Below are 72,089 nucleotides of genomic sequence, written 5' to 3' on the forward strand. Positions count from 1 at the left end.
AGCATAACCACCAGTCAAATGTGCTCACATCAGTACACCACATCAATACACCCTGCCATGTGTGTGTCAGTAGTCACCAGTGACTGTGATGGCATGCAAGGACTTACCAAACAGAAATCTAGTTTCATACTTTAGGACATATTAGTAACTTCAGCCATTCATCAGTTTCCTTTTCTTCCCTGTTCCTCAAGGACATGAAACATGATTTGAAAAGCAGCAGCAGAAACCATGATCCAGCAAAGCAAGAGAAGGCTGGCAAGACCCATGACTCACCAAGGAAATCCAATGGTACGTCCTGGTAGAGGCACCACACTGTCATCTTTCAAATTCAATATTTATAGAAAATAATCATGTACATCACACCCACAACATCTGGAGCATGTGCAAGAAGTATTGCCACATACACCTTGTGGTCAGCTGCCAGACACAATAAGTTTGTCATTTATGGAGTTTTAGAGAATTATGATAAAGATCCTCCTGCTTGTGGAGTAGCATTAGTGAGCACTTCTTTTTTTCTTCATCCTCTCAATGACAGTTCACTTCTTATCTTAGCAACAAAAATTATAATAAGAATATTACATTATCACTGTATATAATATTCATAACAATTATCTTTTTGATTGATTTAGAAATAATCCATAAACCTCGGTAAAAATTTACACCGCATTTGTAAACCACTAACATCCATTAGAGCTTATAACAATGAGTTTAATGTTTGCAGCAGTGGCCACTACCCCACCCCATGGGTCGTCTGTGAGGGAGGCCGAGAGGACAGACCCAAACACCAGCTCCACCTTCCTTCCAGCCACCCAGCTCCTCTTCCTCCTCACCACACTCCTCCTCTGTTTCTAGAAACTGCAGAGGAGAATATACTTAAGATGTACAGATCACAAACTGGAATCCAGCTATGAGTATTTGTACTCTTAATAAGCAAACTTGAATGTTTTCTGAAGTGTAAACAGTAGTGGTCACCTTACCACTCTCTCTCTCTCTCTCTCTCTCTCTCTCTCTCTCTCTCTCTCTCTCTCTCTCCAAAGATTTACAATAAAAGCCTGTTTTTAACTACCTGGTCTTTTCCATCTCCAAAGTGACCACACAGTCAACCACTGCCATATTCAGCTACAAAGGATATCCTATTATCCACTACCTACTGGAAACTTCAGATTCACAGGAATTTTTTGGTTGTTTGACTCATTAAACAAACAATACAATTTCTATAGGCAACAGTGATGACAGTTAGTACACCTTTCCTCCCTGATCTCACTCCTGCAACACACACCTAACCAGCTTGTGAATAATGTAGTGAGAGCAATCCTCCAACAAGGAAACACCAGATCCAGGCCACTTTAGTCACTCACTATAAAATGTCCTGATAAGGAGACCAACTCTGTCTGATGAGAATGTTGAAAGAGTAATGCAGATATAGTCAAAGGAAAGTCATGGCTCACCAGGATCTCCTTAAGCCTGAAGGCATGAAGGGAAAGGGAGACAAAAGAATAAAACACAGATTACAATGAGGAGAAACCAAATGATCAGGAAGCATCATTACTGGATGTTTACAAACTGAAAGAATGACTGGACAAGTGAAATTACTAGAAACACACACAAAACACACACACACACACTGTAGAATATACATAAAGCAACTTGATATTTTCAGCCTAAAAGACTGTAATTCAACACAATACTGTTTTTAAGAACCACATGAGTGACTAACAAGATACTATGCATGTTTACTAATATGTCACCACATTTGCCATTGAGTGACTGGATGGCTTACCACACATGATAAGCTCTTACAAGTCTTGTCACTATCAAAGATAATACACATGAAAGAAAGCAGAGAAAAAGAATAAGTACAGTAATATACAGTAAAACAATAAGTGATAAGAAATAGATACATAAAAACAATAAATAAATAATAATAATAATAATTACAATATCTTTATCATCACCTTTTTCTTCCACTTAATCCAAAACACAACAAAGTTATTCCCAGTCAAGAAATACAGGTTTATGGAATCAGTGGGAAATTATTAGCAATACAACTGCCTCCCTCAGCCCACCTAGTGAAAAGATGCACTATGTTCCTGGATATGACCCCCAACAAGTGCAGCTGAGAATGTGAAGTTGTCTGAGTTCTCCTGTCTGATTGCTTTGAGTGGTTGTTGTAGAGCAATGGACCAAAGGTGAATAACATCCTGCACTCACTTCTATTATGCTCAGTGTTTCTGCCTCAGCCTGGAGTCCACAGGTTCACTTGCTTTATAAAAGAGACTGCTGGCAGGTCAGAGAACTTAAGATTGGAAAGAAACATCAAATACAATGAAAAGAAGCAGAATGGTACTCAATTTCTGACCACAACTGTACATGACACCATCATCCAGTGACATGCCAGCTGCTGGAAACCACAACCCCTGTGACAGGAGAGGTGATATGGCTACACTGACACTTATGTAGTAGTACACTTTAATACTGGAATATATATTGTTTTTACTATATATGGTAGTTGTAGGTAATCCTAAAGCTCTTTATTTCCACTGTGAGGATAGATTATATCTATGGCTCATCCTACCTTGAGTTCTTTCTTTGTAATGAGTATCACAATGAAGTCCTTGAGCATCCAAGCTATGATGAATGGCTCACCAACCACAACATGTTTGCAACCAATGGCATGACAATGGAAATCTAACCTCAATCTATCACTGTAAAAGATTATAGTACTAACAATTGGTTTCTGATTAGTAGTGTGTCCACACTACCTGCCATCAAGATAGTGAATAGGTGGAAATGATAAGGAGAACAAATACAATACTTGTCACTTTCCAGCAGCCTGCTACCTTCTCTGTCCACTAACACCACTACAATGAGGAGCATCGTCCACCTCTCCCAGGACCTGCCAGCCTCTTCAACTTCCTAACTCAACAAAGTCACTTGCAGGATTATACATTTCACCTCAACAGTGGTCGTGTAAGAAAAAAAACTGGAATTCTAAGATAATTTTTCTAGGGTGCAGATTGCTCTTAGATTTGATTAAGAAAAATAGAAAAGACAAAACAAAAATTCTATTGTCTTTTATAGGGTAACAATTATAACAGATTAAGATTGATTTAAGGCAAACGGCCAGGTGAAAAACCAAGTGGTTCAGCATGGCATGGACAAAGAAGCAAATGATGTTGGCCTTCATCATGGTGTCGACAGGCTCCATCAACACCATATCAGCCAAGTGAGTACTGCACACCGACACTAGGTTGTTGTCAATACAATTTTCAGTTTCAGGATTCAGTGAGTTACATATTTAGTTAAGCAATCTGCTCCCCTCTCACTCAACACTTCCTTCAGTTTTGCTAAATTTTGTAGTAGAAATTCAGCTTCTGAAATAGTGACAATGAAAGAAAAAATCTGTTTAAGCAATCATCATCACCACTACAATTACTAATAACACAATGATACACCTGAAACACCAGAAACATTCACATCTTCTCCCCTCCCTCTCCCCCACAGATGGACAGATCGCATCTATTCTAAAAACAGTCACGGCAATGTAGTCAAGTTCAACCATCCTTTCCTTCAGGCAGACTGCATGTTTATGGGAGAGATGACTTGTGAGTGTTCAGTATCTCTCTCTCTCTCTCTCTCTCTCTCTCTCTCTCTCTCTCTCTCTAAGATGTGCAAACACCTACAAGAAAGAATTAGGCAAAAAAAGAGACCAACTTTAATGCCATACAATGTTTGGAGGAGGCTGCAGAACAAGGCAAGACATCCCTGAGTGACTGGTAATTTAGCAAAGACAAACCAAATAGTAGTGAAAGGCTTAAGCGTCACCTATCCAACAGGTATGGCTGCTTTCTACATTTTGAGGATCCTCCGGCGAAGAGCAAGGCAAGGTGCCTCAGAATTGGCTTTGGACTCTGACCAGGCAAGTGTGTCATTCATCGTTGGTTGTCTGCTGGTCACCCATTTGCCTCACCTAGGTTGTGACTTAAACTCTTTGGTGTGATCTGAGCATACTAATCACTAAGTTATGCTGTGTATTTAGGTACTTAGTTGTATATTACAGGGCTCAAATGGGCCTCATAGTGACCTATCTCCATATCTAATTTTGTACAACTTTTCCTTAAATTCATGCACACTTTCTGCTGTTACATACAATCTCTTCTCTCAAGCTGTTCCATATGTCCACCATCCTTTGTGGAAAGCAAACTTTTTAATATTCTCACAGCCAGGCCTTCTCAGGTGTGAGCCACTACGTTACACTGTGTATTTACCTAGTTGTAGTTTTACAGGGCCTGGGCTTTATGCTCGTGTGGCCCCGTCTCCATATCTACACTTATCCAATCTTACTTTAAAAGTATGCACACTTGTTACAGACACTACTTCTTCATTTAAACTGTTCCACGTCTCAATACATCTCTGCGGAAAACTATATTTTTTAATATCTATCAGACATCTTCCTTTTCTCAGCTTTTTACTATGCGATCTTGTGCTTCGGATGTCATATTCTTATCTCAGGATCAGTTTCTCATTATCAACTTGGTCCATTCCGTTGATCAATTTATAAATTTGTATCAGGTCTCCTCTCTCTCTTCTTTGTTCCAGGGTTGGTAGATCCATAGCCTTTAGTCTCTCCTCATATGTCATCCCTTCAAATTTTGGAACCATTCTTGTAGCCATTTTTTGTAGTCTCTCCAATTTCCTTATGTGTTTCTTTTTATGAGGGGTCCACACTACTCCTGCATATTCCAATCTGGGTCTTATTATAGTACTTATCAATTTCTTCATCATTTCTTTGTCCATGTAGTGAAATGCTACTCCAATATTCCTTAGCAAATTATATGTTTCTCTAAAAATTCCATCAATATGGCTTACTGGTTGATTGTTTTCTTCCATTGTCACTCCTAAGTCCTTTTCCTTTTTAACTTTCTCCAGTTCTACTCCATCTCCCATCTTATAGATTCCCATGGGTCGTCTTTCCCTCTTTCCCATTTCCATGACATGGCTTTTGTTCACATTGAATTACATTTCCCACTTTTACTCCATTCCCAGATCTTATTTAGGTCTTCTTGCAGTATTTCACAATCCTCTTTTTGCTTTATAACTCTGCACAGTTTCGTATCATCTGCAAACAGATTTATGTAGCTGTTCACTCCTTCTGGCATGTCGTTAATATAAATGAAAAAAAGTATTGGTGCCAATACTGAACCCTGTGGCACTCCGCTTTCTACTGCTCTCCATTTGGACTTCATATCTTTAACTACTGTCCTTATTTCTCTCCCCCTCAAATAATTTTCTATCCATCTCAATTTGCTTCCTTTTAAGCCACCCTTCTCCTCTAACTTCCATAGTAATCTTGCATGTGGCAATTTATCAAACGCCTTTTTTAAATCCAAATAAATAGAGTCAACCCATCCCTCTCTCTCTTGTACTCTATCAACTATTCTAGAATAGAAACTCAATAAATTAGTTATACAAGACCGTCTTTTTCTAAAACCAAATTGGTTATTTGATATTAATTTGTTGTCTTCAAGGAACTCGATCCATTGTTTCTTTATTATTCTTTCACACATCTTGCATATTACACTAGTTAGTGATACAGGTCTGTAATTCAAAGGTTCTTCCTTTCTTCCGCTCTTATATATGGGAACCACCTCAGCTCTTTTCCATTCTACTGGTACTGTTCCATTTTCTATTGAGCATTTCATGATATTGTATATAGGACTTGTTAGTTCTTCCCTACATTCTTTCAGTATTCTGCCTGAGACTTCATCTGGTCCCATTGCCTTCTCTTCATCCAGTTCCTTCATTAACTCTTTTATTCCAAGCTTGGTTACTTTAATCTCTTTCATATAGATTGTCTCTCTATTACCTTGTGGCCTTTCAAATTTGGATTCCTTAGTAAAGACCTCCTGGAATTTTTTATTTAATAGTTCTGCCATACTTTTTGGGTCTTCCACCATCCCGTTCTCTCCTTTTAACCTTTCTATTTTTTCTTTGCCTAATTTTTCCATTTATGAATCTATAGAACAATTTTGGTTGCTCCTTACATTTTTCGACAATGTCCTTTTCGGAAGTTCTTTTCCTCTTCCTTCCTCACCTTAACATATTCATTTTTCGCTGCCTTGAAGTTTTCCTTATTTGCTGGATTTCTATTTCTTCTCCACCTTTTCCATGCTCCATCTCTTTTCTCCTTTCCCCTAGCACACCTTGCATTAAACCAATCTTTCTTTCCTTTTTCTTTACGTCTGTATTTCGGAACATATTCCCTGACTCCTGTTTTGTATATTTCCAAAAATAAGTTATATTTCTCTTGCATTGTCTCTGAGTTTTCCATCTCCTCCCAGTCTACGTTTTTTAAAATAGTTCTTGAGATTCTCAATGTCAGCCTTTCTGTAATTTAATCGGTCTCCTTTGTATGAATCATCTCTATCTTCCTTTCCCTCTTCTATATCTATTTCTAATATTGCATGGTCACTCTTTCCCAATGGGCACTTATATCTTATATCATCATTCATTTGTATGCCCCTTGTAAAAACTAGGTCCAATCTCGCCGGCTCATCGTTTCCTCTGAATCTTGTGCATTCCTTTACTTTCTGGTCCATCATATTGTCTATCATTAGGTTCAAGAATCTTTCTCCCCAGGCTTCTTCCCCCATACCACTTTCATAATTTTCCCAGTCCACTTCTTTACAGTTGAAATCTATTAATATCACTTTTCTCCTTTCTTTAACAATTCTCATTAGACTCCTTATAGTGTCATCTATCATGTCTTTATATTCTTGATTGGTCCATGAATTAGTTTTTGGTGGCACATATGTTATAATGATTGTTAACTCTTTTTATTAATATGCATCTTAATATACAATACTTCTGCTTTTCCTTCTCCACATTCCACTTGGTTTATCACTATCTCCTTCCTTGACATTATCATGACTCCTCCTCCTTTACCCCCTCTGTCTCTTCTCCATACATTATACCTATTATCCAAGACTATTTTGATTTCCTCATTTAGTTTTGTTTCAGCCAGGCATACAATATCCGGATTTTCTTTCTTTATGTAATCTCTTAATTCTAGTTTACTTGATAAAACCCCGTCTATGTTCGTATACATCATTTTCAGTCTTTTGCCTTTATCATTTTTAGTTAAACTTGTTCCACTATTTTCTCTTCCTTCTTGTTTATATACCATTTCCTTATCTTGTCCCCTAGAATTCTCCAAAAAAAATGCCTTCTTTTCTGACCTTTCATTATTCTTTTCCCTTACTGCTGCCGCCAGTTCATTGTATCTCTTCCTTTTTTCCTCATTTCTATTTTTCTTTATGTAGATATCCTTGCAGCCTTCTGTTTCTCTAAGTTTTGTTGTTCTATATAATATTTCTTCTGTTGCTGCTTGTGATTTTAGTAGTATTTTAATTGGTCTCATTTTTCCTTCTTGATATGGTCCCATTCTGTTTATTTCTTCTACTTCCTCTTCCAAGTTCTGCCTATCTTCGTCGTTTAGATTCTTCAGTAGGTCTTTGACTGATTTCATTTCTTCTTTTTCTCTTTTTGGTCTATATTTTAATTTTTTCTTTTATTCCAAATACGACTACACTTCTTTTTTTCTGCAATTTCTCTAACTAAATATTCTTTTGTCTTGAGGACTCCTATCATTTTGCTTGTCATATTTTCTTCTTTTTCTTTAAGTTGTTCCGGATTCACATCCTGAAAATCAGCCTTATCTTTCTTATCTTGGACTCTCCATGCTTGTGCTTCTTTTTTAATCACGTTCTGTACTCTTTCCTCTTCCTTGTTTACTAGATTTTTCAGCTTCTCTTTTTCTTTCTCGGCTTTACCGAGTCCTTCTTCCATCTGCTTCTTGTAGTTAGCTACTTCCTTTTTCAGTTCTTCGTTTTCCGCTCTTAGCCTAGCTTTGTTTTCTTTCACTTTTTTTATCCTTTTTCTCAGTTTTATAAACTCTTTATTCTGTTCTTCAATCACTTTCATTTCCATATTCTCCTTTATCAATTTATCTAGTTTATATTCAATATTTAACACTCTCTTTAGTAGTGAAGTAGTCGTCGCATCGAAACCTTCGAATACACGCTTTCCCTCACCAGCATAGTCATCATTAGCTTTCATTCCATCTCTAATCTCATGTCTGTATTTTGATGGAATCTCTTTTTCACTCATCATTCCTTAATAATTAATTGCATGAAAAAAATGAGTCCACACTACCTGCCCATGCCACTGTAAAAACTGTACAACAGGTATGTACTAGTGAAGATCAGCTGATTGTCGGAACGGCGCCAGTCCATCTTTCCTCGACCGCGTCTCTCTCGTGTGTGTGTGTGTGTGTGTGTGTGTGTGTGTGTGTGTGTGTGTGTGTGTGTGTGTGTGTGTGTGTGTGTGTGTGTGTGTGTGTGTGTGTGTAATTCACCTTGGTCGTCTGCTGGTCACCCAGCCAGTCTTCCCCATTACAGAGCTCAGAGCTCATAGACCAATCTTGGTGGGACTGAGACCACAACACACTCCACACACCAAAGCGAGGCCACAACCCTCAAGTTACATACCGTACTATTTACTGCTAGGTGAACAGGGCTACACATTAAGAGGCTTGCCCATTTGCCTCGCCGCGCCAGGATTCGAACCCAGCCCTCTCGATTGTGAGTCAAGCGTGCTAACCACTACACTACGCGATGTGTGTATTTACCTAGTTGTACTTTACCTAGTGTGTGTGTGTGTATTTACCTAGTTGTATTTACCTAGTTGTAGTTTTACAGGGCCTAGGCTTTATGCTCGTGTGGTCCCGTCTCCATATCTACACTTATCCAATTTTTCTTTAAAACTATGTACACTCTTTGCTGACACCACTTCCTCACTCAAACTGTTCCAAGTCTCAACACATCTTTGCGGGAAACTAAATTTTTTAACATCTCTCAGACATCGTCCCTTCCTTAGTTTCTTACTATGCGATCTTGTGCTTCTAAAGTCATATTCTTCTCTCAGGATCAGTTTCTCATTATCCACTTCATCCATTCCATTAATCAATTTATAAACTTGTATCAGATCCTCTCTCTCTTTTCTGCTCCAAGGTTGGTAGATCCATTGCCTTTAGTCTCTCCTCATATGCCATCCCTTTAAATTCTGGAACCATTCTTGTAGCCATTTTTGTAGTCTCTCTAATTTTCTTATGTGTTTCTTTTTATGGGAGTCCACACAACTCCTGCATATTCCAATCTAGGTCTTATTTTAGTACTTATCAATTTCTTCATCATTTCCTTGTCCATATAGTGAAATGCTACTCCAATATTCCTTAGCAAATTATACGTCTCTCCGAAAATTCTATCAATATGGCTTACCGGTTGATTATTTTCTTCCATTGTCACTCCCAAGTCCTTTTCCTTTTTACTTTTTCTAGTTCTACTCCATCTCCCATCTTATAGATTCCCACTGGTCGTCTTTCACTTTTTCCTATTTCCATGACATGGCTTTTGTCCACATTGAATTCCATCTCCCATTTTTTGCTCCATTTCCAGATCTTGTTTAAGTCTTCCTGTAGTATTTCACAATCCTCTTTTGTTTAATGATTCTGCACAGTTTCGCATCATCCATAAACAGATTTATGTAGCTGTTCACTCCTCTGGCATGTCATTTATATATACGAGAAAAAGTATTGGTGCCAATACTGACCCCTGTGGCACTCCGCTGTCTACTGTTCTCCACTTGGACTTCATATCTTTAACTATCGTCCTTATTTCTCTCCCCCTTAAGTAATTCTTCATCCATCTCAATGTGCTTCCTTTTAAGCCACCCTTCTCCTCTAACTTCCATAGTAATCTTTCATGTGGCACTTTATCAAAAGCCTTTTTTAGATCTAAATAAATACAGTCAACCCATCCCTCTCTCTCTTGTACTTTATCAACTATTCTAGAGTAGAAACTCAATAAATTTGTCACACATGACCGACCTTTTCTAAAACCAAATTGGCTATTTGATATTATTTTGTTGTCTTCAAGAAACTCAATCCATTGCTTCTTTATTACTTTTTCACACATCTTGCATATTACACTAGTTAGTGATACCGGTCTGTAATTTAAAGGTTCTTCCTTTCTTCCGCTCTTATATATGGGAACCACCTCAGCTCTTTTCCATTATCTATTGAGCATTTTATGATGTTGTATATTGGACTTGCTAGTTCTTCCCTACATTCTTTCAGTATTCTGCCTGAGACTTCATCCGATCCCATTGCCTTTTCCTCATCCAATTCCGTCATCAACATTTTTATTTCAAGCTTGGTTACTTTAATCTCTTTCATATAGACAGTCTCTCTATTACCCTGTGGTCTTTCAAATTTGGATTCCTTAGTAAAGACCTCATGAAATTTACTATTTAACAGTTCTGCCATACTTTTTGGGTCTTCCACCATTCCGTTTTCTCCTTTTAACCTTTCTATTGTTTCTTTTTGTCTTATTTTTCCATTTATGAATCTGTAGAACAATTTTGGTTGTTCCTTACATTTTTCGACAATGTCCTTTTCATAGTTTTTTTCTTCCTTTCTCACCTTAGCATATTCATTTCTTGCTGTTTTGAAGTTTTCCTTATTTTCTGGATTTCTGTTTCTTCTCCACCTTTTCCATGCTTCATCTCGTTTCTCCTTTGCCCTAGCACATCTTGCATTAAACCAATCTTTCTTTCCTTCTTCTTTAGGTCTATATTTCGGAACATATTCCCTGACCCCAGTTTTGCATATTTCCAAAAATAAGTTATACTTCTCTTAAACCGTTAATGAGTTTTCCATCTCCTCCCAGTTTACGTTTTTAAAATAGTTCTTGAGATTCTCAACATCAGCCTTTCTGTAATTTGATCGGTCTCCTTTGTATGATTCATCTCTATCTTCCTTTCCTTCTTCTATATCCATTTCTAATATTACATGGTCACTCTTTCCCAATGGGCACTTATATCTTATATCATCGTTAATTGGTATATCCCTTGTAAAAACTAGGTCTAATCTTGCCGGCTCATCGTTTCCTCTGAATCTTGTGTTTTCCTTTACTCTTTGGACCATCAAATTATCTATCATTAGGTTCAGGAATCTATCTCCCAGGCATCTTCCCCATACCACTTTCATAATTTTCCCAGTCTACCTCCTTACAGTTGAAATCTCCTACCAATATCACTTTTCTCCTTTCCTTAATGATTCTTGTAAGACTCCTTATTGTGTCATCTATCATGTCTCTATATTCTTGGTTAGTCCATGAGTTTGTTTTTGGTGGCACATATGTTCCAATGATTGTTAACTCCTTTTTATTAATACGTACTTTAACATACAGTATTTCTGATTTTCCTTCCCCAAACTCCACTTGATTTACCACTATCTCCTTCCTTACCATCATCATGACTCCTCCTCCTCCTTTACCCACTCTGTCTCTCCTCCATATATTATACCTTTTATCAATATCTATTTTTATTGCCTCATTTAACTTTGTTTCCACCAGGCATACAATATCTGGTTCTTCTTTCTTTATTTAATCTCTTAATTCTAATTTACTAGATAAAATCCCATCTATGTTTGTATACATCATTTTTAATCTCTTGTTCTTATCATTTTTAGTTAAACTTGCTCCGTGTGTGTGTGTGTGTGTGTGTGTGTGTGTATTTACCTAATTGTATTTACCTAATTGTAACATACGGAAAAGAGCTATGCTCGTGTTGTCCCGTCTCCATATCTATTAATGTCCAGCTTTTCTTAAAATCATGAATATTCCTTGCGTTGACCACTTCCACGTCTAAACTATTCCATGCTTCCACCCTTCTATGAGGAAGCTATATTTTTCACATCTCTCCTATAAGTGGCCATTTTAGTTTTTCCCATGCCCTCTCGACATTCTTCCATTCCACATACACAGATCTTCCCTATCCATTTTTCCATGCCAATCATCACTCTGTATATTGCTATCAGGTCTCCCCTTTCTCTTCTGTTTTCCAGGGTTGGAAGTTGCATTCTTTTCAGTCTGTCTTCATAAGTCAAATCTCTTAAGTCAGGCACCATTTTCGTTGCAGCCCTCTGTACTTTCTCTAGTTTCCTTATGTGTTTCTTTAAGTTCGGAGCCCACTGTATTGTTGCATATTCAAGCCTCGGTCTTATCATTGCAGTAATTATTTTCTTCATCATTTCTTCATCTAGATATCTGACGCCACTCTTATGTTCCTCAATAAGTTCAATACTTCTCCAATTATTTTGTTTATATGTCTCTCTGGCGATAGGTCATTGGTAATTGTCACCCCAAGGTCTTTTCTTCATGACTGGTTTTATGTCTTCATTTCCTATCTTGTACATACTCCTGATTCTTCTTTCACTCTTGCCAAACTCTATTTTCTTGCATTTTGTCGTGTTGAACTCCATTTGCCATGTACAGCTCCATTTCCATATTCTGTCCAAGTCTTCCTGGAGTAGTTCGCAATCTTTGTCACATCTCACTTTTCTTAACAATTTTGCATCGTCTGCAAATAGGCTCACATAACTGGACACCCCATCCACCATGTCATTTATGTAGACTGCGAACATTACTGGTGCCAACACTGATCCCTGTGGAACTCCACTCTCCACCAATCCCCATTCTGATGGTCTGTCCTTAATTATTGTTCTCATTTCTCTTCCTACCAAAAGTCTTCCATCCATTTTAGTAAACTGCCATGCACTCCTCCTACCATTTCAAGTTTCCAGATCAGTCTCTGGTGTGGTACCTTATCAAAGGCCTTTTTTAAATCCAGATATATTCCATCAGCCCAACCATCTCTTTCCTGTATTACATCTATCACCCTCGAATAGTAACATATCAGGTTTGTCGTGCATGAACGCCCTTTCTAAAACCAAATTGACACTCACAAAGTATGTCATTTTCTCCAAGAAGTCTGTCCATCTATTCTTCACCACCCTCTCACACATCTTAGCTACCACACTTGTAAGTGACACTGGTCTATAGTTCAATGGGTCTCTCTTGTTACCTGATTTATAGATTGGGACAATGTTAGCTCTTTTCCAGTCTTGGGGCACTACACCTTCCCTTAATGAGGCATCAATTACTTCACAAACTTTTTCTGCCAATTGCTCCTGCATTCTCTTAAAATCCATCCTGATACCCCATCAGGTCCCACAGCTTTTCTCACTTCTAAACTCCCCATCATGTTCTTGATCTCCTCCACAGTTACTTGAAACTCCTTCATAATCCCTTTCTGTTCCATTACCAGTGGTTTGTCAAAAGCAGTCTCCTTTGTGAATACCTTCCAGCATCCATTCATAGCCTCTGCCATTTCCTGGGATCTTCACTGCATACTCCATTTACTTCTAAACTTTCAATACTTTCTCTATTTTTGATGTTGTTGTTCACATGTCTGTAAAAAGCCTTGGTTGGTCTTTACATTTATCAATTATATCCTTTTCTTGTTTCTTTCTTTCTTCTCTTCTAATCAACACATATTCATTTCTTGCTCTTTTGTAACTTTCCACTGCTTAATCCGTCTTTTCCTTCTCCACCTCTTCCATGCATCCTCTTTTCTTGTTCTAGCCTTTTCACATCTATCGTTAAACCAGTCCTGCTTTCCAACTTCTCTATGTTGTCTTATTGGTACAAATTTTTCTCACCTTCTTTGTATATTTTTATAAATTCCTTCCACTTTTCATTTGCTCCTTAGCACTCTTGAATTTCATCAATTTGTCTCTTGAAAGAATTTCTTTAGGTTTCCAAAATCTGTCTTGGCATAATTCCATCTTCCACTTTATATTCTTCATTTCTTCTAGATTTCTCTTCGTCTATCACCTTGAACTCCAAAACTGCATGATCACTCTTTGCTAAAGGGCACTCCACCCTCATCTCCTCAATGACCATTGGCTCTGTACTAAAGACCAAGTCCAGTCTTGACGATGCTCCCTCTCCTCCAAACCTAGTATCTTCTTTGACCCACTGAGTTAACACATTTTCCATTGCCAGTGTCAATAGTGTATTTCCCCATGTTGTCTCTGATCCTTCCATTGACCAGTCCTCCCAACACACCTCTTTACAATTAAAATCTCCCATCATTATAGTTCGTTCACAGCCACCCAACATTTCTTCCAGACATGTTCCTGTATCACTTATCATTTCTTCATATTCCTGTACTGACCATGCATTTGTCTTAGGTGGTACGTACACCACTATGTAGTGCCTCTTTTTCCTTCATTAGTTTCTGCTCTGATCTTTAGCACTTCTGCCTTTCCCATACCTTTTTCACTTGATCCACCTTTATATCTTTTTAACCAGCAACATCACTCCTCCTCCCATCTTACCTACTCTATTTCTTTTCCAAACGTTATATTTCCTTCTCCAACCTTCATCAGGTCTTCTCCCTCTCTCAGTTTTGTTTCAGTAAGACCCACAATATCTGGGTTCTTGTCCCTCAAGTAATCGTTGAGTTCTAAAATCCCGATATCACTCCATTTATGTTGGAATACATTACATTTCGCTCATATGTAAGTTTCTTTAGTCCTTTCTTGCTGTACTTTTCTGGGTTATGAACCACTTCCTCAGTCTCATATCCAAGATTCTCCAGAAAAACTCTTTCTTCTCCTCTTCTGTCCTCTCTTCATTTTTTCAAAGCCTCCTTTCTCAACTCATTTAACATTTCTCTTTCCTTTTCACCGAGATCTCTTCTCAACCAAATCTTCCTTGTTGTTTCCTGCTGGGCTAGCCTCCATGACTTCTCCACCAATTCATCTACATCCTTTTGTGACTTAAGTTTGATTCTTATTGGCCTCATACCTTCTCTTGTGAACTTTCCAATTCTATGGAAGTCCTCTATTTCTTGTACTAGGTCTTTTCCTCCTCTTGCACCACATTAATGATATTATTTATCACCTTTTTATGTTTTCTCTCTCTCCATTTTACTCGGTGTCTTATCCTCCTCCACACCAAATATCACCACACATCTCTTTTTGTCTACAGTTTCCCTCACCAATGTCTCATTTGACTTAATAACCTTCACCACTTTCTCAGCTATCTTCTCTTCTATGATCTGTTGATCTATAATTTCAGCAAGGCCCAAAGTTTTCTCCCTGACTCTTTGATTTCCTTTTCCAGACTTGCAACTTTGTAATTTACCTCCTTTCTTTCCACTTCCTGACTTTTTTCCATTCAGCCTGCTTCTCCATCACTTTTCCTAGAGATTCTCCACATTTTTCGCAATTCACTTTAATTAGCTTAACTTCCTCTTTCAGTGCTGCATTTTCCTTCTTCATATCGGCACAGTCTCTTTTACATTGTCATAACTCGTTTCCAGGCCCTCATACTTTTCAAACAGTTTTCAATTTTACCTTCTAACTCCAGAATTTTCTTCACATAAGCGCTCTTCTCCATTATTCCTTGAAACCCTGTGAAGTCTGATTCCTCTTTCGAGTTCACGGCCGCCATGTTGCGCAGACGTAAACAAACCAGCTGATGGCTCAAACGCAGGCTACAGTTTATATTTACCTTCACTGGACATTATTTTGCTAATCAACAGTTAACATGACTATATGGAGACGGGACAAACATTACCAGCTCCTTTCCCACCTTGGTTACTCTTAGGTAACTGTAGAATTATAGATGATTGCTCTGGAGCTCAGCGACCACCTCCGCCATCGGCGATGTCCCGTGTGTGTGTGTGTGTGTGTGTGTGTGTGTGTGTGTGTGTGTGTGTGTGTTCCCTGTGGCACAACATTCGACCTAACCATGCTGGCGGCCTCAGGCGTCCATCTTCAACCTGCAGTCCTTCACGTTGTGGCCTAATCAACAACAAAACAAGCTTGTGTTTCATATTCCTACATAGTTGTAAATAATATAACAATATAACCTTTAACTTACCTGAATGACCATAAACAATGATTGGTTGAAAACTCATTATGCTTTGAAATGTCTCAAGTTCCTTCAAAATCAACTTACGTCATGTTTCAGGAACGTAACTCTGACATAAACCGAGACCTTACTGTATCTAGTTTTTCTTTAAAGTTATGCACACTATGTGCTGCGACAATTTCTTTATCCAATGCATTCCATTTTTCCACCGTTCTGTGTGGAAAACTGTATTTTCCAACATCCTTCACACACTGCCTCATCCTGATCTTCTTTTCATGTCCTCCTGTCCTTCCATCTCCTTCCGCCAACAGCACCAGGTCTTCTTTGTCTATTTTTTCAAAATCATTCAATATCTTGATATACATTGTTTAATAACAATGTATATCAAGTCCCCACGTTCCCTTCTATCATGTAAAGTTGGCAGTCCCATTTCCTTCAGTCGTTCTTCATATGTGAGGTCCTTTAACTTCGGCACCGTCCTTGTAGCAATATTCTGTATCCTTTCCAGTTTTCTCTTATCTTTTTTAGAGCTCGGAGACCATACCACTGCTGCATCCAGCCTTGGGCGTATCATACTTGTGATGATTTTTTTCATCATATCTTTATCCATGTAATGAAATGCCACTCTTATATTAGTCAACATCTTATTATGATAGTCTTGTTTATGTGTTTATCAGGGTTCAGATTTTCTTGTATGATCACTCCAAGATCTTTTTCCTCATTTGTCTTCGTTATTTGCTCTTGTCCCATCAAATAGTTCCATACTGGTCTTCTTTTACTCTTTCCTAGTTCCCTTATGTGACATTTCTTGGGATTAAACTCCAATTTCCACTTCTTCCTCCATTCATAGATCTTGTTTAAATCTTCCTGTAACAGTAGACAGTCCTCTCTGGTTTTGATAATTTTTAGCAACTTTGTATCATTAGCGAATAAATTCATATAGCTGTTTATCCCAATGTGAATGTCGTTTACATAAACTTGAAACATAATAGGGGCTAACATTTTTTCAAAATCATTCAATATCTTGATATACATTGTTTAATAACAATGTATATCAAGTCCCCACGTTCCCTTCTATCATGTAAAGTTGGCAGTCCCATTTCCTTCAGTCGTTCTTCATATGTGAGGTCCTTTAACTTCGGCACCGTCCTTGTAGCAATATTCTGTATCCTTTCCAGTTTTCTCTTATCTTTTTTAGAGCTCGGAGACCATACCACTGCTGCATCCAGCCTTGGGCGTATCATACTTGTGATGATTTTTTTCATCATATCTTTATCCATGTAATGAAATGCCACTCTTATATTAGTCAACATCTTATTATGATAGTCTTGTTTATGTGTTTATCAGGGTTCAGATTTTCTTGTATGATCACTCCAAGATCTTTTTCCTCATTTGTCTTCGTTATTTGCTCTTGTCCCATCAAATAGTTCCATACTGGTCTTCTTTTACTCTTTCCTAGTTCCCTTATGTGACATTTCTTGGGATTAAACTCCAATTTCCACTTCTTCCTCCATTCATAGATCTTGTTTAAATCTTCCTGTAACAGTAGACAGTCCTCTCTGGTTTTGATAATTTTTAGCAACTTTGTATCATTAGCGAATAAATTCATATAGCTGTTTATCCCAATGTGAATGTCGTTTACATAAACTTGAAACATAATAGGGGCTAACACTGAACTTTGTGGCACTAAGCTAGTTACTTTACTCCAAAATAAGTAAGTATCTCTGATCACAGTTCTCATTTCCCTATCCATCAAATAATCTCTTGTCCATTCGAGCAAGGTTCCACGCAGTCCTCCTATGTTCTCTAGTGTCCAAAGAAGTCTTCCATGAGGGACTTTATCAAATGTCTTTTTAATGTTCAGGTATACTGTGTCTACCCATCCATCTCAGTTTTCAAGTCCTGCAATAACTCTGGAGTAGAAGCTTATTAAATTTGATACACATGACTGCCCTGTCCTGAATCCAAATTGTCTGTTTGATATGACTTGCTCCTCTTATAGAAATTTAACCCACTTTTCTTAGATAATTATTTCACATAACTTCCCTACGACACTTGTAAGTGACACTGGTCTGTAGTTTAGTGGTTCAGTTGCCTTACCTCCTTTAAATATCGGTATTACATTGGCTCTCTTCCACTCTTGTGGAACTTTCCCGTTATTTATTAAACTTTGTGTGTGTGTGTGTGTGTGTGTGTATGTATTTACCTAGTCGTAGTTTTACAGAGCCTGGGGTTTATGCTCGTGTGGCCCCGTCTCCATATCTACACTTATCCAATCTTATTTTAAAAGTGTGCACACTCGTTGCAGACACTACTTCTTCATTTAAACTATCCCACGTCACAATGCATCTTTGCAGGAAACTATATTTTTTAACATCTCTCAGACATCTTCCTTTACTCAGCTTTTTACTATGCGATATTTTGCTTCAAATGTCATATTCTTCTCTCAGGATCAGTTTCTCCTTATCCACTTAGTCCATTCCGTTGATCAATTTATAAACTTTATCAGATCTCTCTCCCTTCTTTGTTCCAAGGTTGGCAGATCCATAGCCTTTAGTCTTTCTTCGTATGTTATCCCTTCAAATTCTGGAACCATTCTTGTAGCCATTTTTTGTAGTCTCTCCAACTTTCTTGTGTGTGTGTGTGTGTGTGTGTGTGTGTGTGTGTGTGTGTGTGTGTGTGTGTGTGTGTGTGTGTGTGTGTGTGTGTGTGTGTGTATTTACCTATTTGTATTTACCTATTTGTGTATTACAGGGCCCGAGCTAAGCTCTCTGTGTCCTGTCTCCTTGTCCACTCCTGTCATATCTCTCTTTCATCTGGTTGATACACACCGCGTCAACAACATCACTGCTCAGTTTTTTCCACTTATCAATACTACGATGCGGGAAACTGTATTTTCTCATGTCACTTAGACAGACATCTTTTACTAATTTTTGTCCATGTCCCCGGAGATGATTACTTGTGGTCACCTTTATCAACTCTCTGTCCAATATGTCAATCTTGTTCACCAATTTATACATAGTTATCATGTCTCCTCTTGTTCTTCTCTCTTCTAATGTGGTCAGTCCCAGTTTCCTCAGTCTTTCCTCATAGTCTAACTCCCTGAGTCCTGGTACCATCCTTGTTGCCAGCCTCTGTACCCTTTCCACCTTCTTCACATTTTTCTTCATATGCGGTGACCAGACACAAGCTGCATATTCTAACTGGGGTCTTATTAAGGTACATAATATCTTCATCATACCTTCATCTAGGTAATGGAATGCAAGGCCAATATTTTGAAGCATGTTATATGTTTTCCCAAATATCTTGTTAATGTGTTTCTCCGGTGACAAAGTGTTTTGCACGGTTACTCCTAAGTCTTTCTCCTCATTGGTCTCTTTAATTTTCTCATCACCCAGCCTGTAATTCCTGTTTGGTCTGTATCTACTTCCCATTTTCATAACATGGCTCTTGTCTATATTAAATTCCATCTGCCACTCTTTACTCCACTCATATATTTTATCAAGATCTTCCTGTAACTTGTAACAATCTTCCACATTCTTTACTCTCCTCATAATTTTAGTATTGTCCGCAAACATGTTCATGTAACTGTCAATTCCTACTGGCATATCATTAACATAAATCAAAAACATGATGGGACCCAGCACTGACCCTTGTGGAACTCCACTGGTTACCTTTATCCACTCTGACTTCTTTCTTTTCACCACTGTTCGCATTTCTCTTCCCACTAAGTAATTTTCCATCCATTTTGCTAGTTTATCACTTACTCCTCCACATCAGTCTATTGTGTGGCACTTTATGAAAGGCCTTTCTCAAGTCCAGGTGAATAGCATCCACCCATCCCTCTCTATGTTGTAGTATGTCAGTCACTCTTGAATAAAAACATAATAAATTGGATACGCACGATCTTCCTTTTCTGAAACCAAACTGTCTTTCACTCAGAATGTTTTCACTTTCTAGATACTCACTCCACTTAACTTTAATTACTTCTTCACATACATTGCACAATATACTAGTCAACGATACTGGTCTATAATTTAGTGGTTCCATTCTACTACCATTCTCATACATAGGCACAATGTCACCTCTTTTCCACTCTTTCGAGACTATTCCTGTTCGTATGGAGGTTTCCACAATATCAAATATGGGGTTCAACAATTGATCCTTACATTCTTTTAGCAACCTCCCAGATATGCCATCAGGCCCCATTGATTTATTAATATCCAAATTGCTTATAATTTTCCTTACATCTTCCTTAATAACCATGATGTCCTGCATTTGGTTTATTTCCGTAGGCCTATCTCCTATAAAATGCTCCTCCTATATAAACATTTTGCAAAAGTTGTCGTTCAAAATTTCAGCTATATCTTTAGCATCCTCATATACTTCTTCCCCATTTTTTACCTTTTCTATTGCCTCCCTTATATTTAGTTTTCCATTTATGAATTTGTAAAACATTTTAAAAGGTCACTATCACAGTTTTCCACCACCCTCTGTTCATATTCCTTTTGTGCTGTTCTCCTTACTTCCTTGCTGTTTTGTAAACTTCTCTTGATAATACATCACTGTTTTTCTTAAGTTTCTTCCATGCCTTTTCTTTGTTCTTTTTTTGCTTCTTCACAATTTCTATTAGACCACTGTTTATTATTTAAAGTCATCTTTCTATGATATGGCACAAACTTTTTCACAGCAGAGTTATATAAATCCATAAATTTATCGTACTTCAATTGCATATCCCTTTCCTGGTATACCACGGACCAGTCAATTTCATTAAAGAACTCCCTTATATGATTATAATTTGCCCTAATATCATTTAATTTTTCCTCCCTGTGTTCCACAATCTTATTCGTGCTTAATTCCGTATCCAGCTCAAACCTTAGGACATCATGATCGCTTTTCCCCACGGGACATTCATGTTCAATTTCCTCTTTTAGAGAGATGCCCATGGTAAATACCAAATCCAACCTTGCTGCAACATCTTGTCCCCTGCACCTTGTTGATGATCTCACCCACTGTGTCATCAAGTTATTTGTTGCTACATTTAACAATTCCTCTGCCCACTCACCACCGTTCACCACTTCGTAGTGCTCCCACACTATTTCTTTGCAATTAATGTCTCCAACTATCATCACTCTAACCTTTCTGATGAGTTCTTGCTTCATTCTGTCTAGAGTATTTCTCATCACCATTTGGTACTGTTCATATTCCCAAGCACTGGTTCTGGGTGGTATGTATACTGTTATAATATTAATGTCCCTCTTGCCATCTGTTATAAGCATACTTATCACTTCCTCATTTCTCTTACTATAGTTCACCTCCTTCACTATCAGATCTTCCTTAGTAAGAACCATTATACCACCACCTCCTTTATTTTTTCTATCATTTCTCCATACTTTGTAGTGTTTTACAACAAACCAGTCTAGCTTTATTTCGGGCCTTAGCTTTGTTTCCACCACACACATTATGTCCGGTTCGTTATTTCTTAGGTAATCCATACATTCTAGCCTCTTAGACAGAAATCCATCTATATTCATGTAAGTCACTTGTATTCCATTCCTAGTCTCTTTCTTCCATGTAATGTCTATTCCGTCTGTTTTATCCACCAGTTCTTTAGCCTCCCATTTCTCATACTCCAAAAAAACTTGGTCTTTTCCTCCTCTGTTCTTTCGTCATTCCTCTCTCTCACTTCAGTTACAAGCTCTTTCATTTTCATTGGTTCATCCTGTGACATATTTCTTCTTATGTAAATTGTTTTGGTTTCCTCAGAGTCCTTAAGTTTCCAAGCCCTCCTCAGCAAGGCCTCAGCTGCCACCTGAGACTTTAATTTTAATTTTAATGGTCTATTCTTGCCTTCCTTAAAAGCTCCTAATCTCACACTTTCTTCTACCTCAGCATATAGGCCCTCTTCCTCTACTGAGATCTTATTCAGTAAAGACTTAATCCTGTCATTTTCCTTATCCCTCCTATCCTGCCAGTTCCTGTTAGTTTCCTCCCTCAATCCTGTTATGATCATGCATTTTTTTCTTTTCAGCAATATCTCTCACCACATACTCATTTTCCTTTAGTGCCTTTACCATTTCACTCTGTGTTATCACTTTATTTTGCTCTTCCTGCTTTTTCACTATCTCACTAAAGGACCTTTGTACCTCCTGATGTTCATGGTTTACTTCTTTCATCCAGGCATCAATTAGGTTAAGGCATTCCTCCTTCCTCAAGTCCCCTTCGGATATTTTCTTCTCCTTTTCTAGGAGTTTAGCCTTCATCTCTTCACATTGTTTCCTTAGTTGTAGGTTTTCTTTCTCCATTTCTACTTTTTCCCTCAATAGCTCTTTGTTCTCTATCGTTAACAAATAGATCTCTTTTTTTGAAGGAATCTTTCTCCTCTACTCTATCAGTTTTTCTTCTATGAATAAAATGTTTAGGAACTTACTTTCTAATGCCTGAATTCTTGCATCCATATCTAATTTCTCCAGTCCTCTTGGGTAGTTACGAACCCTTCAAAGTCCTTTTGTCATGACGCCATGATTGTTATCCACAGTGTGTGTGTGTGTGTGTGTGTGTGTGTGTGTGTGTGTGTGTGTGTGTGTGTGTGTGTGTGTGTGTGTGTGTGTGTGTACCTAGTTGTACCTAGTTGTAGTTTTACAGGGCCTGGGCTTTATGCTCGTGTGGCCCGTCTCCATATCTACACTTATCCAATCTTACTTTAAAAGTGTGCACACTCGTTGCAGACACTACTTCTTCATCTAAACTGTTCCACGTCTCAATACATCTCTGCGGAAACTATATTTTTATATCTCTCAGACATCTTCCTTTCTCAGCTTTTTACTATGCGATCTTGTGCTTGGATGTCATATTCTTCTCTCAGGATCAGTTTCTCATTATCCACTTGGTCCATTCCGTTGATCAATTTATAGACTTGTATCAGGTCTCCTCTCTCCTTCTTTGTTCCAAGGTTGGTAGATCCATAGCCTTTAGTCTCTCCTCATATGTCATCCCTTCAAGTTCTGGGACCATTCTTGTAGCCATTTTTGTAGCCTCTCCAATTTTCTTATGTGTTTCTTTTATGAGGGGTCCACACTACTCCTGCATATTCCAATCTGGGTCTTATTATAGTATTTATCAATTTCTTCATCATTTCTTTGTCCATGTAGTGAAATGCTACTCCAATATTCCTTAGCAAATTATATGTTTCTCTAAAAATTCTATCAATATGGCTTACTGGTTGATTGTTTTCTTCCATCATCACTCCTAAGTCCTTTTCCTTTTTGACTTTCTCCAGTTCTACTCCATCTCCCATCTTATAGATTCCCACAGGTCGTCTTTCACTCTTTCCCATTTCCATGACATGGCTTTTGTTCACATTGAATTCCATTTCCCACTTCTTACTCCATTCCCAGATCTTATTTAGGTCTTCTTGCAGTATTTCACAATCCTCCTTTTGCTTTATAACTCTGCACAGTTTCGTATCATCCGCAAACAAATTTATGTAGCTGTTCACTCCTTCTGGCATGTCGTTAATATAAATGAGGAAAAGTATTGGTGCCAATACTGACCCCTGTGGCACTCCGCTTTCTACTGCTCTCCACTTGGACTTCATATCTTTAACTACCGTCCTTATTTCTCTCCCCCTCAAATAATTTTCTATCCATCTCAATGTGCTTCCTTTTAAGCCACCCTTCTCCTCTAACTTCCACAGTAATCTTGCATGTGGCACTTTGTCAAACGCCTTTTTAAATCCAAATAGATGCAGTCAACCCATCCTCTCTCTCTTGTACTCTATCAACTATTCTAGAATAGAAACTCAATAAATTAGTTACACAAGACCGTCCTTTTCTAAAACCAAATTGGCTATTTGATATTAATTTGTTGTCTTCAAGGAACTCAATCCATTGTTTCTTTATTATTCTTTCACACATCTTGCATATTACACTAGTTAGTGATACCGGTCTGTAATTTAAAGGTTCTTCTTTCCTTCCGCTCTTATATATGGGAACCACCTCAGCTCTTTTCCATTCTACTGGCACTGTTCCATTTTCTATTGAGCATTTTATGATGTTGTATATAGGACTTGCTAGTTCTTCCCTACATTCTTTCAGTATTCTGCCTGAGACTTCATCCGGTCCCATTGCCTTCTCTTCATCCAGTTCCTTCATTAACTCTTTTATTTCAAGCTTGGTTACTTTAATCTCTTTCATATAGATTGTCTCTCTATTACCCTGTGGCCTTTCAAATTTGGATTCTTTAGTAAAGACCTCCTGGAATTTTTATTTAATAGTTCTGCCATACTTTTGGGTCTTCCACCATCCCGTTCTCTCCTTTTAACCTTTCTATTGTTTCTTTTTGCCTAATTTTTCCATTTATGAATCTATAGAACAATTTTGGTTGCTCCTTACATTTTTCGACAATATCTTTTCAAGTTCTTTTCCTCTTCCTTCCTCACCTTAACATATTCATTTCTCGCTGCCTTGAAGTTTTCCTTGTTTGTTGGATTCTATTTCTCCTCCACCTTTTCCATGCTCCATCTCTTTTCTCCTTTGCCCTAGCACACCTTGCATTAAACCAATCTTTCTTTCCTTCTTCTTTTGGTCTATATTTTGGGACATATTCCTGACTCCTGTTTTGTATATTTCCAAAAATAAGTTATATTTGTCTTGCATTGTCTCTGAGTTTTCCATCTCCTCCCAGTCTACGTTTTAAAATAGTTCTTGAGATTCTCAATATCAGCCTTTCTGTAATTTAATCGGTCTCCTTTGTATGAATCATCTCTATCTTCCTTTCCTTCTTCTATATCTATTTCTAATATTGCATGGTCACTCTTTCCCAATGGGCACTTATATCTTATATCATCATTTATTTGTATACCCCTTGTAAAAACTAGGTCCAATCTCACCGGCTCGTCGTTTCCTCTGAATCTTGTGCATTCCTTTACTCTCTGGTCCATCATATTGTCTATCATTAGGTTCAAGAATCTTTCTCCCAGGCTTCTTCCCCATACCACTTTCATAATTTTCCCAGTCCACTTCTTTACAGTTGAAATCTCCTACTAATATCACTTTTCTCCTTTCTTTAACGATTCTCATTAGACTCCTTATTGTGTCATCTATCATGTCTTTATATTCTTGATTGGTCCATGAATTTGTTTTTGGTGGCACATATGTTACAATGATTGTTAACTCTTTTTTATTAATATGCATCTTAATATACAATACTTCTGCTTTTCCTTCCCCACATTCCACTTGGTTTATCACTATCTCCTTCCTTAACATTATCATGACTCCTCCTCCTCCTTTTCCCACTCTGTCTCTTCTCCATACATTATACCTATTATCCAAATCTATTGTAGTGGTGTGTGTGTGTGTGTGTGTGTGTGTGTGTGTGTGTGTGTGTGTGTGTGTGTGTGTGTGTGTGTGTGTGTGTGTGTGTGTGTGTGTGTAATTCACCTCACCTAATTTACCTCAGTCATCTGCTGGTTACCCAGCCAGTCTTCCCCATTACAGAGTGAGCTCAGAGCTCATAGACCGATCTTCGGGTAGGACCGAGACCACATCAACACACAACATACATCGGGAAAGCGAGGCCACAACCCCTTGAGTTACATCACGTACTTATTTACTGCTAGGTGAACAGGGGCCACACATTAAGAGGCTTGCTCATTTGCCTCGCCGCTTACCGGGACTCGAACCCAGCCTTCTTGATTGTGAGTCGAGCGTGCTAACCACTACAATACGCGATGTGTGTGTGTGTGTGTGTGTGTGTGTGTGTGTGTGTATTTACCTAATTGTATTTACCTAATTGTAACATACGGGAAAAGAGCTATGCTCGTGTTGTCCCGTCTCCATATCTATTAATGTCCAGCTTTTTCTTAAAATCATGAATATTCCTTGCGTTGACCACTTCCACGTCTAAACTATTCCATGCTTCCACCCTTCTATGAGGAAGCTATATTTTTCACATCTCTCCTATAAGTGGCCATTTTAGTTTTTCCCATGCCCTCTCGACATTCTTCCATTCCACATACACAGATCTTCCCTATCCATTTTTCCATGCCAATCATCACTCTGTATATTGCTATCAGGTCTCCCCTTTCTCTTCTGTTTTCCAGGGTTGGAAGTTGCATTCTTTTCAGTCTGTCTTCATAAGTCAAATCTCTTAAGTCAGGCACCATTTTCGTTGCAGCCCTCTGTACTTTCTCTAGTTTCCTTATGTGTTTCTTTAAGTTCGGAGCCCACTGTATTGTTGCATATTCAAGCCTCGGTCTTATCATTGCAGTAATTATTTTCTTCATCATTTCTTCATCTAGATATCTGAACGCCACTCTTATGTTCCTCAATAAGTTCAATACTTCTCCAATTATTTTGTTTATATGTCTCTCTGGCGATAGGTCATTGGTAATTGTCACCCCAAGGTCTTTTTCTTCATGACTGGTTTTATGTCTTCATTTCCTATCTTGTACATACTCCTGATTCTTCTTTCACTCTTGCCAAACTCTATTTTCTTGCATTTTGTCGTGTTGAACTCCATTTGCCATGTACAGCTCCATTTCCATATTCTGTCCAAGTCTTCCTGGAGTAGTTCGCAATCTTTGTCACATCTCACTTTTCGTAACAATTTTGCATCGTCTGCAAATAGGCTCACATAACTGGACACCCCATCCACCATGTCATTTATGTAGACTGCGAACATTACTGGTGCCAACACTGATCCCTGTGGAACTCCACTCTCCACCAATCCCCATTCTGATGGTCTGTCCTTAATTATTGTTCTCATTTCTCTTCCTACCAAAAGTCTTCCATCCATTTTAGTAAACTGCCATGCACTCCTCCTACCATTTCAAGTTTCCAGATCAGTCTCTGGTGTGGTACCTTATCAAAGGCCTTTTTTAAATCCAGATATATTCCATCAGCCCAACCATCTCTTTCCTGTATTACATCTATCACCCTCGAATAGTAACATATCAGGTTTGTCGTGCATGAACGCCCTTTCCTAAAACCAAATTGACACTCACAAAGTATGTCATTTTTCTCCAAGAAGTCTGTCCATCTAGTCTTCACCACCCTCTCACACATCTTAGCTACCACACTTGTAAGTGACACTGGTCTATAGTTCAATGGGTCTCTCTTGTTACCTGATTTATAGATTGGGACAATGTTAGCTCTTTTCCAGTCTTGGGGCACTACGCCTTCCCTTAATGAGGCATCAATTACTTCACAAACTTTTTCTGCCAATTGCTCCTGCATTCTCTTAAAATCCATCCTGATACCCCATCAGGTCCCACAGCTTTTCTCACTTCTAAACTCCCCATCATGTTCTTGATCTCCTCCACCGTTACTTGAAACTCCTTCATAATCCCTTTCTGTTCCATTACCAGTGGTTTGTCAAAAGCAGTCTCCTTTGTGAATACCTTCCGAAAGCATCCATTCATAGCCTCTGCCATTTCCTGGGATCTTCACTGTATACTCCATTTACTTCTAAACTTTCAATACTTTCTCTATTTTTGATGTTGTTGTTCACATGTCTGTAAAAAAGCCTTGGTTGGTCTTTACATTTATCAATTATATCCTTTTCTTGTTTCTTTCTTTCTTCTCTTCTAATCAACACATATTCATTTCTTGCTCTTTTGTAACTTTCCCACTGCTTAATCCGTCTTTTCCTTCTCCACCTCTTCCATGCATCCTCTTTTCTTGTTCTAGCCTTTTCACATCTATCGTTAAACCAGTCCTGCTTTCCAACTTCTCTATGTTGTCTTATTGGTACAAATTTTTCTCACCTTCTTTGTATATTTTATAAATTCCTTCCACTTTTCATTTGCTCCTTAGCACTCTTGAATTTCATCCAATTTGTCTCTTGAAAGAATTTCTTTAGGTTTCCAAAATCTGTCTTGGCATAATTCCATCTTCCCACTTTATATTCTTCATTTCTTCTAGATTTCTCTTCGTCTATCACCTTGAACTCCAAAACTGCATGATCACTCTTTGCTAAAGGGCACTCCACCCTCATCTCCTCAATGACCATTGGCTCTGTACTAAAGACCAAGTCCAGTCTTGACGATGCTCCCTCTCCTCCAAACCTAGTATCTTCTTTGACCCACTGAGTTAACACATTTTCCATTGCCAGTGTCAATAGTGTATTTCCCCATGTTGTCTCTGATCCTTCCATTGACCAGTCCTCCCAACACACCTCTTTACAATTAAAATCTCCCATCATTATAGTTCGTTCACAGCCACCCAACATTTCTTCCAGACATGTTCCTGTATCACTTATCATTTCTTCATATTCCTGTACTGACCATGCATTTGTCTTAGGTGGTACGTACACCACTATGTAGTGCCTCTTTTTTCCTTCATTAGTTTCTGCTCTGATCTTTAGCACTTCTGCCTTTCCCATACCTTTTTCACTTGATCCACCTTTATATCTTTTTTAACCAGCAACATCACTCCTCCTCCCATCTTACCTACTCTATTTCTTTTCCAAACGTTATATTTCCCTTCTCCAACCTTCATCAGGTCTTCTCCCTCTCTCAGTTTTGTTTCAGTAAGACCCACAATATCTGGGTTCTTGTCCCTCAAGTAATCGTTGAGTTCTAAAATCCCCGATATCACTCCATTTATGTTGGAATACATTACATTTCGCTCATATGTAAGTTTCTTTAGTCCTTTCTTGCACACACACACACACACAGTGTGTGTGTGTGTGTGTGTGTGTGTGCACGAATTTATTTATCTAGCTGTGTTATACAAAATTTGAGTTACACTTTTAAGGTTTTGTCTCTGTATCTATATTTTTCTTCAACTTTTCATCTAGTATTTTCACAGTCCTGACTTCCATCACTTCTTGCAGTCTATTCATGGTATCTGTGTTCACAAGGGAGGAACAGCTAGTGCTAGTATATCTAATATGCAATTTCAACATCTTCCATCCTCAACTTTGCCTGAGTCCTCTCAAATATCCTGCCTCTCTTTACCCCCCAGCAGTAATAAATGGGTTCTTTTCTCTCTCGCCCTGTTTCTTAATCCATTTGCCAGAATAAATATATATTATAATCAAGTCTTTCCTTTCCTTCGTTTCCTCAAGTACTGGTATTTCCATTACATTTGTTCTTTCATTATACACTTTTAATCTTATTTCTTAATTCTGATATTCTTTGTGTTCTTCAGTTTCTTGATCCTCATGTGCAGGAACACCTTTTGACACACCTATCGACTCTATACAATGGCACAATGCAAGCTTCCTGCTAATATTCTTGTACTTTATACTGAATCCCATCACACAATGAATGGCCTCACCAACCACACCAAGACTCATCCTTTTCCTTGAAACATTTCTAGTGTGTTGCCACCCACCCACCACCAACCCACCCACCAATGACATGCTCGCTCACCTTCCACACTAGGCAAACATAGTAAAGTGATTATATACAAATATACTTTTAGTATTGGGTAAACACTACATAACAGGTACTAATGAGTCTCCCTATGAGCAGAATACCAAGTTTCCACGACTTGTATTCTACCTGCCAGCAATATGTGACATGACAGCCACCTCCATGATGTACCTTGGGCTTACCCTCACCTATGCCAGCTCCTTTCAGATGTTGAGAGGTAAGGACAGTGGCTCATAAAGCGTCTATTTTCCTTATATTTTCCTTGTTTTTTTATCTCCTCTTCTTCAACACGTCCCATTTTATGTTATCTTTTTCTCCTCTCTCCTTTCTCTTCTTCTTTCACCAATTTTCCTCTTTTTTTTATTAATTTCTCCATCCTTCTCTATCAAATCTGAAAAGAGAGGTAAGGACAGTGAGGGCAGCAGGCAGCAGAGGGAGTAAGAGTGGCTGACACTGCAGAAAGGAATAGTTTAGATGCATTAGAGAAAGAAAGAGGAACAAATCAAAGAGGAAGAGATATTTCATAAAGCTCTAAACAGTAACTATAAATTTGAATGCCTTCTCTATCCTGCAGGGGCAGTCATAGTGTTTACGGGACTGCTATCGGTGGGGTTCCTTGGACGGAGGTTGCGTTACTTTCACTGGCTGGGAATTGTGCTTGTACTGATTGGCTTAGTTGTTGTGGGTCTGTCAGACTTCATTTCCTCAAGCCAGACCAACCAAGATCTCAATGGCATTATTACTGGTAAGTGGCAAGATAGTGTTGCACAAACCAACACAGAATTAAACCTAAGAGAAAACTCAATATACACTTTATGGTGTGTATAAGAAATTTGTTGATGGTCTAAGTCAGGAGTTCTCAACCTGGGATTTGCAAACCTCAAGGGCTTCACAAGATTTCCAAGAGTACTTAGATGGCTGATCTAATAATATCCTTTGCAGTACCATTGCATACTGAGTTAGTGTCATTCACTAAATTAACATTCTGTTCAGTATCAGATTACTGGGGGTTCGGGTAGATGGTCTTATAACTCAGGAAGTTCTTAATGAGAAAAAGGTTGTGAATAACAGGTCTAAATGGAACTATTCTATATACATGTACTATATCACTGTTGAGTGGAGGTAATTTTTGTAGCTCCAAAAACACATAGAGATGGAATAGACAATATACTACTTACATAGAATGGAACTGAAAAATAATCATGAGAGAGAGAGAGAGAGAGAGAGAGAGAGAGAGAGAGAGAGAGAGAGAGAGAGAGAGAGAGAGAGAGAGAGAGAGAGAGAGAGACTTTATTGACTGCAGTTTTCATTTATGTTCCCTTAAAAGATCATTTAGAAATCAAATCAGTAATGTATCATAGCATTTGTTGCCAGAGACACAATACTCTTTGTGGCAGAGCTGCAGCATTCAATGTAGACTTGTACCACTCACTGATGAAACGTGAAGCCTGAAGAGAGTAGGAGAACTGTGTGCATACAGAGATGACAATATGAGGAACAGTGAAGGATAAAGAAGGAAGAAAACAGTGAGGGAGGGAGAGAGAAAGTGGTGTGGAATTTGGAGGCAGCAAGGCAGCACTGGAATAGATAATGAACTCACCTGTGTGACCCACAGGTGACCTCCTCATCATCATGGCACAGATTGTCACAGCAACACAGATGGTGATTGAGGAGAGGTTTGTCATAAAGCACAACGTACCACCGCTGCTTGCCGTGGGCTGGGAAGGTGAGTGCCAGAGTTCCAGGGTGCCAGGGTACCAGGGAGGTAATTGTCACCACCTGCCCTTAGTAGGTAGTGAGTGCAGGTGAGGATGAAATGAAGCATGCCTTCTTTCTGATAAGGGCTGTTGTGTGGTTTCATCTTCCTGCAAGAAGATATGTGTGCTTGTCAGAAGGGTTTATTATGTGTCCTTTGGCCACTTCAATGAAACACCAAGACAGTGAGGCACCATGGTTAGAGACTAAATCCTCGACTGGCAGAAGAACTACCCCATGTAGCAAGCAGAGACCCAGACACCAAAACCATGATGACTGTTGGCCCTCGGATCATCTCTGGGGCCTATGTATTCCAGTTACAATATTACTTTTAGCAGACCTATGAAATATTACACCTAGTACAGACTGTAGCCACTTTCCTGTCTATCACTGTCTGTGCAGACTCTAACCACTTCCCTGTCTACCATTGTCTGTGCACTGCAGGAACTTTTGGCTTCCTGACACTTTCTGTGCTGCTGGTGCCCATGTACTACATTCCTGCTGGCAAGCTCAGTGGCAATGAGAATGGCACCCTTGAAGATGCCATTGATGCTTTTGTGCAGATTGGCAACAGTGCTCTTCTTGCATTATCCTTATTAAGTAAGTATTCATCTATACATTTCATGTTGGTGAGAAGGCAATGTTAACAGTACAATGATCTACTTTTCTGTCCCCCAAAAATTCATAAATGTTAATGAAGATAACATTGACAGTAAACATGTTTCTCTTATGTTTTCTACTCACTTTTATTGGCTTAATCAGTCTTTATCAACACTAAAGTTCCTTTATATACATAATTTTCTAAGTGTATGTGTGTGTGTGTGTTTCTTTTTGTTTCAGTGAACATTGTCAGTATTGCATTCTTCAACTTTGCTGGGATCAGCGTAACCAAAGAGTTGTCAGCCACCACCCGCATGGTGCTGGACTCTGTGAGGACCTTTGTCATCTGGGTCTTCACTCTTCTTGTCCAATGGGAGACATTCCAATACCTGCAGGTGGGTGGCTCATACCATCACAGACTTTACTTGTACTGAGCACTTTCCAAAGGATGTGTTTCTCAAAATGCAAGTATTATGCAGCTTTGTTCACTGCAAAGTCAGTGTGATTAAGTAACCTTAATTTTGGCACACACACACACACACACACACAAAGTGTAGATATGGAGATGGGGCCACACAAGCATAAACCCTAGGCCCTGTAAATCTACAACTAGGTAAACTACAACTAGGTAAATACACACAACTGAACCACTAAACTACAGACCAGTGTCACTTACAAGTGTCGTAGGGAAGTTAGTGAAATAATTATCAAAGAAAAATTGGTTAAATTTCTAGAAGAGGAGCAAATCATATCAAACAGACAATTTGGGTTCAGAACAGGGCAGTCATGTGTATCAAACTTATTAAGCTTCTACTCGAGTTATTGCAGGACTTGAAAACTGAGATGGATGGGTAGACACAGTATACCTGAACATTAAAAAGGCTTTTGATAAAGTCCCACACAGAAGACTTCTTTGGAGACTAGAGTACATAGGAGGACTGCGTGGAACCTTGCTCGAATGGACAAGAGATTATTTGAAGGATAGGGAAATGAGAACTGCTGACTGGAGATACATACTCATCCTGGGGTAAAGTAACTAGCGAAGTGCCACAAGGGTCAGTGTTAGTCCCCATTATGTTTCAAGTTAATGTAAACGACATTCACATTGGGATAAAGTTATATAAATTTATTTGCTGATGATGCAAAGTTGATAAGAGTTATCAAAACCAGAGAGGAATGTGTGCTGTTGCAGGAAGATTTAAACAAGATCTATGAATGGAGCAAGAAGTGGAAATTGGAGTTTAATGCCAAGAAATGCCACATAATGGAACTAGGAAAGAGTAAGAGAAGACCAGTATGGAACTATTTGATGGGAGAGGAGCATATACTGTAATGAAGACTAAAGAGGAAAAAGATCTTGGAGTGATCATACAAGAAAATCTGAGCCCTGATAAACACATAAGCAAGATATTTGGACTATCATATAAGATGTTGACTAATATAAGAGTGGCATTTCATTACATGGATAAAGATATGATGAAAAAAAATCATCACAAGTTGGATAAAAGTAAATATGGACTATTGTGTTGCTTAATAGCCAATGAATAAAATCTTATAGTGACAAGACAATCACAGTGATCCCAAACTCCACTCAAGCTCCAGTATTCATCTTAGTCTGATCTGCATGTGTTGGTCTGTTGGACTTGTGTCTGCACCTCAAGTGCCCTGCACAGGGTCCAGTGTCTAGCAACAGTCTCTTGTGCAACAATTCACCACACCTTCCTATCAGATATTAAAATAGTAGATAATTCAACTGACTGCCCATCGATACCAGTCTACTGTTGCACTGTTATGACTGAGTTGAATTTGGCCTGTGATCTAACCTACTATTAATGAATTTTCAACTGTTCCCAGCCAATAGGGTTTGTCATCCTGATGTTAGGCATGATGCTCTACAATGATGTCATCATCTTGCCATTCCTGCGGAGTTGCGGTGTCATACAGGATCAGAGAGTGCCAGAAACCATTCCAGTCTTGGAGGGAGTGGATGAGTGAGTACAAAAGCTTTATTTTCCTTTTTTGTAAAAAGTTTTTACAAAACTTTTACTATCATCTTGTCAGTATGTAACAATAAGTATTGTGTGCATAAACATTTATCTTTCTATCTCAGATGCCTTACTTCTGGGAATGTCTCTTAAAAAAGGAGTAGTCACAACATTAGAACCTTCACTTATGCCATTTTCTTTTCCTTTTTCCAGGGTGGACAAAGGTTCAACTTATGGCGGCACTGTTGATCCCTTCTGAGCTTCCCTGCCATCAGTGATTCAGCTTCTATTTTTGGCAACTAATTACTTACGTGTACCTATTTCCCATCAATTTTGCATATTTTGGGAAGTCAATAAGAGAGGCTTAAAAGCAGACCACAAAATGTGAATGTGAACTTACTTGCTATTCATACATGTTTAACTTTACCTTGATAAAAGTTGATGGAAAGGAAGGAAATTCTACTAGAAAGCTCACATGAACACATACCCATATCAAGAACAATTCCCTATGAAAAATATGAATTTTTAATTGCTATTATGATTATTTCATGATTAAATACAAGATTAAACCATGCTGTTTCTATGTCTGTTGTTATTATTCTTGATATCACAAAATCAATACTACCTTTGGGTCACCTCACCTTGGTTACCCTCTCTTCACTAATCTCTCAAGGGCTCCACACATACATAAGACACCATGGTCCAAGGCTGGCTGGGTAGGACACTTTTCATGACAGTTACACACATACTATGACAACTCTACACATACCTAATATGTAAAGACTGATGGTTTCTGCCTCCTGTTTCTTCCATCAGTACATGCTATATTGCACATCCCATCCAGATTCCTTGCTGTGCCTGGAGCTTGCTGATCATTGCCTGCATCCTCATACCACAATTGTTTGCATTTAAGGAGGGACTAAAATTTGCTGTCCACTTTAAGTCCTCTTGCTAAGTCACCCTATTCTCAGACTCCATCGCTGCCTCTGCAACATGTTCAGCACCACACCCTCAACACGCGTCACTCCCTCTGCTTCATGACAAACACTATCCTACAAAACTGACCACCTCAGGTATCAACATCCACCTTTAGTGGGTCTCCTTCCACACTGTCATTGCGGGGAACACCACAGAGTGGCAAACAAGGCCTATTCCCACCCCTCTACCACAGAATTTACTATGAAGCAGGCTGACTTTTTGACCAACCTGTGAAAAAACTGCAATTTATTCTAGGAAAGATAGTCAACTGACACCTTACTGTACACAATATTCAGATGTGTTAGGCAAGACACACGGCACCACTGGTGGATCGAACAGCTGTGTCCTAGACATTGCAGTCACCAGATTCAGGATAGGACACAGCTGCTTCAATGTCCACTTACACTAAGGTTGTCAGACACCTATCATTGTCCCTGATGCCTCACACAGCCAGACTGTCCAGTAAAACTGCAGCAGCACCATCTTTTCTTTTTTTTCATTACCTTAGTGCGAGTATTCAGCTAAACTTTGCATATCTTGTTGCAAAGGATACATGATGGTGCTGGAAAGGTTGAGGATGGCACAACAGCAGTGGGTAGTGATACTGCTCTTTGAGTGTGAGGATGCTGGTGGTGCTGCAACTATGTAGGGAAAAATTCCTTTGCAGCGACAAAGAAACAAGGGATTGGTCCAGAACGTCAGCCAATTGCCACCTAACCAGATATGTATATATGTAGAGAGGCAGAAGCAACCATCAGTCATATGGAGTCCGGAGTGGGGATCACAGAGGACGAGTGAGAGAGTAAGTTGGGAGCAGCAGTGGAGGACAGCTGCAGTGGAAGAGAGTAGCAAGGACAATTGTGGTGGCAGTCAGCAGCAAGGACAGCTGCGGACACAGTCAGTAATCGGTAACAGAGGAAAACTATGACAGCTGAGACCCAGTGGGTCAGAGTTATGGCTGGAGGCGGTGGAGACTACAAGAAGTCAGCCGTCGGTTCTTCTCTCTCCGCCTGTTTAACATGCCAGTGTGATGGCCTGTGTGTGTGGCTGTGAGAATCATGTATTCTTAACATATAAATAAAAACCCAGTGAGTGAGCCAGTGCCTGTTCTTTACCCTGTCTGCCTCCCATCTGCCTGTGAGTCTTGTTTGTCATGCCTTCTAGACAATCTTGCTGGAGAGGTCTGCACACAGCTACGGTCACCAAACCCACTGTAAGTGTTGCAGCCTTCTTGCCAGTCCTACAGCTGTGTAAGTGTTGTGATGGTGCAACCAGGGCAAATGGAGGGTTTGTAACAATCTTATTTCATTTGCATAATCTTCTTCTGCTTTGATTTTTCTTCATTAAATTTCATACTTTTCAATTTTATATATCAACTTATTTCAAGCATCCCGAACAATCATAATGGGTTCCTGTTCTTTTCATCAAATTATAGTCCTTTGTCAGGGCAAGGAAAAGGGAACGGCAACACAAATTCATTGCAGATAGGGAGGCTATGTGGCATTACTAGTTATTGTGGAATTATTGCAATTTCAACCAATACACCACAAGTAACTATACACATTCTCACTGTCTAAATCACACTTCTACAAGCATTTCTAACCCATTTTACCGTATTGGAAATTAATAATAACTTCAGGGCAGAATCTAGGTTAGGTTTGGTTTCCCCACCCTATAACTTCGCTATCTCAGGAGGTTCCCAAGCTTGTTAGACATAGGCAAAAAGAAATATCAGATAAGGTATATTGGTTGAAACTGCAAGTTTACCGTTATTATGTATGTACCTAATGAAGGAAATGTACTAGTAGTACATAAATGGTAAATGTTTATATGAAATCATGCAGTTCACATTGTATAATATAATATATACCTACTTTCATAATTTGATTTACACATTTCATCAACTTCATGTACATATAGTGCATAATATGACATAATAATATAAATCACAAGTCTCTGATTCAATTGGTCTCACTCAGGTACATCACCAGAGGAGGGCTCACCTGTTCCACTCATTTCTTGCCTCGCGTCTGCAGTTTTCTTCACAATGGAGCAAATCTTAAAATTTCTCACATCATCGGTCGTCCGCGCTTGGCTAGGGCCAAGGAGGGCAATCATAAACATAGCGCTAATGACTGTGCGTTTAAGTGACCAGCCAGTCAAACGTCAGTGCAGGAAAGGCTTAGGGCAGCTGGGCAGGCGGCAGGCAGGGGGTGGGACTGACACAGCTGACAACACACCGCACAGCTGACAGCGACACTTGGCGGCACGTCTGAGCCGTCTTCTCCCCTCTCGCTCTTTTCTTCCTTTCTTGTTATGCTGCCCATCACACTACGATTTTTCGATGGGAATTAATCTGGAAACACTATGACAGTAAACTGCAGTGAGATAGCTGGAGTTCAGTCCCACATTGCCGTTGTGTAATATTTCTTAAACTTCCTCCAACTCGCAAACTTAAATGCGGAACCAAATTCCCTTTAAACATTGCTACCAACTCAATGACTCAATTATCATTGCCTGTGCGTCCTTGGAATTCATTAAAAAGCAACAAATGAGATTTATACATACAAATAATTTTTTTTGAATTTAGCTTCTGTTATCAGAATGCTAAAGAAATCCATGAGTAACAAGTGTGGGTGAGGTTGACCAAATCTGTGGGTTGGTAGCAGTGTAAGGGAGGGCCAATGGTTACGGTGTACCAATATGATGAGAGAAGCAAGTCTTTTTCCCGTCAAATTCCCACCCTCCCCCAGCTGCTCAGACTCAAGACGTCTAATCGCCTTGCGTGCCCTGCCTCGGTAGGAACTCTTGGCCCGCTGCTCTTGTGGTAAACTCCACATGCTGATTATGCTGCGTACCGAGAAGAAGATGGTCCTATTCACATAACAGGAAAAAAAAATGGTAGTGATTTACTCTTATCAATGCATCTAACATTTCAATAAAGTTTGTCTATACTTCTGTTGCCTGAGTATTTCGTATGGATATAGTAAGTGAGGTGTGGAAGGGTTATTGGTACTGAGGGTGGAGTGGCACTCTGCAGGGGAGCAGCAGTGCAGCAGTCATGGGTCACTGCCGGGAAGGGAGGGGACAGTACCTGGCAGGGAGAAGAGAGAGGGGCGGAATATTCTCAGGTGAACAATCTACCTCAGGCTTGTACAGCTCCATTCCCACGTCTTAACCTGCCCTGCCTACAGTAAAGGATGTGACGCGGCCAACCCAGCCTGTGGTGGTCTGGTGAGTTTGTGGTGTGGCAATAAAAATAGAGAAATAAGTGATGGCAGTACACGTTCTGCCGGCCACCAGTAATGAGGCAGCTCCTTAATGAGAGAGAGAGAGAGAGAGAGAGAGAGAGAGAGAGAGAGATTTAGTGAATTAGAAAACCTTAGAAATATTGGTAGAGAACCAACATAATTTATTTTATCCTTCTTTTCTTCCTCCCACTGGTAAATAAACAACTATTGTATCTATTTCCTCGTAGCATGTATGTATTTCCCTTAACCAGAAATGTGACTAGCATTTCACAAGGGAAGTGAGAGAGACTTGAAATTGACAAAGAAAAGTGGAAATATGAATGTTGCAATTCTCGGGACAAAATAAGAAATATAACTCAACAAAGGAGTGCTGCTTCTATCTGTCTGTGTGGAAACTTATATATTGTACTATGTGCAGTAAGAAAGTTTACTTCCTTGCTTCCCCTAGAGAAGGAATAGGTAATTGCCACCTAATGTAATGGAGCAGATTGTAAATAGTGTGGTGCTGCGGTGAATATTGAACAAAATCAATTGTAAGAGGTTGGTTTTCAATTGTAAAGAGTATTCCTTCAGTTTTTTGTCATTACTTGTCACTTCCTTGTTACTAAAGCTGTACAATCTCTGCAAAGCTGCCAAACACTGTCTAGCTGCCATTGTTTATGCAACAGCTTTTACAAACTCTCAAAGGACATTACAAATAGTTATGGATAAAAAATTACATTTACTTCAATATTTTCCATTATCATCTGTTATTTCCATACCTTCTATTGTTTTTATTTCCTTCATACAACCCCACTCCTCTATGCATGCTCACTAAAGTTCCATGTTCAACAGGGTATGGATGAGAAAGAATTTGAAGAGATCTTGAATTTTGTTTCTAAGAGTAAGTATCCAGAAAATATTAAAAGCAAGGACAGCAGAAGCAACTGGCGGAAAAAATGCCGTCCATTCACCTGCTGCAAAGATGAGCTTTTCTACAATCACAAAAAGTATGGATCCTTACTGGTGGTGAAAGGCATTAAGGAGAAGAAGAGGATCATTGAATCCAGCCACCTGCAGCATGACGGCCGCCACCATGGCATAAACAGAACGTGAGTTGATGTTTCAATTATTGCGCTGCTCGCCTCTCTATAGCTGACTCACTTATCTCCATTATACATAACAGTAATGAATTAAATATGTCATTAAATTAATTCAAAGTTGCTTCCTATTAAAAGTAACTATGAGAGGATTCTTCTTTAGTTATAAGTAGTATAGATGTATTGGGCTCTGTATCCACTTGTTAATGACAAATGTCTAACTGTATTCCATTATGTTTGACATGCTGTAGGATGAATTTAGTTATCCAATCAAGATGTTGTAAGTGATATATATTTTTGGCTAATTTATTGAAACACTGTGCCCTCATCATTGACATCTTGAATTCAATCTTGTAATATGATAATGGAAACAGTGAAAATCCTTGAACAAAATACTTTAACTCTTGATTTATATTGTTACAATGATGCATTACGTATGTGACAAGTCCCATGCTGTCTAGAGAAACTAAAAGTATGTAGTCATTTGATTGCACTATGCTATACAAACCCTTTTAACCAAATAGCAACCAGTGATGTCATTAGCTGAGTAGTCAGAGTAATGAATTTTACTCTAACCTTCATCCAAATCTTCTCTTTACAATTGTTTTTTCACTCTATTCCTTGAAGCATCACAGCCTGATGAAATCTCTCCTTTAACTTTCTTCATTTATTGCTCAACATTTTTCCCCTCCTTTTGAGTAGCAGTGTTCTTGAATTGGGTAGCTGTTATTTTTGTATATGTGTGAGTGTCAGTGTTATTAAGAAAGAGAGAGAGAGAGAGAGAGAGAGAGAGAGAGAGAGAGAGAGAGAGAGAGAGAGAGAGAGAGAGAGAGAGAGAGACTTACAACTCTTTTTCTTTTCAGTCTCAAGAAGATCAGCACCAACTACTACTGGCGCACCATTGCCAAGGATGTACACAGCTATGTCAAGGTGGAATGTGCAGTGTGTGTGGGGCAGGCTGCTGCTGCTGCTGCAACTGGGGTGCAGCAGGGGTCCAGGGAGGGGATGGAGGGGGTGGAGCGTGCCAAGGACAGGATTGTGGATCGAGCCATGGAGCAAATTGGTCTTGATGTCATTGGCACCATCTTAGAGCCTGGGGCACCCTCTCCTCCCCCACCAAGCAATGCTTTCAAGTGTGAGGCAGTGCCTACCCCCACTTCCACCCTGGCCCTCCCCATTCCCAGTGAGCAGGCCATGGTCCGCTGTGGCCTGGACCTGCTAGGGCCACTTGCTGAGACCCACAAGGGCAGGCGGTTCATTGCAGTCTTGACAGACAGTGCTACAGGCTGGGCAGAGGCCATGGCTCTGACAGAGGCCACCACGGAGGCCGTTGGGGCCTTCCTGGCTGAGGTGGTGGGCCGCCATGGAGCAGTGGAGGAGCTGCTGGCCCGGCCCAGTCAAGAAGAATTTTGTGTTCGTCTCAGTGAACGTATTTTTGCACTCATGGGCCTGAGTGTACGTGTGTTGGGTGTTGTGGACTCCCCAGGAAGCTGGCACAACAGCCTGCTGTGTGGTGCTCTCACGAGGCTCAGCGACACCCACCGCTACACTTGGGACCTGCTCCTGCCACCGGCCCTCCTCTCATACCGCTCCTTTCCCCAGAACAGCCGGGCAGCCTGTCCCTTCACACTGTTGTACGGCCGACCGGTGCGCCTGCCGTCCCTCGCCCCGCCCCTCCCACCGTCAGGGTCACAGGATGAGGTGACTGTCCTGGTGGAGCACATGGCTGAATACATCAAGGGTCTGGCTGGTCCCCCTCACCACTTCACTCCATCCACAAATCAAACAGGAAGCCAGTTTTCTCCAACATTCCAGGCCCCCAACACAGGCCCATTTCCCCCAACTGTTGTCTCACCCAGCACTCCTGCCAGCCAGCCACCAGCTGCCCCTATCTTGTCCACCACACACAATACAGCCATGTACACCATCCCTGCCACCACAGGCATCAGCACACACACCATGTGTGCACCTCCACCACCACTGCCAGCACCACCACCACCTCCTACAGCCACACCCACCGCTGGCTCATTGATTGTCTCCACCTCAGCCACCAGTCTTCCAGTGCACACAGCCACAGATGCACATACCAGCCACATGGTCATGATACACACAGATGGGAAAGCATACACAGACTCTTTCTATGTAATCTGTCCACAGTGAATGAATGTGTGTGTGTGTGTGTGTGTGTGTGTGTGTGTGTATTCACCTAGTTGTAATTTTACAGGGCCTGGGTATCATACTCGTGTGGCCCCGTCTCCATATCTACACACATCCAACTTTCCTTTAAAACTATGCACACTCTTTGCTGACACCACCTCCTCACTCAAACCATTCCACACCTCCACACATCTTTGTGGGAAACTATATTTTTTCACATCCTTCAAGCATATTCCCTTGGCTATCTTTTTACTATGCGATCTTGTAGTTCTACTTAAGTTTTCCTCTCTCAACATCATTTGCTCATTATCCACTTCATCCAGTCCATTCAACAGTTTATAAACCTGTATTAAATCTCCTCTTTCTCTTCTTTGTTCCAAGGTAGGCAAATTCATTTCTTTTAATCTCTCCTCATAGGTCATTTCTGCCAATTCCGGAACCATTTTTGTTGCCATTCTCTGCAATCTCTCCAACTTCCTTATATGCTTCTTTTTATAAGGGGACCAAACCACTCCAGCATATTCCAATCTTGGTCTAATTACCATACTAATTAATTTCTTCATCATATCTTTATCCATATAATGGAAGGCTAATCCAATATTTTTATCAAATTATACGTTTCTCCAAACATCTTATCAATATGAGCCTCAAACTGCCCATGGTCTTGTATTATCACTCCCAAATCCTTTTCCTTTTCCACCTTTTTCAACACTACTTCTTCACCCATCTTATATGACCCTCTTGGCCGTCTTCCACTCTTTCCCATCTCCATCACATGACTTTTGCTCAGATTAAATTCCATTTGCCACCTCTTGCTCCACTCCCAAATCTTATCCAGGTCTGCCTGTAAAATTTCACAATCTTCTTCACTCTTCACACACCTACACAACTTCGCATCATCCGCAAACAAATTAATATAACTGTTTACTCCTCTGGCATGTCATTTATATATACCAGGAAAAGTATTGGTGCCAGCACTGAGCCTTGTGGGACTCCACTCTCCACCACCAACCAGTCCGACCTTGCATCCCTTATTACCGTTCTCATCTCCTCCATCTCAAGTAGTTTTCCATCCACTTTAACACTTTTCCTTTCAGTCCTCCATAAATCTCTACTTTCCATAACAGTCTCTCGTGAGGTACCTTGTCAAAAGCTTTCTTTAAATCCAAATATACACAGTCCATCCATCCTCTCTCTCCTGTATTTTGTCAACCACTCTTGAATAAAAGCTCAGTAGATTTGTTACACATGACCTCCCTTTCCTGAAGCCAAATTGATGATCCGATAATAACTTATGATCCTCCAGGAACCGTATCCAATATTTCTTTATCACCCTCTCACAAATCTTACCGACCACACTTGTTAGAGACACAGGTCTATAGTTAAGAGGCTCTTCCTTACTGCCTCCCTTATAAATGGGCACCACTTCAGCTCTCTTCCACTCTACTGGTACTTCCCTGTTTCTAATGAGCACCTTATAATATCATATAATGGATCAATCAATTCTTCTCTACACTCCTTCAATAATTTTCCTGAAACTTCATCTGGTCCCATCGCTTTATCATCTTTAAGTTCCTCCAACATTTTATATAACTCCTTTTAGGTATCTTAATGTCCTCCATGTGCACATTTCCTTGTATATTCTGTGGCTTTACAAACATTGTTTCTTTAGTAAATACTTGCTGAAACCTATTATTTAGCAATTCCGCTATATTCTTAGGGTCATCTACTATCCCTTGCTCTCCTTTTAATCTTTCAATGGACTCTCTCTTTTTAAGTTTACCATTTATGAACCTGTAAAACAATTTTGGGTGTTCCTTACTCTTGTCTACAATATCTTTTTCAAATTTTCTTTCTTCCTCCTCCTTACCCTCACATACTCATTTCTTGCCACTCTATAATTCTCCTTATTTAGTATATTCCTGCTCTTTTTCCATCTTTTCCAAGCCACATCTCTCTTTCCTTAACACAAGTTGCATTAAACCAATCCTTTCTTCCTTCCTCTCTTGGTTTATACTTTGGTACAAATTTCATAACTCCTTCTTTATAATATTTCATAAAAATCTCATATTTCTTTTGCACTTCTCTGATTTGTAACATCTCCTCCCAATCTAATTTTCTGAAATAATTTTTCAAACTTTCTGTGTCCATCTTTCTATAATTCAATCTACCACTCCTGTATGTCTCGTCCTTCCTTCGCTGTGTTGTTGCTATCTGCATTTCCATAACCACATGATCACTCTTTCCCAAAGGACACTTGTATTGTATATCTCCACATAGGTACACTTCTCTTGTTAACACCAAATCCAGTCTAGCCGGTTCATCATCTCCTCTATATCTAGTATTTTCCTTCACCCTCTGTTCCATCATATTTTCCATCATTAGATTAAGAAATCTCTCTCCCCATGCTTCTTCTCCAACACCACTTACTAGATTTTCCCAATCCACCTCCTTACAATTAAAATCTCCTACTAGTATCACCTTTCTTTTTCCAGATAATACACTTTCCAAACTCTGTAAAGTATCCTTGATCATATTGTCGTATTCCCTTAATGTCCAAGAATTTGTTTTAGGAGGTACATAGGTCACCATAATTATTAATTCTTTTCCATCACTTTTTATCCTTATGCTTATCACTTCTGCGTTGTTCTTCCCATACCAAACCTTATCCACATTTCTTTCTTTCTTCGTCATAATCATAACTCCTCCTCCACCTTTACTCTCCCTATCCTTTCTCCATATATTATATTTATTATCCAAATTTATCTTTGTTTTTTCATGCAATTTTGTCTCAGTCAAACACACGATATCAGGCTTCTCCACTATCATATAGTCTTGCAATTCCAATCTACTTGACAGTATCCCATCTATATTAGTATACATTACGGTCCACCCACTGCTCCCTCTAGGGGTTCCTCCATATTCCTTCTTTCCATATACCACTTTCTGACTCTCTCTCCTATAACTCTCCAAAAAAACTTTTCTCTTTCCTCCTCAGACCGCTCATCATTTTTCCTTCTCGCCTCTTCCACCAATTCCTTATATCTTCTCCTCTCTTCCTCATTTCTATTCTTTCTCACAAACACCTCTTTACAACCTTCTATCTCTCTTAACTTTGATGTTCTATATAGGACATCCTCCGCAGATTGTTGTGACTTCAGTACTACTTTAATCGGTCTGTTCACTCCTCCTTATACGGACCCAGTCTATGGATCTCTTCCACTTCTTCTTGTAGGTCTTTTTTTTCATCATCATTTAGATTTTTGAACAGATCTCTTACCGTTTTCAATTCTTCCTTAATTCTCTTAGGCTTATATGTTATATTTTGTTCTTTCATCCCAAATATTAACACACTCTTCTTCTTTTCTGCTATTTCCCTTATCAATGTTTCCTTATTTTTCATTACATTAACCAGTTCCTTGGACCTTTCTTTTTTGTCTTCCTTCAACTGATCTTTAATTATTTCTTGTAATCCAACCATCTCTGCTTCCCTCGACTCAGTCCATTGTGTTTTCTTCAGTTTCCATTCCCTTTCAAGCCTTTCATTCTGCTCACTAATCATTTCCTTAAAGTCATCTTTCTCCTTTACTACTCTCTCCATATTCTCCTCCAACCGTCTCTTGTATTTTTCAACCTCCACCTTCAAATGCGCATTCTCATCCACCAATCGTTTTTCATTTTCCTCCAGTCTCTTAACTCTTTCCTTCAAAGCCTTGCGGAATTCTCTATCCTGCTCCTCCTCACTCCTCTGAACTTTTAATTCTTTCACTAACTCCTCAAATCTCTTCTCCAACATCACCAATCTACCTTGCATTGTTGACCCTGTTGAAGCTGGACTCATGCTTTGACTGGTCACTTTCGGTTTTGCTCCCTGGGCCTCATCAACATATTTTGAATTTGGTAATTTATTTCTTACCGGTCTATCCATTTTTCCTTACTTTTCCTGGGAACATGTGGGTGTGTGGTCACTGGGGGCCAGGCCTGGTAGTTACGTGTGTGGTTGGATACGTTGGCGGCTGCTATGGCTGTCCTTTGTGGGTTCCCGCTCTGTCGTTTGGAGTGTGGAGGTTCTCCCACCTCCGATCACTCCCATGTACACGTCACCAGGCTACGTTCACTCTGTACTCTCGTTCCCTCGCTCTGGTCGCCCCTCTATAGCAATAACTATTCTCACTCAAGCATATTGCTTGTTATTTAGATGCCGTTCATGCGCAGGAGGCACGTCCGTTCTCCACGGAGCATGGAGTGTGTGTGTGTGTGTGTAGACACTAGTGTACATTAGACATTATTTGTTTTCCCTGAAAAAAAGAGAGAAAGGGACAAAGATGTAGTATTGCATGACAATATTTTTCCCAGAAGGCATCTCATTTATGAAAAAATTTTACACATCTTTATTATAAATGAGATAATTGGCTGTATAATTTGTTTTCAGTTTAAGTGATTGTTTCCTCTTCAACTTGCATTGGCTTTGATGTTCACCTATTGTATTATGGCTGACATCAAACAAGCATTTAAGGGACAAAACTTGCAAATATGAAAAGAACAAATATTTTTTCTTCATATATTAATCACACACACACACACACACACACACACACACACACACACACACACACACACACACAGAAGAATATGCCAGTCGAAGCACAAGATCACATAGTAAGAAGCTGAGGAAGGAAAGATGTGTAAGAGATACTAAAAAAGTATAGTTTCCCGCAAAGATGTGTTGAGACGTGGAACAGTTTGAATGAAGAAATAGTGTCTGCAACGAGTGTGCATACTTTTAAAGTAAGATTGGATAAGTGCAGATATGGAGACGGGGCCACACGAGCATAAAGCCCAGGCCCTGTAAAACTACAACTAGGTAAATACAACTAGGTAAATACACACACACACACACAATGGGACCGGATGAAGTCTCAGGCAGAATACTGAAAGAATGTAGGGAAGAACTAGCAAGTCCAATATACAACATCATAAAATGCTCAATAGAAAATGGAACAGTGCCAGTGGAGTGGAAAAGAGCTGAGGTGGTTCCCATATATAAGAGCGGAAGGAAGGAAGAACCTTTAAATTACAGGCCGGTATCACTAACTAGTGTAATATGCAAGATGTGTGAAAAAGTAATAAAGAAGCAATGGATCGGGTTTCTTGAAGACAACAAAATATTATCAAATAGCCAATTTGGTTTTAGAAAAGGTCGGTCATGTGTGACAAATTTATTGAGTTTCTACTCTAGAATAGTTGATAAAGTACAAGAGAGAGAGGATGGGTTGACTGTATTTATTTAGATCTAAAAAAGGCTTTTGATAAAGTGCCACATGAAAGATTACTATGGAAGTTAGAGGAGAAGGGTGGCTTAAAAGGAAGCACATTGAGATGGATGAAGAATTACTTAATGGGAAGAGAAATAAGGACGATAGTTAAAGATATGAAGTCCAAGTGGAGAACAGTAGACAGCGGAGTGCCACAGGGGTCAGTATTGGCACCAATACTTTTCTCGTATATATAAATAACATGCCAGAGGGAGTGAACAGCTACATAAATCTGTTTATGGACGATGCGAAACTGTGCAGAGTCATTAAACAAAAAGAGGATTGTGAAATACTACAGGAAGACTTAAACAAGATCTGGAAATGGAACAAAAAATGGGAGATGGAATTCAATGTGGACAAAAGCCATGTCATGGAAATGGGAAAAAGTGAAAGACGACCAGTGGGAATCTATAAGATGGGAGATGGAGTAGAACTAGAAAAAGTAAAAAGGAAAAGGACTTGGGAGTGACAATGGAAGAAAATAATCAACCGTTAGCCATATTGATAGAATTTTCAGAGAGACGATAATTTGCTAAGGAATATTGGAGTAGCATTTCACTATATGGACAAGGAAATGATGAAGAAATTGATAAGTACTAAAATAAGACCTAGATTGGAATATGCAGGAGTTGTGTGGACTCCCCATAAAAGAAACACATAAGAAAATTAGAGACTACAAAAATGGCTACAAGAATGGTTCCAGAATTTAAAGGGATGGCATATGAGGAGAGACTAAAGGCAATGGATCTACCAACCTTGGAGCAGAGAAGAGAGAGAGGATCTGATACAAGTTTATAAATTGATTAACGGAATGGATGAAGTGGATAATGAGAAACTGATCCTGAGAGAAGAATATGACTTTAGAAGCACAAGATCGCATAGTAAGAAACTAAGGAAGGACGATGTCTGAGAGATGTTAAAAATTTAGTTTCCGCAAAGATGTGTTGAGACTTGGAACAGTTTGAGTGAGGAAGTGGTATCAGCAAAGAGTGTACATAGTTTTAAAGAAAAATTGGATAAGTGTAGATATGGAGACGGGACCACACGAGCATAAAGCCCAGGCCCTGTAAAACTACAACTAGGTAAATACAACTAGGTAAATACACACACACACACACACACACACACACACACACACACACACACACACACACACACACACACACACACACACACACACATACACATGTACAGGGGGGGAGGGGCCATAGGTTCTCCTGTCAATAATTAAATAAGCGTTGGATCGTATATACAGAAAGAATAATGAGAGAGTGATGGGACAGAGTAGTGCTGCAAGACGTATAGCGGAATCACAACATACGCCATCGTATGAAAACCAACGGTACATTGAAGCTCCTGTTGGTCTAAGGAAACTAGCAGATGATATTATGGACAAGGATTTTTCTGGATTCAGGGATTAGTCCAATGGGGAGAAGTGATCATGTGACTTTAGAGATGCAAATTCAGGAGGAAGATGAGATAAGTTACAGAGAGGACTATAAAGGAGAGAGATTAAATGATACAAGAGTGGATTCTGAAAAATTAAAGATCTATTTTGCTGATATTGAGTGGAGTAATATTATGTACAGAAAGACAGTACAAGGGAAATATGACATATTCTTACAGAAATACAATGAAGGAGTTAAAAAATTTGTACCTGTTTATAGAGTTAAGAAAAAAATACATGCTTGGTATAATGCTAGATGCATACAAGCTAAAAAGGCAAAAGATAAAGCGTGGAAGAAACTCATAAAACAGGGAAATGACTATAGCAGATGACAGTACAAAGATGCCAGAAATAAATATGCTAGAGTAAGGAAAGAAGAAGAAAGAAACTTTGAGAAAGATGTAGTGAATAAAAGCAGAGATGAACCCAAACTTTTCTACAAGTTTATAAACGGCAAAACAAAGAATAAGGAAACAATTGAAAAAATAATTTAAGGAAAGACATACCAAACAGAGAAAGAAATGTGTGAAATAATGAATGAAAGCTTCAAAATGGTATTCACTGAAGATGATGATTTCACAGAACCTAATAGGACATTGAATTGCCAAGGATTACAGGAGATTGCAGTGCACAAAGAGGATATTGGGAGATTACTGGACAGGTTGGAAGTCAGAAAAGCAATGGGGCTGGATGGTGTATCAGGCTGGGTGTTAAAAGAATGTAAAGAACAACTACTTGATACAATTTGGGAAATAATTACAAGTTCAATAAATGATGGGAAAGTTCCACTAGAATGGAAGAGAGCCAACATAATACCAATATTTAAAGGAGGAAAGGCAACTGAACCACTAAACTACAGACCAGTGTCATTTACAAATGTATTGGCGAAGTTGTGTGAAATAATTATCAAAGAAAAATGTGTTAAATTTCTAGAAGAGGAGCAAGTCATATCGAACAGACAGTTTGGGTTCAGGACAGTATCAAACTTATTAGCTTCTACTTGAGAATTAGCTGTTGCAGGACTTGAAAACAGAGATGGGTGGGTAGACACAGTATACATGGATATTGAAAAGGCTTTTGATAAAGTCCCACATGGAAGACTACTTTGGAAACTAGAGAACATAAGAGGAGTGCGAGGAGCTTTGCTAGAATGGACAAGAGATTATTTGAAGTACGAAAATGAGAACTGTGATCAGAGATACATACTCAACTTGGGGTAAAGTAACTAGCAGAGTGCCACAAGGGTCAGTGTTAGCCTCCATTATATTTCAGATTCATATAAATGACATTCACATTGAGATAAACAGTTATATAAATTTATTCGCTGATGATGCAAAGCTGCTAAGAGTTATCAAAACCAGAGAGGACTGTCTGCTGTTGCAGGAAGATATAAAAAAGATCTATGAGTGGAGCAGGAAGTGGAAATTGGAGTTTAATGCCAAGGAATGTCACATAATGGAACTAAGAAAGGGTAAGAGAAGACTGGTATGGAACTATTTGCTGGGAGGGAAACAAATAATGAAGACTAAAGAGGAAAAAGATCTCAGAGTGATCATACAGGAAAATCTGAGCCCCGAAAAACACGTAAGCAAGATATTTTAGCTATCATATAAAATATTGACTAATATAAGAGTAGCATTTCAATACATGAACAAAGATATGATGAAAAAAATCATCACAAGCATGATACGTCCAAGGCTGGAATATACAGCAGTGGTATGGTCTCTGAGCTCTAAAAAGGATACAAGAAAATTGGAAAGGATACAGAAGATTGCTACAAAGATGGTGCCAGAATTAAAGGACCTCACATATGAAGAACGACAGAAGGAAATGGGACTGCCAACCTTTTTTTTTTTACTAGGTAGAAGAGAATGTGGGGACCTAATAACAATGTATAAGATAGTAAATGATATTGAAAAGATAGACAAAGATGATCTGGTGCTGTTGACAGATGATGGAAGGACAAGAGGACATGAAAAGAAGATCAGGATGAGGCAGTGTGTGAAGGATTTTGGAAAATACAGTTTTCCACACAGAATGGTGGAAAAATGGAATGCATTGGATAATGAAGTTATTACAGCACATAATGTGCATAACTTTATGGAAAAATTAGATAAATGGAGATATGGAGACAGGACACGATGAGCCCCACTCAAACCATGTACAATACAAGTAGGTAAATACACACGAAAGACCTAGTATCACTGACGGAGGATGGAGATTGATGAACAACAGGACATTCCAAGATTGTGAAAATTCAGTTTCTGAGGAACATTAAGAAGTTCAGTTTTCCACATAGGATGGTGGACTTCTGGAATGGATTGAGTGAAGAGAATGTAGCAGCAAAAAGTGTGCACTAAATTTAAGGAAAAGTTGAACAAATGTAGATATGAAGACAGGTCACTATGAGCTCTGCTCATAGTGACCTGTAAATACACACACACACACACACACACACCCCACGTAGTGTACGTAGTGGTTAGCACGCTCGACTCACAATCGAGAGGCCCGGGTTCGAATCCCGGCGTGGCGAGGCAAATGGGCAAGCCTCTTAATGTGTGGCCCCTGTTCACCTAGCAGTAAATAGGTACGGGATGTAACTTGAGGGGTTGTGGCCTCGCTTTCCCGGTGTGTGGAGTGTGTTGTGGTCTCAGTCCTACCCGAAGATCGGTCTATGAGCTCTGAGCTCGCTCCGTAATGGGGAAGACTGGCTGGGTGACCACCGGACGACCGAGGTGAATTACACACACACACACACACAGCTACACATGTAAGTATGTATTTTACCAGCAGTATTACTAACTGTGGTCTTTAAAGTGGGATGTTTACCTTCCCTTAAAAATCAATACTGTTTATATATTTATGCATATGATTTTAGAACATTTCTTTTTTGTTTTCTACTACATATTTTGTTTCACTTTCAAGGTTGGCTTGTAAAATGACAATTTTGTGTGTCAGAGCAACATAGAAGTGACAGTGACAGAACTGCTGTACCATACAGCTGGATGAAAGTATTGGTGTGGTATAGTAAACTTCCCCACATGTGGGACCCATGCTCTTGCAATTATGAGCTCCTTGCTGTGTCATTGTGGACAGATGCAAGTAACTCAAAGTCTCTGTGAGAAAGTGTTGGCTGATACTGATAGAACATGTGATAAAGAAACTGTTGTTCTTGTTTCTTGAGTTGCTGTGGCATACCTTGAGCAATAATTCCATGCTAGGCTGTGATCCTTATAGGAGTTAGGTTCAGACAGTTTCAAAGTGTTTGGTCTCATGAAACACCACTATATATGTATGTAGCTATTCCTGCATTGACACTTATTTTCATTATTACCTATTAATTCTTGTCATGACCAGGTATTTACTAAGCTTTTCAAGTGTTTGGCTATCTCAAAGTTTTTACCAAACTGGTGTAATCTCCAATGTTGACTCTTCATTGCTTGATTAGTTTTTCAAGCATGTACCTTCTTTTCAGAGTGATAATGAAGGTGATTTTTGGTTTTATCATGGCCACATACTCAGGGATGCTGTGGTCACCTCTATACACTATTCTTTATTGCTGGGGTGACAGAGGCTTGACTTGTGTGTGGGTAGTATGAATGACTATCACATATCCTTTCACTTAGGAATACTTTTTTTAAAATATGGCACACAGCACTTCCTTAGTAACCCTCTTATTCATTCTTGTCCTCTTTTCCTTTGTAATTTTCAATAAGCTATCCTTTGCCAGAACCTTGACACAGAAATACTTTTAATATGTAGGAACAGAGGACGCTTTAGCCTGACCACAAGTACCTTAACACTTGATATTTTGTTGCTAAACTTACAGTATTCTGGATTTATGCCTATCTTGAGTGTCCTGATATGATCCTTAGCAATGTACATCCCATGGCCAAATTTCTTTCTCAAGTGTTTGTGCTGCTTCAAAACTAGACAACCACACACACATACTAGTACAAGATTACAGGAATCAAAATGTTCATCTGCCAGTTGGCATTTTCATTTTAAAATGTTAATGTAGACTGTTATTTTTTAAAAACTCTAACAACTCTGACTCTAATGTAGCCTCAGGATGTTTTCAGTCAAACAGAGTGGAAAAGAAATGCCAGTTGTGACCAAAACTTTTTTTTTTTAATGCGATAGATAAGACATTAGTGTTTACTTTATTGTGTGAGTGGCATAAATGTTTGAATTATGTCCCTCAACATAAACCTTGGCTTGTAAATGGCATAAATATAAGTTATTGGTATTACAGTTATTCATGAAGTGTTTAGAATGACATTTTCATCACTTTTATCAGACAGTATCTGTGCTCCATCTTGCTCTTGGAAATGATTTTTGTATTGTGATTACATCAGGCATGTGCCTTTTAATTAAGGTAACTCTGCTGTCATTTGATTTTGCAGTCACAGTCAATGAGGTGAACTCTGAAATGCCACTTTTAAACTGAAGTACCACTGGGTACAGCTCATCATTTATTCTCATGATTCATTCACTCCCCATTTCTGATGAACACCTTCAATCCTCCATCCTTTCTCCAGTTAACTATGGAGTCACTTTTCTTCCTTGTTTTTCATGACAAATCTCAAAAGTGAAGAGTCAAGTTATCTCAGGAATTAAAACAGACCTTTTGGAGAGAAATTCTTTAAAGAAATACATAGTGAATTTTTTAATAAATTTCTTTCGTTATTTAAAACAAGATTTTGTATATATTTAAAGACACAGTTCCATGATACATCAAATACTTCCACATTTGTTAGAATCTGTGTCGGCCAGAAATATGGTGTCAAATATTCTGGTTACCCTATGAGTTGAATTTCAATGAGCAAAATCATAATAGACCAAATTAATGTGGACTGCAATGCTCCTTATAACTTATCAACTTGTACATAGAAAATAACATAGGTGAGATGGAAGACAGGAAGAAAAGGAAGACTACGAGTGTTTCAACAATCTTGGCTCAGCTGATATAGTCTGCCTCACCTGACATCCTACCTCCACTAACACCAGGTTCATACAGTTAATAATAATAATGGTAGTACTGTAGTAACAAGTGCAAATTGTGTACTTTTGTGTATGCTTTGTAGGATGAGAGAGATGGAGGTGTGTCTGCTTTTTTTCAAGACTATTTTATATAAAACAATTTTTCAACTGTTGTATTACTGTCCTTTTCATAATAAAGTGTCACAATTACAACTCACATACACTCACTTACACACACACACACACACAGACACACACAAAGAAGAGGAAAGGGTACAGAACGTGATTAAAAAAGTACAAACATGGAGAGTCCAAGATATGAAAGATAAGGATGATTTTCAGGAGGTGATTCAAGAACAACTAAAAGAAAGAGATGAAAATATGACAAACAAAATGATAGGAGTCCACAAGAGAAAAGAAAATCTAGTTAGAGAAATTGCGGAAAAAAAGTGTAATCGTATTTGGATTAAAAGAAAAAAATATAAAATATAGACCAAGAAGAGAAAAAGAAGAATTGAAATCAGTCAAAGACCTACTAAAAAATCTAAACGATGAAGATAGGCAGAACTTAGAAGAAGTAGAAGAAATAAACAGAATGGGACCATATCAAGAAGGAAAAACGAGACCTATTAAAATACTACTAAAATCACAAGCAGCAACAAAAGAAATATTATATAGAACAACTAAACTCAGAGAAACAGAAGGTTGCAAGGATAAATATAAATATATATATATATATATATATATATATATATATATATATATATATATATATATATAAATAAAGAAAAATAGAAATGAGGAAGAAAAGAAGAGATACAACGAACTGGCGGCAGCAGTACGGGAGAAAAATAACGAAAGGTCAGAAGAGGAAAAAAAGGCATCTTTTTTGGAGAATTCTAGGAGATAGGATAAGGAAATGGTATATAAAAGAGAAGAAAGAGGAAAAAGTGGAACAAGTTTAACTAAAAGCGATAAAGGCAAGAGTTTAAAAATTATGTATACGGACATAGACAGGGTTTTATCAAGTAAATTAGAATTAAGAGATTACATAAAGAAAGAAGAACCGGATATTGTATGTCTGGCTGAAACAAAACTAAATGAGGCAATAAAAATAGTCTTGGATAATAGGTATAATGTATGGAGGAGAGAAAGAGGAGGTAAAGGAGGAGGAGGAGTCATGATGATGTTAAGGAAAGAGATGGTGGTAAACCAAGTGGAATGTGGGGAAGGAAAAGCAGAAGTACTGTATATTAAGATGCATATTAATTAAAAAGAGGTAACAATCATTGTAACATATGTGCCACCAAAAACAAATTCATGGACCAATCAAGAATATAAAGACATGATAGATGACACAATAAGGAGTCTAACGAGAATCATTAAGGAAAGGAGAAAAGTGATATTAGTAGGAGATTTCAACTGTAAAGAAGTGGACTGGGAAAATTATGAAAGTGGTATGGGGCAAGAAGCCTGGGGAGAAAGATTTCTGAACCTAATGATAGATAATATGATGGACCAAAGAGTAAAGGAAAACAAGATTCAGAGGAAATGATGAGCCAACAAGATTAGACCTGGTTTTTACAAGGAGTATACAAATGAATGATGATATAAGATATAAGTGCCCATTGGGAAAGAGTGATCATGTAATATTAGAAATGGATATAGAAGAGGGAAAGGAAGATAGAGATGAATCATACAAAGGGGACTGATTAAATTACGGAAAGGCAGATATTGAGAATCTCAAGAACTATTTCAAATACGCTAACTGGGAGGAAATAGAAACCTCTGAGGGTGCAAGAGAAATATAACTTATTTTTGGAAATATACAAAATAGGAGTCAGGGAATATGTTCCGAAATATAGACCTAAGGAAGAAGGAAAGAAAGATTGGTTTAATGTAAGGTGTGCTTGGGCAAAGGAGAAAAGGGATGGAGCATGGAAAAGGTGGAGGAGAAATAGAAATGCAGTAAATAAGGTAAACTTCAAGATAGCAAGAAATGAATATGTTAAAGTGAGAGAAAGGAAGAGGAGAGGATCTATGAAAAAGACATAGTCGAAAGATGCAAGGAGCAACCGAAATTGTTCTACAGATTCATAAACGGAAAAATAAGACAAAAAGAAACAATAGAAAGGTTAAAAGGAGAAAATGGGATAGTGAAAGACCCAAAAAGTATGGCAGAACTGTTAAATAATATGTTCCAGGAGGTCTTTACTAAGGAATCCAAATTTGAAAGACCACAGGGTAATAGAGAGACCATCTATATGGAAGAGATTAAAGTAACCAAACTTGAAATAAAAGAATTAATGAAGGAATTGGATGAAGAAAAGGCAATGGGACCGGATGAAGTCTCAGGTAGAATACTGAAAGAATGTAGGGAAGAACTAGCAACTCCTATATACAACATCATAAAATGCTCAATAGAAAATGGAACAGTACCAGTGGAATGGAAAAGAGCTGAGGTGGTTCCCATATATAAGAGCGGAAGGAAGGAAGAACCTCTAAATTACAGACCAATATCACTATAGTCTGACCATTTTATGAAGATCACTTAGGTGTTGGCTTTTTCGGGGATTTCCCGGCCTGCGGCGTTGCCAAACCTTGTGCTGGGTAAATTAAGGGATTAGAGCCTATGTGTCAATGAGAACCTTGCTTCCCACACGCCACCTCTCTCTCTCTCTCTCTCTCTCTCTCTCTCTCTCTCTCTCTCTCTCCATATAGAACTTACATTTCATGCAAATATATTTCTATCAGAGATCTATACTTACTTATAAATTAGTAAAATTTGTGAAAAGAATCTGCCTGTCAGTCAGTCTCAGTCTCTCTCTCTCTCTCTCATCCTGACTGGTAGCGGGAGAGCAAGTGACCCATGGATTAACATGGTCACTTTGACCTGTGACCTCACTCGGTCACCCAGAGGGATGTGACAACGCTCGGAGGAAACGTTGTCAAATATTATTGTGTTTGCAAAAACAATGCAAAATATATTTAAAAATAAACACAAATTACTCTAACTTGCCTTTTTAGAGCATGGCAATGTATATGTACTATAACACCATTCAGTTAATAAGTATTAAGTACCTGACGAAGTGCGTATTGGTACAAGTGTGACAGCGCCGCAGGCCGGAAAATCCCCGAAAAAGCCAACGCCTAAGTGATCTTCATAAAATGGTCAGACTATAACTAGTGTAATATGTAAGATGTGTGAAAGAGTAATAAAGAAACAATGGATCGAGTTCCTTGAAGACAACAAAATTACTATTAAATAGCCAATTTGGCTTTAGAAAAGGTCGGTTGTGTGTAACAAATTTACTGAGTTTCTACTCTAGAATAGTTGATAGGGTACAAGAGAGAGAGGGATGGGTTGATTGTATTTATTTGGATTTAAAAAAAGGTATTTGATAAAGTGCCACAAGCAAGGTTACTGTGGAAATTAGAGGAGAAGGGTGGTTTAAAAAGAAACACATTGAGATGGATGGAAAATGATTTGAGGGGAGAGAAATAAGGACGATAGTCAAAGATATGAAGTCCAAGTGGAGAGCAGTAGAAAGCGGAGTGCCACAGGGGTCAGTATTGGCGCCAATACTTTTCCTAATTTATATAAATGAAATGCTAGAAGGAGTGAAGAGCTACATAAATCTGTTTGCGGACGATGCGAAACTGCACAGAGTTATAAAGCAAAAAGAGGATTGTGAAATACTACAGGAAAACCTAAAGGAGAGACTAAAGGCTATGGATCTTCCAACATTGGAGCAGAGAAGGGAGAGAGGGGATCTCATACAAGTTTATAAATTGATAAATGGAATGGACCAAGTGGACAATGAGTATCTGATCCTGAGAGAAGAATATGCCAGTCGAAGCACAAGATCGCATAGTAAGAAGCTGAGGAAGGGAAGATGTGTCAGAGATATTAAAAAGTATAGTTTCCCGCAAAGATGTATTGAGATGTGGAACAGTTTGAATGAAGAAGTAGTGTCTGCAACGAGTGTGCATACTTTTAAAGTAAGATTGGATAAGTGTAGATATGGAGACGGGGCCACACGAGCATAAAGCCCAGGCCCTGTAAAACTACAACTAGGTAAATACACACACTATGACCCTCGCTCAAACCCTGTACAATACAACTAGGTAAATACAGATCAGGAAAAGATCAATGTTTGAGAAATATTAAAAAGTTTAGTTTTCCACATAGGACAGTGGACATCTGGAACAGCCTGAATGATAAGATTGTAACAGCATAAAGTGAGCACAAATTTATGGAAAACTTGGATAAAATTAGATATGGAGACAGGTCACTATAAGCCCTGCTCAAACCCTGTAGTATACAACTAGGTAAATACACACACACACACACACACAAATATTACTTCATGGTATAACAAGAGTGCCCAGCTGTAAAAGGCATAACTTAAGACCACTGGAGTACTGGTAGAGTATAGACCATAAGGTATTCAGATATTTACTTGTTCTAGACCAAAATCTAGTAGAAAGTGTCATCCAGTAACAAGGATTCACATGGTTTTACTGTACTTGATCTGAAAAACAATGTCCATATTGGACATATTCTTTTGTCTCAACACCACAATGAGCTTTTCCTTAATAAGATATAGTAATCACCTATAGGTATAGGAAGAAAACCTAAGAATACATGCATAAAACTTTAAGATTCAGGTCACCTGGGCTAGAGCCAAACAAGAATATTGCTCCCTTCATTATAATCATATAAGACACTGGCAGGCTTATCTTGGTGTACCTAGTGTCCCTCTTCCTCTTAAGTGCAATGCTATATACTAGAAGATAATTAAGCCAGGAATAAGAGAAATACAACTAATCACACACTCCATTAACCTCAATGGGAATGTGCCATATTCTGTTTATGGTCACACTTACAATTATACACGTACATGAACCTCACTCCACAACTGTCAAGTGGTGATGCTTTCTGCTTCTTCCTGATGAGCTCAGGGAGACGGTGGTGTAGTGGATAAGGTGATGAGAGTGGGATTGGGCAGACGTCCGCATGTAGGTTTGAATCCCACCACATACTGCTTTGAAGCTATGCCATTTGTCAAGTGATTTAAAGTTACCTACATGTCACCATGATACCCAAGCTCTAAGTGGTTACACCAAAGACGCACTTGGGTAGTGATATGGGCCCTAATATGGGTACCACTCTAAATAAAATTGCCTGCACCACTAATAGGTGGAAGCTGAACAGCGCTTCCCACATACAGTAGAGACTCAATACTTAAACTTAATTCGTCCTAAATGGCTGTTCGAGTATTAAAAATCTATCAATCAGGTAATTTGTTCTAATCTTAGCAAAACCAAGTTTATAAAAATTTCAATATATTTTCTATACAATTTTTATTTGTACATACCGTAAGTGAAGGCTGGTGATGGATAACTTAGAAGAGGAGGGAAGAAGGTTTGGGAGGAGGAGGGAGGTCACCAAATGATGAGTCACCATCCATGAAAATGTCTTTGTAAAGTTTCTCCTGGTGTGATTCCTGTGAATCCACTAGTGGAAAGTTGTGGCTCACTAACACTTGCACTCTCACCAGATTCACTATTTTCACCACTAATAAGCTTCTTTGGTGCTATCATAAGTTTCTAAATGAAAAACTAACAACAGAATGCATAAGATTGTTGTTTTTCTCAAGACTGTGGCAGGACTAAGGATGCGCACCGGCATCGGTATACCGGTATTACAGTAATACCAGTATTACCAGTAATACGGTATCAGGATAGTACAGTGGCTGCTGCAAGAAGGGAGATGACAGAGCTTTGTATGTGACCAAATGTGTGGCCGTTTGATTACCAGATATTTTCACCACTAATAAGCCTTTGGTGTTAATGTAGGTTTGAAAATTAAAAACTAGATAGAATGCAGGAGAATTCAGATGACTGCCGCAGCACAAGTCACAACTGGCGGAGGAGGAATGGGGATGCCAGGGAGCCTTTGTTTACAACCATGGGTGTGGACGTTCGACTATAACATATTTTTTTTAGTATTAAATCGAACTTTTACATTTGAGTATTGAGTCTCCACTGTATACTCTTGAAGTATACCTACAGGCGCTATAATAAAAAAATAAACTTCCAACTTCAGCACTACTGAAGCCTGGTGAGAAGCCTTTCCTTGGTTTTTATCATAACAAGGTGGCAGGCCCAGGCCGGCTGGCATCCTCAAGATACACCACACAATTGATATGCATCACATGGAGGCCAGGGCAGTCAGCCGGGACACCAGCTTGCCTGGAATCTGTCCTGGAGTCAAGCTTATTCCTAACAGTGAAGGACATCTGAGTGAGGCTAGTTTTTAGTCTACATATGTATTTATGAGGCTTTCAGTAGTAGTTCAATCCCATGATGAAAAATATGTGAAATAATGCAGCTACTGCTGCTGCTACTATAGTTGATGATGCTATGTGCAAGTATTAAATTGTTTACTGAATATTTTTGTCAAGAGTGATTGTGAGCAACTGGTTTTGCCATGAATTTCACTTCTTAAATGGAAAAGGAGATCCAAATCTAACAACTACAAATTGGTGAACTTGAGGCTTTATTCACTATATTGCATATAGGCAAATATGATCAGATTACCATACACATACATACATACAAGCATACACTGTATAAGGTAGTGGCCAGAATGCTTGACTCACAACTGAGAAGGCCCAGGTTTGATTACTGGGCAAGCCTCTAACTGTTTAGCCAGCGTTCACCCAAGAGCAAGAAAGTAGATGTAATCCAGGGGATTGTGGCATCACTGTTCCAGTGGTTGGTGTATGAGTGGTCAGTCACAATGAGCTTGAGCTCTTTTTGTATACAAACAGATGGTCAGATGACTAGATGAATGACACATACACACACATGCACACACAGACACACACACACACACAAATCTCTAGCTCAGTGATAATATCTCTGCTTGTAACATGGCAGACTGAGGTTTGCAATCTGGTCAGGTCATCAAGATTTTTCTTGAATGAGCAATCATCACTATCCTCCTGAAACAAGAGGACGAATGACTGGAATGTGGAGGGTTACAGCCTCACTGCAAGGGTGCAGCCAACAATCTCATCCTCTTGACCAAGGGTGAACTAGGTACAGCACATTGATGCATGTACACTAGAGATGTATCGGATGTCGAATTTCAGACATCCGCGGATGCGGATGTATATGCGATGTCATTTTGCGGATGCAAATGCGGATGCGGATGTCAGTCTCTACTAAAATGCGGATGCAAATGCGGATGCGGATATCAAAATATGACATCCTCGCGGATGCGGATGCGGATGTTTTTTACGTCAAACGTTCTCACCAAGAGGAGCACCTCCCCTCCCGAAAAAAGCCTGTTTCAACGTCAGACCATGCAGACAGGAGAAGTAACAAATAAAAACAAGATGGGAGAACCAAAATACTGCCAAATGAGTTCGAATGGTGTCTTAATAGTTGATACTTCTCTCTTTGAAAGTATGTAAATCATAGGAAGACGTAAATACAGACACAGGAAAGTAGTTGCAGAGTATACTAGTGGAAGTAAAGTGGAAGTAATTTTGTTACAATAAAGTTTTATGACGAGTTTCAGCCACACATTTTGTGTGTTACCAGGATGCGGACGTGGACCCAACTCGTGTGCATCCCACCGACCACTTTCCCCAACCTCCGCCCTTTTGAAAGTGGTTTACTAGAAATCTATATATAACCAACTGATTGAACTGATATTATAAACCCATATTTATTATTTAATATTTAAAGTTCAAGATGGGCAGGTTTCGTTTCAAAACAGTAGCTTATCTACCTTTTCTGGCAAAAGCCGATTACGCTTAGCGTCATATATCAAGCCAGCACTACTAAACAGCTGCTCACTAGGAACGCTACTAGGTGGACAGGACAGATACTGGCATGCTACCTTTGCCAAATCAGGGTAGACGGTCTTCATTGTCTTCCACCATTGCAAACTATCTTGACTGGTTCCACTTATTCTTTTATCTGTGTGATATTTCTCAATATCTTTCATGAGTAAAGTTCTTACAGATGAGTTTTCTGCTTCATCATCGCTGCTGGAGGCAAGAATAGAAGTCATTGCTTCATCTATTGTTCCACAAGTGGCAGGTGTTTCACTCATATCATCTCTTCTTCGTTTCCTTCTTGGTTCTCCATCTTCCTCTTCTAGAATAGTCGTGACAAAGCTCCTCACATACTCTGGCAAGTGATAATTTTACTTGATGTGTGACGTGAGATGAAGAAAAAAATTTACTCTTGTACCTTGGGTCAATATATGTTGCAATTCTGTAAAGATCTTCATTTTCAATCGAAGAAAATCTTTTCTACATCAGCTCGCATTGCTTCTTTCATGAAGTTTACTGCCTGTGTTGCTTGTCTGTCTTCATTTAACTCAACCACTGATCCTAAGCCTGGTTCATCTTCAGAACTTGTATCTGAAGTAAGAGTTTCTTGAACAGGGTTAGAAACTACTGAATCTGATGTGGTGTGCTGAAGAGTGTGTTTTAAGGACTTTACAATTGGAATCACTTCAGCTGCTGTTGATGTGGAGTCACTTAGTTTTTTTGTGATATCTTCATAAGGTTGTAAGGCATGTACACATTTACACATAAGCAACCACTCAGTATTGCTGAGCTGTTTGATTTTGGAGTTGGTAGCAGCATACACACACACAGATTCCTTTATTTCTAGTGTTCTTCTTAGCATGTGTAAGGTGCTATTCCATCTTGTGGGTGTATCATGAATAACAGAGAGTTTAGGTATTTGCAGCCTGTCCTGAATCCTTTTAAGTTCATCTTGTGCCATAGTTGAGTGATGGAAGTGCGTAGCAATACTACACATTTCTAACCTCTGTCTGAACTCTAAGTCTGTAAGCAGCAGGCAGTACTCTGCTGGTCTGTATCTGTAACTGCGTGTCTATACTCTATATTACGAGTATATTACTCTATAATATATAGGTTGTGCAATACACAACACACATCCGCATCCACACATCCTCTGTTGAATGCGGATGCGGATGCGGATGCGGATGTATATTACATCACAAATGCGGATGCGGATGCGGATGTTCAGTTTATCACAACTGCGGATGCGGATGCGGATGCGGATGTGAAAGAATATGCGGATGTTCCGCGGATGCGAATGCGGATGCGGATATCCGATACATCTCTAAATTGTACACTTAGATCTGTCCCTTGCCAATATTGGAGTAACCAATACCAATACAGGTCAACACAAGCTTTGCAGCACCTGTCCTTCTTTCAAGTGAGCTCCCGTCATCCTCACCAATTCTCTCTTCTTTGTACTCGTCAATCTTGAAAGTGACATGGAAGAAATCCCTCAGGTGACGCAGATAATGCATCCTGCAGTACAAGGAAGTAAAGAATAATGACTTAAAAAATGAAGGAATAATTAGTCAAGTATTCATAGAGTTGGAGCATGGTTAGGCTAAGGGAAAGAAAGGAATGGTAATGGAGGCACTCGTTAAACCATGACTGGAATGACACAAGAAACATCATTCTAAATACATGAGAAGTCAATATAAAACATAGTAAATGCAACTAGGTAAATACACACACACAAAGTGCAAAAATCCCAAACAGAGCAAAACCTCAGAGAACCACGTAATCAGAAGAGGTGAGTGTAAACAATATACATAAACATAAAGAAACATATTATATTATAAATGTTTGGATAAAGAATGAATGTTGAGGTGAATTCAATCCTTCACAATACAAAAGGATAAATACACCCAGGTATATACTCACGTGTATGGAGTGAGAGGTCCCAGCACTGCTTTTGACACATCAGTCGGTGCCAAAGCCATGAAGGTCAACAGCAATGGCTGGGCAATTGCATCAACACAGCCACCTCGCCAGATCTCCTCCAGCAGGCGACTGGCTGCCTCCTGACCGATCTCCTCAGGCGTGTTGGCTGCTGCCCCAGCCACACCCTCTTCTTGCCCTGGGCTGCGACTCATTGCCTCCGCACACACAATTGTTCCCTTGTTACTCTCCGCCACTGCACAAAGGCCAAATCCTGTGTGTGTGTACATGTGTGTGAGCATGTATTGTTCAGAATGAAAGATGCAATGAGAAGCAAAACAAATACATTAAATCTGAAGGTTTTACACATTCAGTCTATATCTGATTCATCCCAATGGTCATCTAATGCTATAATGACCACAGCATCCAAAAAAAAATTTTCTCTCTCTCTCCTTACCTGGAGAAGTAGCTTTAGCATTATCCACTGTGAAGTAAACATCTGTCAGGAACTTAAGAAACATTCCCTTGGCAGCATCCAGCATTCTGTTGGCAACAGTTGGCGTCACACGGCTTGTGTATGCCACGCCACGTATCCGCTTGATCTGTCCACTGTCCATCCACTGTGGGTGCAAAGGCATATTTGTGTCTGCACATCTGACATCAACAAAAAAAGATGAAACTGCTTTTTTTCTGTATAACGGAAGATTTGGATAACATGATTCTAAAGAATTTCTCTCTAATAAGACTTCAAACAAAGTAAGAAAAGCTACAATTGTAAAGTTCCTGATTAATGTTTATTTTGGGATTATGCTGAGAGAGAGAGAGAGAGAGAGAGAGAGAGAGAGAGAGAGAGAGAGAGAGAGAGAGAGAGAGAGAGAGAGAGAGAGAGAGAGAGAATCAAAATTTATCCAAACAATACTGAACTGACTGACTCCCCAACATGAATTCCAAAACCTACAATAGTGGTGAGAAATTAAGGTTACAAATGATGATGCACTCTAATCCTTTCTAGTTAGTGAAACCATGCCTTCTTTCACTCTCTGCTCCACTCACCTGAAATGCAGTGAGACTCCTCCTAACAGGGCTGGTGAACACAACCCTGCCACCTCCACCAGGACTCAAGCCTCGACGCACACACTTCACACTGGGCCCGTCGTCACCGCCCACAAACCGCCGCAGGACAGGCACCAGTGACGCACATATCATGTCCACTGTCGGGTCCAGCTGTAAATAAAACACCATTATATATATCATGTCTGCACAGTAATACAAATACCTCCTATCCTATGATCTGACTGTTGTTCAAATGTTGCTAGTGAATGCAAGTTAAGGCTAAATTGTCTGTTAACTAACAATATTACTAGTACATACAATCAATAATGATCATTATCACAACATTAAGAAAAAAATAAAGGAACAGACAAATAAAATAACAGTAATACTAATAAAAGTAAAACAATAATCCAGCTATATATAGCTATATATTAGACCAACATCATGTAGAAGGGAACTGCCATAAACAAGAACCCTCCCCTGCTCTCCACACACACACACAATAGGAGCTTTTGAGGAAGGCAAGAGTAGACCATTAAAATTGAAATTAAAGTCTCAGGTGGCAGCAGAGGCCTTGGAAACTTAAGGACTCTGAGGAAACCAAAACAATTTACATAAAAAGAAATATGTCACAGGATGACCGAATGAAAATGAAAGAGCTTGTAACTGAAGTGAGAGAGAGGAATGAAGAAAGGACCGAGGAGGAAAAGACCAAGTTTTTTTGGAGGATGAGAAATGGGAGGTTGAAGAAGTGGTGAATAAAACAGACGGAATAGACATTACACTGACGGAAATATGGAAGAATGAGACTAGGAATGGAATTCAAGTGACTTACACGAATATAGATGGATTTCTGTCTAAGAGGCTAGAATGTATGGATTACCTAAGAAATAACGAACCGGACATAATGTGTGTGGTGGAAACAAAGTTAAGGCCCAAAATAAAGCTAGATTGGTTTGATGTAAAACACTACAAAGTATGGAGAAATGATAGAAAAAATAAAGGAGGTGGTGGTATAGTGGTTCTTACTAAGGAAGATCTGATAGTGAAGGTGAACTATAGTAAGGGTAATGAGGAAGTAAAAAGTATGCTTATAACAGATGGTAAGAGAGACATTAATATCATAACAGTATACATACCACCCAGAACCAGCGCTTGGGAATATGAACAGTATCAAATGGTGATGAGAAATACTCTAGACAGAATGAAGCAGGAACTCATCAGAAAGGATAGAGTGATGATAGTCGGGGACTTTAATTGTAAGGAAATAGTGTGGGAGGACTACGAAGTGGTGAACAGTGGTGAGTGGGTAGAGGAATTGTTAAATGTAGCAACAAATAACTTGATGACACAGCGGGTGAGATCACCAACAAGGTGCAGGGGACAAGGGACAAGATGTTGCAGCAAGGTTGGATTTGGTATTTACCAGGGGCATCTCCCTAAAAGAGGAAAATGAACATGAATGTCCCTTGGGGAATAGCGACCATGATGTCCTAAGCTTTGAGCTGGATACGGAATTAAGCACGAATAAGATTGTGGAACGCAGGGAGGAAAAATTTAATTATATTAGGGCAAATTATAACCATATAAGGGAGTTCTTTAACCCCTTCAATACGGTGACGCCTATGTAGGCGTCATGAAGCCCCAGTAGCAAATACGGTGACGCCTACGTAGACGTCATATTTCTTTTCTGAGATTTCTTCAGTTCAGTTGTCCCGTATAGTGTGTTGGATACCAACTATACACGCCGTATGCTGTCCTTGAAATCCTAGTGCTCCTCCCACCATCCTTGTCTCCACCAATCACTAAAGATAAGCTACATGCATCCTGCCTTGTGTCTAAAATTACCCAATGGCATAGACTGTTCCCATCTCTCTCTCTCTCTCTCTCTCTCTCTCTCTCCATCTCCATTTCCTCCCTCCCCATCTCCCTTCCCTCCCACACACACAAATACAAAACAAATTTTCTAATCACTCTCTCTCTCTCTCTCTCTCTCTCTCTCTCTCTCTCTCTCTCTCTCTCTCTCTCTCTCTCTCTCTCTCTCTCTCTCTCTCTCCTCTCCTTCCCTCCCTCCCCTCTTCCTCTTGAAAGATAAGCTACATGCGTCCCGCTTGTGTCTAAAATATTAGCAAATGTCACACTCTCTCTCTCTCTCTTTCTCCGAAGAGAGAAGCGTCCACTTTCCTCTTTGAAGGCGATATAGTGACAAAAAAAAATAGCAGCATAATACATAAAGACGACAAGTATGACAAGCTTGCACGAGTTTCCAGCTGGGCACTACAACCCGTATATCATACAGGCGGGCTTTTTTAACATCCAGCGCGAACGGGTTAATGAAACTGACTGGTCCATGGTATACCAGGAAGGAGATATGCAATTGAAATACGATAAATTTATCAATTTATATAACTCTGCTGTGAAGAGGTTTGTGCCATATCACAGAAAGAAGACTTTAAATAATAAACAGTGGTTTAATAGAAATTGTGAAGAAGCAAAAAAGAACAAAGAAAAGGCATGGAAGAAACTTAAGAAAAACAGTGATGTATTATCGAGAAGTTTACAAAACAGCAAGGAATAGATATATTGAAGTAAGGAGAACAGCACAAAAGGAATATGAACAGAGGGTGGTGGAAAACTGTGATAGTGACCCTAAAATGTTTTACAAATTCATAAATGGAAAACTAAATAAAAGGGAGGCAATAGAAAAAAAAAAAAAAAAAGAAAGAAATAGGGAAGAAGTATATGAGGATGCTGGAGATATACCTGAAATTTTGAACGACAACTTTTGCAGTGTTTACAAAGGAGGAGCATTTTATAGGTGAAAAGCCTACGGAAATAAAGCAAATGCAGGACATCATGGTTACTAAAGAAGATGTAAGGAAAATTATAAGCAATTTGGATATTAATAAATCAATGGGGCCTGATGGCATATCTGGGAGGTTGCTAAAAGAATGTAAGGATCAATTGTTGAACCCCATATTTGATATTGTGGAAACCTCCATACGAACAGGATTAGTCCCGAAAGAGTGGAAAAGAGGTGACATTGTGCCTATATATAGGAATGGTAGTAGAATGGAACCGTTAAATTACAGACCAGTATCGTTGACTAGTATATTGTGCAAGGTATGTGAAGATGTAATTAAAGCTAAGTGGAGTGAGTATCTAGAAAGTGAAAACATTCTGAGTGAAAGGCAGTTTGGTTTCAGAAGAGGAAGATCGTGTGTATCCAATTTATTATGTTTTTATTCAAGAGTGACTGACATACTACAACATAGAGAGGGATGGGTGGATGTAAGGAAAATTATAAGCAATTTGGATATTAATAAATCAATGGGGCCTGATGGCATATCTGGGAGGTTGCTAAAAGAATGTAAGGATCAATTGTTGAACCCCGTATTTGATATTGTGGAAACCTCCATAAGAACAGGATTAGTCCCAAAAGAGTGGAAAAGAGGTGACATTGTGCCTATATATAGGAATGGTAGTAGAATGGAACCGTTACATTACAGACCAGTATCGTTGACTAGTATATTGTGGAAGGTATGTGAAGATGTAATTAAAGCTAAGTGGAGTGAGTATCTAGAAAGTGAAAACATTCTGAGTGAAAGGCAGTTTGGTTTCAGAAGAGGAAGATCGTGTGTATCCAATTTATTATGTTTTTATTCAAGAGTGACTGACATACTACAACATGGAGAGGGATGGGTGGATGCTATCTACCTGGACTTGAGAAAGGCCTTTGATAAAGTGCCACACAATAGACTGATGTGGAAACTAAAGAAGATTGGAGGAGTAAATGATAAACTAGCAAAATGGATGGAAAATTACTTAGTGGGAAGAGAAATGAGAACAGTAATGAGAGGAAGGAAGTCCGAGTGGAAGAAGGTAACCAGTGGAGTTCCACAAGGGTCAGTGCTTGGTCCCATCATATTTTTTATTTATGTTAATGATATACCAGTAGGAATTGACAGTTACATGAACATGTTTGCGGACGATACTAAAATTATGAGGAGAGTAAAGAATGTGGAAGATAGTAACAAGTTACAGGAAGATCTTGATAAAATATATGAGTGGAGTAAGGAGTGGCAGATGGAATTTAATATAGACAAGAGCCATGTTATGAAAATGGGAAGAAGTAGATACAAACCAAACAGGGATTACAGGCTGAGTGATGAGAAAATTAAAGAGACCAATGAAGAGAAAGACTTAGGAGTAACCGTGCAAAACACCTTGTCACCGGAGAAACACATTAACAAGATTTTTTGGAAAACATATAACATGCTTCAAAATATTGGCCTTGCATTCCACTACCTAGATGAAGGAATGATGAAGAAGATATTATGTACCTTAATAAGATCCCAGTTAGAATATGCAGCATGTGTCTGGTCACCGCATATGAAGAAAAATGTGAAGAAGGTAGAAAGGGTACAGAGGCTGGCAACAAGGATGGTACCAGGACTCAGAAAGTTAGACTATGAGGAAAGACTGAGGAAGCTGGGGCTGACCACATTAGAAGAGAGAAGAACAAGAAGAGACATGATAACTATGTATAAATTGGTGAACAAGATTGACATACTGGACAGAGAGTTGATAAAGGTGACCACAAGTAATCATCTCCGAGGACATGGAAAAAAGCTAATAAAGGACATCTGTCTAAATGACGTGAGAAAATACAGTTTCCCACATCGTAGCATTGATAAGTGGAATAAACTGAGCAGTGATGTCGTTGACGCGGTGTGTGTCAATCAGATGAAAGAGAGATATGACAGGAATGGACAAGGAAACAGGTCACAGAGAGCTTAGCTCGGGCCCTGTAATACACAAATAGGTAAATACAAATAGGTAAATACACACACACACACACACACACACACACACACACACTCCGTGCTCCGTGGAGAGTGGATGTGCCTCCTTGCTCAGAGTGTCTTCTAACTAACACTCCACACGCTAAACAATGTGCTTGGAGTGAGAACCGTCACTAGTACAAAAGGGCAACCAGAGCGAGTGAACGAGTGTACAGAGTGAACGTAGCCTGGTGGAGTGTGCATATAGTGATCGGAGGTGTTGGAGCCTCCCCGCTCCAGACAACGGCGCGGGAAATAAACAAGGGCCAGCCATAAACAGCCGCAAACGCATCCCACCACACACACAAAGCTACCAGGCCTGGCCGCCAGTGCACACCACCACACACCCACACGCTCCCAGGAACAATGAAATGAAATGGATAGACCTGTAAGAAATAAGTTACCAAATTCAAAATATGCCGATGAGGCCCAGGGAGCAAAACCAAAAGTGCCCATACAAAACATGAGTCCATCTTCAACAGGAGCAACAATGCAAGGAAGATTGGTTATGCTAGACAAGAAATTTGAGGAATTGGTGAAGGAATTAAAAGTTGAGAGGAGTGAGGAGGAGCAGGATAGAGAATTCCGCAAGGCTTTGAAAGAAAGAGTTAAGAGACTGGAGGAAAATGAAAAACGATTGGTGGATGAGAATGCACACTTGAGAGTGGAGGTTGAAAAATACAAGAGACGGTTGGAGGAGAAAATGGAGAAAGTTGTAAAGGAGAAAGATGACTTTAAGGAAATGATCAGTGAGCAAAGTGAAAGGTTTGAAAGGGAGTGGGAAATGAAGAAAACACAATGGACTGAGTCGAGGGAAGCTGAGATGGTTGGTTTACAAGAAATAATTAAAGATCAGTTGAATGAAGACAAAAAAGAAAGGTCTAAGGAACTGGTTAATGTTATGAAGAATAAGGAAACATTGATAAGAGAAATAGCAAAAAAGAAGAGTGTATTAATATTTGGGATGAAAGAACAAAATATAACATATAAGCCTAAGATAATTAAAGAAGAATTAAAAACGGTAAGAGATCTGTTCAAAAATCTAAATGATGAGGAAAAAAAGATCTACAAGGAAAAGTGTAGGAGATCCATAGACTGGGTCCGTATAAGGAGGGAGTAAGGAGACCGATTAAAGTAGTACTGAAGTCACAACAATCTGCAATCTGCGTAGGACATTTTATATAGAACATCAAAATTAAGAGAGGTAGAAGGTTGTAAAGAGGTGTACGTAAGGAAAAATAGAAATGAAGAAGAGAGAAGATATAAGGAATTGTTGGAAGAGGCGAGAAGGAAAAATGATGTGCTGTTTGAAGAGGAAAAAGCAAAGTTTTTTTGGAGAGTTATAGGAGAGAGAGTCAGAAAATGGTATGTGGAAAAAAGGAATGCGGAGGAACCCCTAGAGGAAGCAGTGGGTGGACTGTAATGTATACTAATATAGATGGGATACTGTCAAGTAGATTGGAATTGCAAGACTATATGATGGTGGAGAAGCCTGATATAGTGTGTTTGACTGAGACAAAATTACATGAAAAAACAAAGGTAAATTTGGATAATAAATATAATATATGAAGAAAGGATAGAGAGGGTAAAGGTGGAGGAGGAGTTATGATTATGACGAAGAAAGAGATAAATGTGGATAAGGTTTGTTATGGGAAGAACAACGCAGAAGTGATAAGCATAAGGTTAAAAAGCGATGGAAAAGAATTAATAATCATGGTGACCTATATACCTCCTAAAACAAATTCTTGGACATTAAGGGAATACGACATTATGATCAAGGATACTTTACAGAGTTTGGAAAGTGTATTAACTGAAAAAAGAAAGGTGATACTAGTAGGAAATTTTAATTGTAAAGAAGTGGATTGGGAAAATTTAGTAAGTGGTGTTGGAGAGGAAGCATGGGGAGAGAGATTCCTTAATCTAATGATGGAGAATATGATGGAACAGAGGGTGAAAGAAAATACTAGATATAGAGGAGATGATGAACCGGCTAGACTGGATTTGGTGTTAACACGAGAAGTGTATATAAATGTCCATTGGGGAAGAGTGATCATGTGGTTATGGAAATGCAGATGGCAATAACACAGCGAAGGAGAGATGAGACATACAGGAGTGGTAGATTGAATTATAGAAAGATGGACACAGAAAATTTGAAAAACTATTTCAGAACATTAGATTGGGAGGAGATGTTACAAAGCAGAGAAGTGCAAAAAAAATATGAGATTTTTATGAAATATTATAAAGAAGGAGTTATGAAATTTGTACCGAAGTATAAACCGAGAGAGGAAGGAAGAAAGGATTGGTTCAATGCAACTTGTGTTAAGGCTAAAGAAAAGAGAGATGTGGCTTGGAAAAGATGGAAAAAGAGCAAGAATATACTAAATAAGGAGAATTATAGAGTGGCAAGAAATGAGTATGTGAGGGTAAGGAGGGAGGAAGAAAGAAAATTTGAAAAAGATATAGTAGACAAGAGTAAGGAACATCCAAAATTGTTTTACAGGTTCATAAATGGTAAACTTAAAAAGAGAGAGTCCATTGAAAAATTAAAAGGAAAGCAAGGGATAGTAGATGACCCTAAGAATATCGCGGAATTGCTAAATAATAAGTTTCAACGAGTATTTACTAAAGAAACAATGTTTGTAAAGCCTCAGAATGTAGAAGGAAATGTGTACATGGATGACATTAAGATACCTAAAATGGAGTTATATAAAATGTTGGAGGAACTTAAAGAAGATAAAGCGATGGGACCAGATGAAGTTTCAGGCAAATTATTGAAGGAATGTAGAGAAGAATTGATAGATCCATTATATGATATTGTAAGGTGCTCATTAGAAACCGGGGAAGTACCGGTAGAGTGGAAAAGAGCTGAAGTGGTGCCCATTTATAAGGGAGGCAGTAAAGAAGAGAGAGAGGGATGGATGGACTGTGTATATTTGGATTTAAAAAAAGCTTTTGACAAGGTACCGCACATGAGACTGCTATGGAAATTAGATATTTATGGAGGACTGAAGGGAAAAGCGTTAAAGTGGATGGAAAACTACTTGAGATGGAGGTAGATGAGAGAGTGGCAGATGGAATTTAATATAAACAAGAGCCATGTTATAAAAATGGGAAGAAGTAGATACAGACCAAACAGGGATTACAGGCTGGGTGATGAGAAAATTGAAGAGACCAATGAGGAGAAAGACTTAGGAGTAACCATGCAAAACACTTTGTTACCGGAGAAACACATTAACAAGATATTTTGGAAAACATATAACATGCTTCAAAATATTGGCCTTGCATTCCACTACCTAGATGAAGGAATGATGAAGAAGATATCATGCACCTTAATAAGACCCCAGTTAGAATATGCAGCTTGCGTCTAGTCACCGCATATGAAGGAAAATGTGAAGAAGGTGGAAAGGGTACAGAGGCTGGCAACAAGGATGGTACCAGGACTTAGGGAGTTAGACTATGAGGAAAGCCTGAAGAAACTGGGGCTGACCACATTAGAAGAGAGAAGAACAAGAGGAGACATGATAACTATGTATAAATTGGTGAACAAGATTGACATATTGGACCGAGAGTTGATAAAGGTGACCACAAGTAATCATCCCCGAGGACATGGAAAAAAAACTAATAAAAGACATCTGTCTAA

The 72,089-nt window shown here is 39.0% G+C and overlaps 4 protein-coding genes and 1 long non-coding RNA gene across 10 annotated transcripts in view; 3 read left to right on the forward strand and 2 right to left on the reverse strand.

Annotated features, from left to right (window-relative positions):
• LOC123498984 (chloroplastic lipocalin-like) overlaps window positions 1–1,065 on the forward strand; it is a 52,289-nt gene extending 51,224 nt beyond the window's left edge. The window contains exons 6-7 of the mRNA XM_045246619.1: window positions 192–288; window positions 722–1,065. Coding sequence (XP_045102554.1) covers window positions 192–288; window positions 722–852 — 228 coding nt within the window. The 3' untranslated portion in view covers window positions 853–1,065. The remainder of the gene's footprint in view (window positions 1–191; window positions 289–721) is intronic.
• A 1,734-nt stretch (window positions 1,066–2,799) lies between these two features.
• On the forward strand, window positions 2,800–34,149 carry LOC123498983 (solute carrier family 35 member F6-like). Of its 6 annotated transcripts, none has more exons than XM_045246614.1 (11): window positions 2,800–2,970; window positions 3,082–3,226; window positions 3,505–3,605; window positions 3,837–3,919; window positions 29,326–29,443; window positions 29,801–29,971; window positions 30,842–30,952; window positions 31,426–31,581; window positions 31,822–31,976; window positions 33,436–33,572; window positions 33,780–34,149. In XM_045246614.1, exons 2-11 carry the CDS (start codon window positions 3,150–3,152, stop codon window positions 33,823–33,825), a joined length of 1,155 nt encoding a protein of 384 aa, XP_045102549.1. In that variant the 5' UTR covers window positions 2,800–2,970; window positions 3,082–3,149; the 3' UTR covers window positions 33,826–34,149. The 6 variants fall into 6 exon arrangements, with proteins under 6 accessions (XP_045102549.1, XP_045102548.1, XP_045102550.1 ...); XM_045246613.1 differs by having other exon boundaries at window positions 3,116–3,226; XM_045246615.1 differs by having other exon boundaries at window positions 3,128–3,226.
• On the reverse strand, window positions 29,432–36,992 carry LOC123498987. The gene is made up of 3 exons (XR_006672858.1): window positions 36,548–36,992; window positions 30,827–31,091; window positions 29,432–29,617 (listed from the first exon to the last, which is right to left on the reverse strand). It is a non-coding gene; the product is annotated as an uncharacterized LOC123498987 (long non-coding RNA).
• Window positions 36,993–37,475: 483 nt separating this feature from the next.
• On the forward strand, window positions 37,476–41,158 carry LOC123498980. Its single transcript, XM_045246606.1, has 3 exons — window positions 37,476–37,778; window positions 38,630–38,886; window positions 39,738–41,158. The coding sequence occupies exons 2-3, from the start codon at window positions 38,633–38,635 to the stop codon at window positions 41,032–41,034; spliced, it is 1,551 nt and encodes a 516-aa protein (XP_045102541.1). The 5' UTR covers window positions 37,476–37,778; window positions 38,630–38,632; the 3' UTR covers window positions 41,035–41,158.
• Window positions 41,159–59,324: 18,166 nt separating this feature from the next.
• LOC123498982 (RNA 3'-terminal phosphate cyclase-like protein) overlaps window positions 59,325–72,089 on the reverse strand; it is a 16,070-nt gene continuing 3,305 nt past the window's right edge. Inside the window, exons 4-8 of the mRNA XM_045246612.1 lie at window positions 63,606–63,776; window positions 63,010–63,172; window positions 62,556–62,826; window positions 61,971–62,150; window positions 59,325–59,912 (exon numbers count right to left, since the gene is read on the reverse strand). Coding sequence (XP_045102547.1) covers window position 59,912; window positions 61,971–62,150; window positions 62,556–62,826; window positions 63,010–63,172; window positions 63,606–63,776 — 786 coding nt within the window. The 3' untranslated portion in view covers window positions 59,325–59,911. The remainder of the gene's footprint in view (window positions 59,913–61,970; window positions 62,151–62,555; window positions 62,827–63,009; window positions 63,173–63,605; window positions 63,777–72,089) is intronic.

Source organism: Portunus trituberculatus, chromosome 48, assembly GCF_017591435.1.
Source record: "Portunus trituberculatus isolate SZX2019 chromosome 48, ASM1759143v1, whole genome shotgun sequence".
Classification (NCBI taxonomy): Eukaryota; Metazoa; Arthropoda; class Malacostraca; order Decapoda; family Portunidae; genus Portunus; species Portunus trituberculatus.

Bases quoted from the DNA above. Each gene is read 5' to 3' on its own strand.
- LOC123498980 (XM_045246606.1), top strand. From the start codon at position 38,633: ATGGATGAGAAAGAATTTGAAGAGATCTTGAATTTTGTTTCTAAGAGT. The intron at 38,887-39,737 runs GTGAGTTGATGT...TTTTCTTTTCAG, and splicing joins CACCATGGCATAAACAGAAC to TCTCAAGAAGATCAGCACCA.
- LOC123498983 (XM_045246614.1), top strand. From the start codon at position 3,150: ATGGCATGGACAAAGAAGCAAATGATGTTGGCCTTCATCATGGTGTCG. The intron at 3,227-3,504 runs GTGAGTACTGCA...TCTCCCCCACAG, and splicing joins ATCAACACCATATCAGCCAA to ATGGACAGATCGCATCTATT. The intron at 30,953-31,425 runs GTGAGTGCCAGA...TGTGCACTGCAG, and splicing joins GCTTGCCGTGGGCTGGGAAG to GAACTTTTGGCTTCCTGACA.